The 72,089-nt window shown below is 43.3% G+C and overlaps 1 protein-coding gene across 1 annotated transcript; it reads right to left on the bottom strand.

The window, feature by feature from the left end:
• Nucleotides 1-41,392: 41,392 nt before the first annotated feature.
• On the bottom strand, nucleotides 41,393-71,312 carry LOC126188982 (deoxynucleotidyltransferase terminal-interacting protein 2). Its single transcript, XM_049930774.1, has 5 exons — nucleotides 71,116-71,312; nucleotides 59,901-60,198; nucleotides 54,226-54,439; nucleotides 47,477-47,641; nucleotides 41,393-41,723 (listed from the first exon to the last, which is right to left on the bottom strand). Exons 1-5 carry the CDS (start codon nucleotides 71,225-71,227, stop codon nucleotides 41,508-41,510), a joined length of 1,005 nt encoding a protein of 334 aa, XP_049786731.1. The 5' UTR covers nucleotides 71,228-71,312; the 3' UTR covers nucleotides 41,393-41,507.
• Nucleotides 71,313-72,089: the final 777 nt, after the last annotated feature.

Here is a 72,089-nt window from a genome sequence, read left to right as displayed (position 1 = left end):
AAGGCCTGAATTTTGGTATTCTCGGTTCACTCTTGACATTGTGTATCTCGGAATATTGAACTCCCTAACGATTTCCGAAATGGAATGTCCCATGCGTCTAGTTCCAACTACTATTTCGCGTTCAAAGTTTGTTAAATCCCGTCGTGCACAATTAATCACTTCGGAAACATCTTCACGTGAATCACATGGGTGACAACTCCACCAATGCACTACCCTTTTATACCTTGTGTATGCGAACCTATCGCCGCCTGTATACGTGCATATCGCTGTACCACGACTTTTGTCACCTCAGTGTACATTTGAACAATACCTCGTCTTCCGGTCGCCGCGCACACCCGCTGATTAGTTCCGGAGAGTTATGCAGCAGCATTTCGACATATTGTTGACAGAAAGCATTGTGTGCAGATCGGGCAGCTCTGGGTATCGTTGCTATCACCTCATTCAGTTAATTTGAATCCCAATTTATGCCTTTTTCTTTGCGCAGTTTAGTGGAGACGTGGCAGCATTCTACAGATAAAGTTTTGAGAGGCTTGGAGTTTTGGTTTACTTATACAGAGGACATTCTGTTTTTTTTTTTCATGGAATAAGCAAGAGCACGGAGAACATTCATACACTCCTGGAAATTGAAATAAGAACACCGTGAATTCATTGTCCCAGGAAGGGGAAACTTTATTGACACATTCCTGGGGTCAGACACATCACATGATCACACTGACAGAACCACAGGCACATAGACACAGGCAACAGAGCATGCACAATGTCGGCACTAGTACAGTGTATATCCACCTTTCGCAGCAATGCAGGCTGCTATTCTCCCATTGAGACGATCGTAGAGATGCTGGATGTAGTCCTGTGGAACGGCTTGCCATGCCATTTCCACCTGGCGCCTCAGTTGGACCAACGTTCGTGCTGGACGTGCAGACCGCGTGAGACGACGCTTCATCCAGTCCCAAACATGCTCAATGGGGGACAGATCCGGAGATCTTGCTGGCCAGGGTAGCTGACTTACACCTTCTAGAGCACGTTGGGTGGTACGGGATACATGCGGACGTGCATTGTCCTGTTGGAACAGCAAGTTCCCTTGCCGGTCTAGGAATGGTAAAACGATGGGTTCGATGACGGTTTGGATGTACCGTGCACTATTCAGTGTCCCCTCGACGATCACCAGTGGTGTACGGCCAGTGTAGGAGATCGCTCCCCACACCATGATGCCAGGTGTTGGCCCTGTGTGCCTCGGTCGTATGCAGTCCTGATTGTGGCGCTCACCTGCACGGCGCCAAACACGCATACGACCATCATTGGCACCAAGGCAGAAGCGACTCTCATCGCTGAAGACGACACGTCTCCATTCGTCCCTCCATTCACGCCTGTCGCGACACCACTGGAGGCGGGCTGCACGATGTTGGGGCGTGAGCGGAAGACGGCCTAACGGTGTGCGGGACCGTAGCCCAGCTTCATGGAGACGGTTGCGAATGGTCCTCGCCGATACCCCAGGAGCAACAGTGTCCCTAATTTGCTGGGAAGTGGCGGCGCGGTCCCCTACGGCACTGCGTAGGATCCTACGGTCTTGGCGTGCATCCGTGCGTCGCTGCGGTCCGGTCCCAGGTCGACGGGCACGTGCACCTTCCGCCGACCACTGGCGACAACATCGATGTACTGTGGAGACCTCACGCCCCACGTGTTGAGCAATTCGGCGGTACGTCCACCCGGCCTCCCGCATGCCCACTATACGCCCTTGCTCAAAGTCTGTCAACTGCACATACGGTTCACGTCCACGCTGTCGCGGCATGCTACCAGTGTTAAAGACTGCGATGGAGCTCCGTATGCCACGGCAAACTGGCTGACACTGACGGCGGCGGTGCGCAAATGCTGCGCAGCTAGCGCCATTCGACGGCCAACACCGCGGTTCCTGGTGTGTCCGCTGTGCCGTGCGTGTGATCATTGCTTGTACAGCCCTCTTGCAGTGTCCGGAGCAAGTATGTTGGGTCTGACACACCGGTGTCAATGTGTTCTTTTTTCCATTTCCAGGAGTGTAGATGCTCTTTCAGCACCTCCAAGAGGATGGTATTCTCTTAAATGCAAAGAAATGCATATTACGGAAACTGTCAATGAAGTTTTAAGGAACAAGTTTTCTACATCTACATCTACATATATACTCCGCTAGCCACCAAGCGGTGTGAGGGGGAGGGTACGATTCGCGCCAAAGTCATTTCCCCCCCCTCCCCCCCTCTGTTCCACTCGCGTATCGCGCGAGGGAAAAACGACTGTCTGAACGCCCCAGTACGAGCTCTAACTTCCCTTATCTTAGAATGGTGATCATTGCGCGATTTGAAAGTCGGTGGTAATAATATATGCTCTACATCCTCGATGAAGATCGGATTTCGGAATTTAGTGAGCAGCCCCTTCCGTTTAGCGCGCTATCCATCTGCAAGTGTGTCCCACTTCAAACTTTCTATGAGATTTGTAACGCTCTCGCGATGGATAAATGTACCAATCACGAATCTTCTCGCTCTTCTTTGGACCTTCTCAATCTGTTGAATCAGACCCAACTGACAAGGGTCCCATACAGACGAACAATACTCTAAGACTGGACGAACTAACGTATTGTAAGCTATTTTCTTCGTTGAAGGACTGCATCGCTTCAGGATTCTACCAATAAACCGCAATCTAGAGTGCGCCTTACCCGTTACTCATGTAATCTGATCATTCCATTTGAGATAATTTCGAAAAGTCACACCCAGATACTAGACGGATGTTACCGCTTCCAAAGACTGGGCATTTATTTTGTTCAAAATGGTTCAAATGGCTCTGAGCACTATGGGACTTAACGTCTGACGTCATTAGTCCCCTAGAACTTAGAACTACTTAAACCTAACTAACCTAAGAACATCACACACATCCATACCCGAGGCCGGATTCGAACCTGCGACCGTAGCGGTCGCGTGGCTCCAGACTGTAGCGCCTAGAACCGCTCGGCCACTACGGCCGCCATTTATTTTGTACTCGTACATTAATGGGGATTTTCGCCATGTTATACGCAGTAGGTAACACTTACTAATATTGAGAGATAACTGCCAGTCATTACACCACGCATTTATTTTCTGCAAATCCTCATTGATTTGTTCACAACTTTTGTGTGATACTACTTTCCTGTAGACTACAGCATCATCGACAAACAGTCTGGTGCCGTTGTCAATACCATCAACCAGATCGTTTATGTAAATTGTAAAAAGCAGAGGACCTATTGTGCTGCCCTGGGGCAAACCTGAAGTTACGCTTGTTTCTGTTGAAGTCTCCCCGTTCAGGAAGACATACTGCTCCCTGTCTGTTAGAAAACTTTCTATCCAACCGCATATGTCATCGGACAGACCGTAAGCGCGCACTTTTTGGAGCAAGCGACAGTGCGGAACTGAGTCGAATGCCTTTCGAAAGTCGAAAAATATGGCATCAACCTGGGAGCCAGTATCTAAAGCCTGTTTGTACATATATCACGCACAAAGGGGGCCAGCTGTGTCTTGCATGACCGCTGTTTCCTAAAACCGTGCTGGTTTCTGCAGATGAGCTTCTCAGAGTCTAGAAAGGTCATTATGTCTGACACACAAAATATGTTTCGTGATTCTACAATAAATCGATGTCAGTGACTTTGGCCGGTAATTATGTGCATCCGATTTTCTACCCTTGTTATACACTCCTGGAAATGGAAAAAAGAACACATTGACACCGGTGTGTCAGACCCACCATACTTGCTCCGGACACTGCGAGAGGGCTGTACAAGCAATGATCACACGCACGGCACAGCGGACACACCAGGAACCGCGGTGTTGGCCGTCGAATGGCGCTAGCTGCGCAGCATTTGTGCACCGCCGCCGTCAGTGTCAGCCAGTTTGCCGTGGCATACGGAGCTCCATCGCAGTCTTTAACACTGGTAGCATGCCGCGACAGCGTGGACGTGAACCGTATGTGCAGTTGACGGACTTTGAGCAAGGGCGTATAGTGGGCATGCGGGAGGCCGGGTGGACGTACCGCCGAATTGCTCAACACGTGGGGCGTGAGGTCTCCACAGTACATCGATGTTGTCGCCAGTGGTCGGCGGAAGGTGCACGTGCCCGTCGACCTGGGACCGGACCGCAGCGACGCACGGATGCACGCCAAGACCGTAGGATCCTACGCAGTGCCGTAGGGGACCGTACCGCCACTTCCCAGCAAATTAGGGACACTGTTGCTCCTGGGGTATCGGCGAGGACCATTCGCAACCGTCTCCATGAAGCTGGGCTACGGTCCCGCACACCGTTAGGCCGTCTTCCGCTCACGCCCCAAAATCGTGCAGCCCGCCTCCAGTGGTGTCGCGACAGGCGTGAATGGAGGGACGAATGGAGACGTGTCGTCTTCAGCGATGAGAGTCGCTTGTGCCTTGGTGCCAATGATGGTCGTATGCGTGTTTGGCGCCGTGCAGGTGAGCGCCACAATCAGGACTGCATACGACCGAGGCACACAGGGCCAACACCCGGCATCATGGTGTGGGGAGCGATCTCCTACACTGGCCGTACACCACTGGTGATCGTCGAGGGGACACTGAATAGTGCACGGTACATCCAAACCGTCATTGAACCCATCGTTCTACCATTCCTAGACCGGCAAGGGAACTTGCTGTTCCAACAGGACAATGCACGTCCGCATGTATCCCGTGCCACCCAACGTGCTCTAGAAGGTGTAAGTCAACTACCCTGGCCAGCAAGATCTCCGGATCTGCCCCCCATTGAGCATGTTTGGGACTGGATGAAGCGTCGTCTCACGGGGTCTGCACGTCCAGCACGAACGCTGGTCCAACTGAGGCGCCAGGTGGAAATGGCATGGCAAGCCGTTCCACAGGACTACATCCAGCATCTCTACGATCGTCTCCATGGGAGAATAGCAGCCTGCATTGCTGCGAAAGGTGGATATACACTGTACTAGTGCCGACATTGTGCATGCTCTGTTGCCTGTGTCTATGTGCCTGTGGTTCTGTCAGTGTGATCATGTGATGTATCTGACCCCAGGAATGTGTCAATAAAGTTTCCCCTTCCTGGGACAAAGAATTCACGGTGTTCTTATTTCAATTTCCAGGAGTGTAGATTGCTATGACCTGTGCCTTCTTACAGTCCCGTGGAGCTTTCCGCTGTTCCAATGATGTCTGATAGATGATGAATAGGAATGGTGCTATATTTGTAGCATAGTCAACATAAAATCTTACGGGGATACCGTCTGAGCCAAATGCCTTCCTGGCGTTAAGGATCTTAACTGTTTGACAATCCCAGATACACTAAACACTATGTCAGCCATCCTTGCGTTTGTTCGATAATTGAAAGGGGGAATGGTGCTGCAGTCCTCTACCGTAAACGAGTTTTTGAAAGCTAGGTTTAGAATTTCGGCCTTCTGTTTATCATCATCAGTTACATTACCCGTACTGTCAACAAGAGAAGGTATTGAACTATTTGTAGCGTTCGTAGATTTTACATACGACCAAAATTTTTTGGAGTTATTTTTAGAATATGCAGATAAAATATTGCTTTCAAATTCGTTAAAAGAATCACTGTCCTTCTGACAGCTGCTTTCATTTCGCATAAGTTCTATTTGTCAGCGGGGCAGTGACTTCGTTTAAAACGACTGTGTAAAATTCTCCTCTTTCTCAGCGATTTCCTAATACGTTTGTTGTACGAAGGTGGATCCTTTCCCTCCCCTATATTTTTGCTAGGTACATACTTCTCTAGCACATGGTGGACAATACCTTTAAATTCCGACCATAGATGCTCAATATCTTTGTGTCACGTGGTGAATGCTTGGAGCTGACTATGAAGAGATTCATTAATGACACTTTCATTTGCTTTCCCAAACAAGGAAACTACGATGTTTCTTTGGTTTTTTTTTCAGTCAAATGTATCAAACCCCTCTCAGAGTGAGTACAGGCAATGGCCTACGTGCCACAGCCCGAAAATTATGAAGAATTAAGACGTTTTCTGGGCATAATAAACTTTTATAGATGTCATTTGCCAAACATTGTGCAGATCCAGGCCCTCCTACATGCTATTTTTATGGGAAAATATACCAGTGGCAAACTGAAGTACTCAACATGTCTGAGGACCCATTGGCAATGGATGCCTTACTCTTTCATCCACAAGACACCGAGCAATTAGCTGTAACAGTAGATGCTAGCCAAACGGACATGGGTGAAGCTTCTAAACAATGAGTACCCGGTATTTGTCAACAATTGGCATTTTTTCACGTAAACTGACTCAGACCGTGTGATCAGCAACAGACCATGAACCGCTTGCCATATACGGAGCAATGATGTACTTCCTAACAGAGACTGAAGCAAGGACTTTCACGATTTGCACCGATGTCCGTCCTCTGGTCATTGTTTTTCTACAGATCAAGCAGCAAAGACCGCCCCAACACATCAGACACTTGGAGTACACAGGGCAATTTCGCACGGATATACAACATACGAGAGGCTTCGATGACATTTTCGCTGATTGTCTCTCGTGGGCATACCGCGCAATTAGTAGAATATCATGGTCAGGCATCATCGTTGCGCAGAGCAGTGACCGTGAACTACAATACTTTGTGCACAACTAGAGTTCGGTTATAAGTTACAGAAAATCTTCATCCTGGCTTTACAGGCCAACTTACGGTGTGACATAACTCATGGCCGATCACGCTATTGTCACATCGAGGAGCGATATTCAATGTTGGTCTTTCCCATCCTGGCGTTCGCAGCGCTTTGTCAGGAACCGACAAACTGTGCTGCCAGCTACGTTGCCAACAAAGCAAGATCGGCCGGCAAATTTGAGCATCTATCGGCGATATAGTCACGGCCATCGCAAGATTGATATGTATGTACTAGGACCATTTTCCAATGAGTAAGAAAGTTACTGACAATGATAGACTGCTCTACCCATTGTCTGGAAGCTACACCAATTATTGACATTTCAGTGTAAAGTGTGACGAAGGAGTTCGTCCACATGTCAATCGATAGCATCGGAGTCCCGGCAAGTGTGACCCCTGATTGGGGTCGACATTTCGATTGCTCATTGCTTACAGAACTCACAAAACTATGTGAAATCTCTCACGTAAAAACTATGAGCTACTACCTAGCTCGGTGCCAGTCGTACTGTGCAGTGATCGCGTGCGGAGCTGCAGGAGCGCATACGATACTACACCGAGCCATAGGGACCTGCTTGCGGGTTACGTCTCGAGGGTGCGTAAAGCTTTGAAACTTACGCATACCAAGGACGCAGGAGTGGCCAACTGAGTTTTTGTTAAAACACAGTTTGGCGCTCAGCATCATCTGAGGGCAAAAGCAACCTCAGGAAGTATTTAGAGCAGCATTGTCGTGCTTTTTGCCGCTGCGGAAATGTCTTGTGCAGGTGATGCCTTGGGGTCGAAGCGGTCTTCCGCTGTCGACAAAAGGCGCGTCTTGTTGTTGCCGCGGGCCGCGTCTCCGGCCGTTTCGAGCGCCCCAGCTGCCGCAGAGCCATGCTCTGCCCCCCCCCCCCCCCCCCAAGGTTAGGGAAAATGTGGGCCAGGACCTGGCAGCCGGCTGCGGAACCGCAGAGAAGGTTTCCGCCGCCGCCGATCAGACCTCCGCGTCCACTAGGAAAGTAGGGCCAGCAATGCAGCCGGGCCACCTAACGGTGTCAACGATGGCTGTAACTGGCACCCCCCCTGGCAGCAGCCCCACTTCCCGCTCCGGACATGGTGAGAAACACAGAAAACAATGCAGTTATACACAACACACCAACAACGAAATACATAGTCAGTACTTGCAATCCTGCCCCTCCTAACCTCGTCCTACCTCCGCTCCTGCTTGCCAACGCCACCAACACACTTCCCGAATTCATTACGTCCATGAAGAATGGCAAGCAGATGCCCCGTCTGCCGATCAAAATCCTCCCCAAACCCACCCCCTCGTCTCAGTCTTCCACCCGCTCCAAATACCTTAAATCCCCCCCACTCAAGTCCACCACATCCAACCAGCGGCGTGTAAGGAAGGACAGGAAGGAGAAGCATTCCAAAGGGAAGAAGTCATCCACCACCCCCACCCCAACCACTTCCACACCCTCTGAGGAGCCAGCGCCCCCGACAGCACCTGTCGTCGCTCTGGGAGGGGACCAGGAAACACCAGCACTGGAAGGGAACCGCGTAACCGGGCAGGACTCGGATGGTTTCGTGCTGGCGAAGAAAACGTTTCGCCAGCCGAGGCTTCCACCGGCCCGGGGAGTGGAACCCACCCCGAACAGGTTCCAGGCGGTGGCCGATGAGCCAGAGACACCACATGACACAACAACACAAACACAAAACCAGGTCACCCACCACCTCCCTCCGATCGTCGCGGAGTTCACTCGGAACTACGAGGAACTCTTCGAAATGTTAAAAACAGCAATCGGGGGAGGCAATTTCAAAGCAAAACCTGCTGGTGATGACAAAATAAAAATAACACTACTGACACTCGAGCACTACACCACAATAAAAACACTTCTCAACAGCAAAAACATACCCCATTACACTTTCCCCACAACAAAAACACGCAATAGAAACATTGTCATCAGAGACCTGCCGAGACGAGTGGCCCCCCAGGCGATCAAAACAGACCTGACTGCCCAGGGGTACATCGTCAAGGCGGTCCAACAGATGGGAAACATAGGCAGCAAATGGCCCCTGTATCAGGTCACACTGCCAGACGTCCCACAGAACAAAAGGGACATTAAGACGATCCTGGCGGTCCCTGTGACCACTGAACCACTGCGCCGCAAAAACAAGACGGTGCAGTGCTTCAGATGTCAGGGCCTCAACCACATTGCGGCACACTGCTCAATGGCAGTGAGGTGCAGAAAATGCGCCGAGGCCCATGACACACGAACGTGCAACATAAAACACACGGACCCGCAAATAAGGTGCGCGCTGTGTGGCAAAAACCACACAGCGGGTTACCAAGGTTGCGAGGTCCATAAAAGACACACACAGCAGGCAAAGGGCGCAAAGGCCGCCCCCCACACACGAAAAGAAAACACCACGAACCCATCCAGACACACAAGAAACCAAAACATGACAACACACACAGACAAGGCCTGGGTAAAACCAAGGCCAGACACACCAAGGGCAACATATGCGGAAGTGGTTTCTCCCCCGAGGAACCACGAAAGCATTGCCCAACCACCACAACATCAGACACCAACACAAGAACAACACCGGGAAATACACAGCAACAACGACCAGGTCCACCCTGACGGAGAGGGCCCTAGGAAACCCCAGACACACTTCCCCCCCATGGATCAGTTGTTAGGTGTAATGGTGCAGACCATGAACCTCGTCATGGAAATGATGAAGGAATTCAGGGAAGCCCAAAAGCAGAACACACAGATCCTCGCTGCCCTTCAGGCAACAGTCCAGCAGTGGCTCCCCTCTGCGACTTCCTCAGTAGTATCAAAACCCCATCATGGATAGACGACCAAACATCCAAGGCCTGACAATGTGCGTCTTTAACGCAGACGGCATTGTTAATCAAGAGGTCGAGTTCAGAGAACTCATGAAGGAGTTCTCCATCGACATATGCATGATGGGGGAAACCCACCTAAAACCGGGAATAAAAGCGACAGTCCCCAACTATGTTAGCTATCGCAAAGACAGGCCAACCCAAGGTGGAGGGGTGGCCATATACATAAAAAGAGGGATCCCCCACCACCAGGTATTCTTACCAGCTACCAACAAAATTGAAGCAGTGGCGGTGGAAGTAACCACTGCCACTGGACCCCTAACAATTGTTGCAGTCTACCGACCCCCACATGACCAGATAGATGAGGGAGACATAGCTGCTGTAGGGCAAATTGAAGGCAAACTCGTAATAGGGGGAGACTTCAATGCCAAACACCCTGACTGGAATTCTAGAGTAACCTCCAGAGCAGGCGCCAAACTGCAACAACTAGCGCGCACCCACCACTTCGAAACATGGGGTCCAGTCGAGCCCACACATTTTCCGAAAAACGGAAGCAGGCCCGATGTGTTAGACATAGCTCTCACTAGGAGGATCGCAGGGTTTGTGACCGCAAGGACAATCAACAGAATGTCCTCCGACCACAACCCAGTGATTCTGGAGGTCGATGTGGGAGAATGGGTAGCACTCCCACGGTACCAGACGTCGTACAAACGTACAGACTGGGAGCGATACCAAGAAACTGTCGCCTCTGATATCGCTCGCGCTCCGCCACCTACTGCCGAAACAGTAGAACAAGCGCTACAAGACCTAACAGGCAGCATCTTACAGGCAGCGGAAGAAGCCACCCCGCCACAAAGGGATGGCCCACCACCGCAAATACAGCTCCCGGAACACTTGCTAGCTCAAATTCGACATAAGAACAGAGTAGCAAAAGAGTGGAAGATCACCAGAAATCAGGCCACCAGGAGGCTGCTCAATCGTCTACAGAGAGAACTGAAGGTAGCGCTCAATGAGCACAGAAACCAGCAATGGCAAAACCGCCTCACAGCTCTCAAAGTAGACGACCACACACTATGGCAAGCGACAAAACAGTTTACAAAACGACGCGCTAGGATGCCGCCACTGCATGGCGAGCGGGGACTGGTCTACAGCCATGCTGGAAAGGCCAACGCCCTCGCCGACTCCTTCGAGAAGCAGTTCCAAGCGGCAGAACCCCAGGATGACGAGCATGAAAGAGTGGTCCGTCGTCAACTGGCTGTCTTCCTCAATGCCGAGGAGGACCCAGAGGACGAACCCATACTTTTTGCCCCCGAGGACGTGGCAAGAGTAATCAGGTCTCTCCCTACAAAAAAGGCGCCAGGGCACGACAGTGTCACAAATCAGTTAGTCAAAAAACTCCCACCCACAGCGATCACACACCTCGCGAACGTCCTCAACGAGATTACTCGATCCCGTGTTTTCCCAGCTTGCTGGAAACATGCGGAGGTGGTCGCGATACACAAACCAGGGAAAGACCCTCTATTCCCGCAGCACTACAGGCCGATTAGCCTCTTGCCAACTCTCAGCAAGATCTATGAGCGCCTCCTGCTAAGACCCATACAAGAACATATTACCAGAGAGCAAATTCTGCCGGATTTCCAATTTGGCTTCCGACAGAACCACTCTGCCCCACAACAGGTCATGAGAATGGTTGAAGCAGCAAAAGAGGGCTTCAACCACAGAGGCTACTGCGGGATAGTGCTACTGGACGTAGCCAAAGCCTTTGATTCAGTATGGCATAGAGGGCTACTCTACAAGTTGTACACACAAGGGTTTCCCGGGAGCATAGTTCAGCTGATCAAGAGCTACCTCACGAATAGGACTTTCTCCGTCAAAGTAGAAACTGCCACCTCCACCAGAAGGCGTATTCGTGCTGGGGTGCCACAGGGATCGGTCCTGGGGCCCGTATTGTACAGTTTGTACACTGCGGACACACCAACGGCCCCCCTGGTGCACACCGCACAATACGCTGACAATACAGCCTTCTACACGAGAAACGCGAACAAGGACCTGGTCATCCGTAGGCTACAAAAGGTTTTAGATAACACAGAAACTTGGGCCCGTCGCTGGCGCATCACCATTAATTCTGAGAAGACGCAGGCAATGCTGATTACCCGCAGGCTCGGAAGGCGCGATCCTCCTCAACGTCCCCCCCCTCCACCTTCACCTAAATGGAACCCAACTCCCCTGGCGCAGAACCGCCAAGTATCTTGGCGTAACCTTGGACTCTCGTCTTACGTGGAAACCCCACATAGACGAGGTCCACAGGAAGGTCTGCGCCAGAATGTCCATCCTATATCCTATCCTGAACTCAACAAGCTCCCTTCCCTGCCCACTAGCATTAAATGTGTATCAGGCCCTGATCCGGCCAGTAATGGAGTATGCGTGCCCTGTCTGGGGATACGCGGCGAAGCAGCACCTGGACAAACTCCAGAGGCTGCAGAACCGCGCCCTCAGAAGGGCACTGCACTTACCTCTTGGATTCCCTACAGACGACTTGCACGCCGCAGCCGAAATCCCACTCCTGAGAGAGCGTTTCCAGGATCTGGCAAGGGCCTTCTATGAGGGTTCTTCCAGATCCAGAAACGCACTCATCCACTCCCTAGGTCAGTATGACATGTCCCGCGATAAGCACAAGCGCCCTATGACGATCTTCGACGACTAAGTCGAAGAGAAAATCCCTACACCAAATCCATCATCCTGTTCCTTCCCATATAACAACAAACTTCTCGCCCACCTCAGGCAAGTACCAGACACACTCACAACAATCATCACAAATCACAGACACCAAAAACTACAGAAAAATCACACACACACTTTCACAAGGGAGTAAAAGCCTAAAGGCTACAGACTCCCCCTCACACTTCCCCAAAGAGGGGAAAGCAAAAGATGAGTGCAGGCAGTTTCGAGCAATGGGACGGTGGAGCGTCTACACAGAACCCTGAAAGCGCCGCTCATGTGTCATGAAGATACCTCGAGCGACGTATTACCAGTGGTCCTATTTGGATTACGTACGGCTATGAATACAGACATTGACCTGATTATTTATTTCAAGTTTCTGCCACCAGTCACTTTGTATTTTATGCTTAATCTAACATAATGCAACGCATTTCGAACATGTTCTGTTCATCTTCAGGCGTTTATACATACATAGAGAAACGTTACTTAAAATAAACAGTCTTAAACTAGATAATTCTAGAACACTTTGTCCATTGTTTTTTACTGTAGCTGTTGGTGTGGCATTTGGGGGGGGGGGAGGAGGGGGGCAGTGTATGGCTAGAAATGGAAATCAGTGATTTCTTCTGCTGGTTTTCTTCTTTGTGGTTGACTATGTATATCACAGCCTGTATAGGATGTAGATAGATTTGCATCAGTTACATGTTATGAAAATAGTGTGAAAGGCTTTTATATAACAGTTGATCACTTACAATTTCATCATCTTACTGCTTCACTTGCATCGCTGGTGTAATCGCGGAGCTGTTGATTGACAGTACACTATTGCACATTATATTTTGTCACTGATTGCCAACATAATTCACTGCACAAATTGCTTCGATGTTATACACACAACACAAGATGGCGGACTGTAGCGTGTGAGTCTGTATCGGTTATCGAGGTTTTCTATCGATATTCTTGGTACTGGCAGATTTTAGTCAATTATTTACATTTACATATCTTGAATCTTTTGACTTAGAACTGGCTTAAGACTGTTGAAGAATTTTGAGTTTTTGAATTCGGTTATTTCATTAAGAATGTTAACTCCATGCTTTGTGTTATATATCAAAATTTCCATTTCTTCCATGATATCTATTCTTTTACTTTTTCCTATTTTGTGTAAAATTTCGAGGTTGTCTTCGATTTTCGAAGGGTGGCCTGTGTCTTTAATGTGAGTTGCAACTGCTGATTTGTTACATTGACCTGGCTGTGAGTCGGCTAGTCTATGGTCAACAAATACACCGCCGGAAAAAAAAAATTAGTTCACTGGGAAAGAAAATGTCGATTTTTGTCCGATGACAGCATATGCCACCTGAGTGTAATATATATACTGATAATGGTTTCAGCGTCGTCCGCCTACAGATAGCGTAGTGGCATAGCAACCAGAGCGCCATCTGTGTCCACCCTTTAATAGGGAATGCTCGCAGGCAGAAGGCTCAGTGTGGTGCAAACGTGTAAAGCACGTGGGCAACCATGCCACATAGACACACTCTTGCTTCCTACCGCCGCCTGAGCGAGTTCGAAAGGGGTGAAATGGTGACCTTCCGAGAGGCGGAATTGTGCTTTCGGGGAACTGCCACACGAGTTGTACATGCTGCGCCTGCCGTGCAACGATGCTAGTATCAGCGGTCACGTGAACATTCTCACACCTTCAACACGAACTGTTGCGAACCGGTTATTACCATTGGGATTATGGGCACGCACACCTCTAGCCCGCCTTCCAGTCACGCCACAGTATCGGCGCACACGGTTCGACTGGTGCCATCAGAGAATCCCTAAGAAGATGGAATGGAGCGCCGTGGTTTTCAGTGATGAAAGTAGATTCTGCCTGCAAGCAAGTGATGGCCATTTGTACTCACGATGTAGAGCTGGTGAGAGCTGTCTCGTAGAGCGCATTTATCCACGAAGCTCTGGCTGTATTGTCTGGCGTGCGATAAGCTACAACTCTCTTTCACCTTTGGTGTTACTGGAAGGGTCACTAACCAACTCTCAGTATATGCAGAATGTTGTTAGACCCATTTCTTGACTGTTTTTGCAACTTGAAGGTGACGTGTTTTTCCAGCAGGATAATGCTAGCCCACACACTACCCAGGATACTCAACGTGATCTGTAGGACGTGCAGAAACTTCCTCGGCCACAGCGCTCTCAAGACTCGTCTCCAATCGACGTGGTACATGATGGGACGAGAAGTGACTCGTCAGCCAACAACACCTACAGAACTGCATGAACTGGTCGAGCAGGCGTGGAATGACGTATCCCAGAGCATTATTCGCCATCTTTACGATTGACTGGATGCCAGAGTCAGCAGCTGCATTGCTTCCCATGTAGGCACGGCTCAACAGCTCTGAACCACTTGAGCTACCGATCTGTAAATGTAATCATTTCACGTACTCCATACTCACTGCTTGAAGCAGTGAATCTTGGAAACCCCTAAAAGGGTGTACTAATTTCTTTCCAGCAGTGTATGTGCGTCAGCAGACCTTATAGAGATTCAGGAGATTACAACATCTCCGTTACATATTATGCAAGAGTTTGCATAAACACTGCAGCAGACAACGCGAAAACTCATCCCAGTAGTACAAATTCGTCCTGGCATCAAGCGAAAATTTGCCACAAGTATCTTCACTGTTGTCCGAAAGTTCAGTTATACGTAGATGCACTCATGCAGCCACTGTCTCCTCTACATGTTGCCCTACGTCAGATATTTCTATGAGGCCTACATACCCTTGTTTATTTGCAAGATGGTACAGCCATTGCATTTTCAGCTGAGAAGATGAAGCCTGCATATGTCGCACATGAGAAACCTCCAGATTCACCGCCGGCAACTTCTGCGAGACAAACCCCTTTAGAGGATCACGCATATTTGCCGAATCGTGACATTGATTATCGCTTCACAGCAGTAACTCCTGCGGGACACAGAGCACCGCCATTCGAAGATCCAGCTCCACCAGGCTTTATCACTCGAGCTGGTCGGAAATTTGAATACACCAATCAGTATGTACTGGGCGCACCACTCTTCTGACCAGCACGGATGCACGTCCGTAGAATACAACCAGAAGAGTCTTCGCAAACGCAGCCTTCCCTCGCCCTCTACAGCCGCCTTCCAAAACGATCTTTCATCCAAAACGTTGGGACCTTTCGAACTTTTTTTCCCTAGAACAGAACGGAGGAGACACCCAAAATTCCACTAAATTCCCGGTGTCCCGAGTTTTCACCAACAGACTCGTCATTCATAGGACAACTGTTCTTCTTCACCTGCAGAGGGCCTTCCAACAGCTGTCAACCACACTCAAACGAAGGAACGGTTCAGCTGCACTCTGCCTGTAGAAGCGCTGCAGAGCTGGGTGCCTACGGTTCCACACTCAAAAGAGGGGGGCTACTGTAGCGACAGACCATCCACACAAATCGACAGATCTAGAAGCCGCCACAAGAGCGTGGATGTGCTGCAAGAACTTAAGGAATATTTCATTCTTAGACAGTTACTATATGTTTATCTCTTGTGAATGAAATATCTAAGTTTCGTAGTTAGTTACTGTTATCCGCCACTTTCAATTTTGGATAAAGTTGATTAACTATAAGAGCACTGTATGACCTAAGATAAATGCTTGCAGAAGTAAAGTGAAAATTGAGTAAGCTAATATGCCACATTTACTACTGCCAACAACAAATCAAAGTGCATGATCTTAAATACACAAAACGCTCTGGCAACGACCACTAACTCAAATAATTTCCATTAAGTACTTTATAGGAGAAACGTGAGTTAACAAACCTACAAAGTTCCTGTCCTGCAGTGCCACAGAGCAGAAATTGAACTAACCCCTCACTATTACCGCCTTCCGGAATAAACGTACATCGCTGCACGAAGTGGAACAAGCGATCCGTCAGTTGGATAAGAGTTACTTTAATTGGGAGTCTTGTGGCATGCCACAGCGATAATTATCTTTCAGCGCTACCTGTAGACCCCCCGACCCCACTGGCTAATCTCACACGCACGATCAGTTCACGTGCTCTGCCTCGTGTGCTGGCGTAGCGGATGAACTCACCAAGGTCAGTACAGAGTTATAACATACACGCAGAGACTACCTTACTACGCAGATGACGTTACGTTTATGTTTGAAATGCTTATGACATGCAAACTTTAAACGAGACACATTGTGATGCCTCTCCTGATTACCGCTGTGTTTACGTTCAATTCGCAACAAGTGATGAAAACAGGTCTACGTCTGCATCTACAGGATGTGGACAGAAATATGGTAATGCCGAATGATGCCTCTCCTGATTACCGCTGTAATAATTCGCAACAAGTGATGAAAACAGGTCTACGTCTGCATCTACAGGATGTGGACAGAAATATGGAAACGCCAAAAACTCAACACCTCACCATGCCTAATACGATGTAGGCGACCTGTTGGCATTTAAAACAGCTTCCAATCGTCGTGGAATGGATAAATACAGATCCTTATGGTTTTCAGGGGATTCTTACACAATTCTTCCTGCAAAATAGTTGCACGTTTAGGCAACGACGATGGAGATAGATAGCGATCATGTACACATCTCTCTAAGTCGACCACAAAGGTCTTGTGACTGTGAAGGTCAAGTGACATGCGCCAATATATCCTCGAGCTCACAAAACCAGTCCTGGACGATGCGAGCTACGTGAACAGGGAGTCTTGTCGTTCTGGAACACAGCATTACCATTGGGGAACGAACATTGTACCATGGGAAGGACCTGATCAGCCACAATGGCCACATAATCCTTGGCTGTAATGTGTCTTGCAGAGTAACCATGGGGCCCATTGAATACCACGATATTTCTGCCCAAATCATCACTAAACCCCCACCATATTTTAATCTTTGGACGTAAATTCGACCAGAAGTTGGGAACGGTGTGCAACAATACTCATTCGACCAAATGACTGTCTTCCTTTGCTGCATAGTCTATGTTTTACGGCTTCGGCACCATTTTGTCCTGTTGCGAGCATTTGTATCACTGACGAACAGTTTTTTAATTCCAACACGCGTTGCTATTACCCGCTTTTGCAGCTCTCTTCGTATTGTTTCGGTATTGACAGTGACTTTTGCAGCTGTCGTCCTCTTATTTTTCGTCACAGTCCTCTTCAATAACAGTGTGTCGTTTCACTCAACAGACGCTTTCGCCCACATTGTGACTTGGCGGGTGATGTTTCTCCGCTTTACCTGTACATGGTACAAATCTTCGATATGGTGCTTCTTGAAAATCCAAAAACTTCGGTTGCCTTGGTTGCAGACGTACCCACCATGCGAGAACCATCAATTTGACCACGTTCGAATTCACTTAGGTCCGACATAATGCATTCACAGCCACACAGAAGACAATTACGGCACGACTAACACTTGCAACTTATCGGTGACATTGCACAGGTACAGTTTGTAATCAAATACAACAGCACAAGTGAGCTTAGCTAGCAACTACATTTACACTGATCAGTGAGAACATTATGACCATCTATCTAATAGCTGGTATGTCCACCTTTGGCGCGCATAATAGCGGCGACACGTCTTGTCATGGAAGCAATGAGACCTTGGTAGGCTGCTGGAGGGAGTTGGCACCATATCTGCACACACAAGTCATCTAATTCCCGTAAATTCTGGGGAGGGGCGATGAAGCTGATGCCATTTTCAATCACACCCCAGTTGCCTTCGAGTGGGTTCAGATGTGGCGAGTTGGGGTGCTGGTACATCAACTGGAACTACCCACTTTATTCCTCGAACCAATCCCTCAAACTGCTGGCCTTTTGACGCGGTACATTATCTTGCTGAAAAATGCCAGTCCCACTTGAAAACATGATCATCATGAAGGGGTTTACGCGGTCTACGGTCGGTTTACGATTCTTCTTGGCCATCATGATACCTTGGACGAGTTCCACTTGACCCATGGATGCCCAAGTGAATGTTCCCCAGAACATAATGGAGCCGCTGCCCTCCTGGAGTACAGGTGTCAATGAGCTGTTCCCCTGGAAAACGACGGATTCTCGCCCTCTTATTTGCATGATGAATAAGGTATCAGAATAAATAGACCATGCGATACCCTGCCACTGCTCCGACGTCCAGCGCCGATTTCAGTCGTAGTTGCAGATATCGTGGTGTTGAAACTGGCACTTGCATGTGCTGCGGAGGGCCACCGTTAATAGTGTTCGGTGCACTGCGTGCTCAAACACACTTGCACTCTGCCCAGCACTGAAGTCTGATGTTAGTTCCGCCACAGTTCGCCGCCTGCCCTGTTTTACCAGTTTGCCCCGCCGTCCATCATGTGTAATGAAGGATGGCCGCCCAACTCCACGACGTCTGGACATGGTTTCACCTTGGTTTCGACAGGTGTTGAAGACACTCACCACAGAACTCCTCGAACATCCAACAAGTTGTGCAGTTGCCAAAATGCTCGTGCCGAGCCTCTGGGCCATCAAATCTGTCCACGATGAAACACAGATACATCGCGCACCTCGCATTCGGGAGGATGACGGTTCAATCCCGCGTCCGGCCATCCTGATTTAGGTTTTCCGTGATTTCCCTAAATCACTCCAGGCAAATCCCGGGATGGTTCCTCTGAAAGGGCACGGCCGACTTCCTTCCCCATCCTTTCCTAATTCGATGAGACCGATGACCACGCTGTCTGGTCTCCTTCCCCAAACAACCAAACCAACCAAACGAAACCATCGCGCACCGTCCCCAGTGCACGATCACTGATGCTACATATAACCTGCATGTTTCTGATTGGCAGTCATTCCTCGCAGGTGACCCTGCTATCGCCTGGTTGGGTTTATATCGACAGCAGGTCGGTGGTCATAATATTCTGGCTGATCAATGTATGTTCAAATATACATTTCTCGTGGTGTTTCTACATCGTCGTCCGACCCCTGTATACCTGCACGTAGTAAACCACTGTTAATTGCTTGTCAGAGGGTATTCCCCATTGTATTGCGTATTAGTGTTTCTTTCTGTTCCATTCGCGAATAGAGTGCTGGAAGAACGATCGCTAAAACGCCTCTGCGTGCGCTGCAGTTGGTCTACTCTTGTCTATGCGATCCATACTGTAGCGATACATAGAGGGTTTTAGTATATTACTAGATTCCTCACTTAATGTTGGTATGTCAAAGTTTGTAAGTACGCTTTTGCGGGACAGTTAACGTCTGTCTTCAAACGTCTGTTATTTCAAGTGTTTCAGAATTTTTTCACGAAACACTCCCGTGACCCAAATAATCCTGCCACCATTCGCGTTGCTCTTCTCTCTATACTGTTAGCTGACCCTTCGATTTTCACCCGTAGAGATCGAAATAAAACTTCACGACGACGGCAGATTTGTTTAATGACTTCTTTATCTGGCCTTTGGCCGTAGTCCGTCAGAAACAGCGTCCTCTCGTGTGAAACAATAGACGTGTGGCATCGCTGACAGCACAGAGAGTGGGGCCGAGCGATGTGTCGCTCGAATGCCGGTGTTACCGACATCACCGGCTGCGATTGTGATGACAGCGTGGCGGCGCAGTTGACGATGGCCGTGCCTAACCCCCCCCCCCCCTCCCTTACATTGAGCGGGCTTCCTGCTCTGGCGGCAGCTGTCTCGTGAGACAGGGCAGGCTGCCCCGTCTGGTGGTCGAACAGAGGACGCCGTACTGCATCCCATGTGCCACGGGCTCATGATGTAGGCTGTGGTACTGAGACAAGAATATTTTAATATAAGAATGGTTGAGTACTTATATGCTCCAGACTATGTTCGTTAAGAGCTTAAGGCACCTACTCTAAACACTTCCATGATGGTAAGTGAGGAAAGGCTTCCTTCCTTCCGCTAGCATATTGCGCCGGCCAGAGTGGCCGTGTAGTTCCAGGCGCTACAGTCTGGAGCCGAGCGACCGCTACGGTCGCAGGTTCGAATCCTGCCTCGGGCATGGATGTGTGTGATGTCCTTAGTTTGGTTAGGTTTAATTAGTTCTAAGTTCTAGGCGACTGATGACTTCAGAAGTTAAGTCGCATAGTGCTCCGAGCCATTTGAACCAACCTAGCATATTGCAGTGTCCGGTGTTGCTATACCGCATCCAGCTGGCTCCACTTCGCGATGCCCGTCGGCCGTGTTTTGCTTAAACGCATAACACTCACGCCTGTCTGCGGCTAACTGTGTTGCTACTCACTTCCGCTCTGATTATTTTTTTTTTTTTTTTGCCAAATATGGTCGATACGCTGCAGTACGTTCAATAGCGCCTATTCAACACACTTTAGCAATGCTGTAGGATGAGTGCTCAGATTAAAAGGGTGTAAGATAGGGATGTAGTCTTTCACCCTTACTATTCAATCCGTACATCGAAGAAGATATGGGGGAAATAAAACAAGGTTCAACTGCAGTATTAAAATTCAAGGTGAAAGGGTATCAGTGATAAGATTCGCTGATGATGCTGCTATCCTCAGTGAAAATGAGCAAAAATTGCAGGAGCTGTTGAATGGAATGAACGTACTTATTAGGTACACAATACGGCCTGAAAGTAAATCGAAGAGAGATGAAAGCAATGTGAAGTAGCAGAAACGAGAGCAGGGGGAAACTTAAGATCAGAATTGGGGACCGCGAAGTAGTCGAAGTCAAGGAATTCTGCTGTCTAGGCACCAAAATAACCCATTACAGATTAGCAAGGAGGACATAAAAAGCAGACTAGCACTGGCAAAAAAGGGCTTTCCTGGCCAAGAGAAGTCTACTAGAATCAAATAAAGGCCTTAATTTGGGGAAGAAATTTCTGAGAATGTACGTTTCGTGCACAGTATTGAATGGTAGTGAAACATGGACAATGGGAAAAGCGGAACAGAAGGGAATCGAAGCATTCGAAATGCGATGCTACAGAAAAACGTTGCACATTAGTTGGATTGATAAGATAATGAATTAGGAGGTTCTCTGTAGAATCAGGGAGGAAGGAATATATGGAAAACATTGATAAGTAGAAGAAATGATAGCACACCTCTTAAGACATCACGGAATAACTTCCATGGTACTAGAGGAAGCCGTAAGGGCAAAAACCGTAATTGAGGACGTAAGTTGCAAGTACTACTATGAGATGAGAAGGGTGGCACAGGAGGCGAATTAGTGGTAGGATGCGTCAAACCAGTCAGAAGTCTGGTGACTCAAAACAAACTGTTTTTGCGTTTTGGGAAATGAAGAATTTTATTCAATATATCTGGAAATTCAAAGCAAATTGACAATTTCAGAACCACTTTGAATTTTTATCAAGACCTGATTCAAATGGCTCTGAGCACTATGGGACAAGTTCTGAGGTCATCAGTCCCCTAGAACATAGAACTACTTAAACCTAACTAACCTACGGACATCACACACATCCATGCCCAAGGCAGGATTCGAAGCTGCGACTGTAGCGGTCGCGGGGTTCCAGACTGTAGCGCCTAGAACCGCTCGGCCACTCCCGCCGGCATCAAGACCTGACTGAATATCTGTGCAGCTTTTTTCAGTCATTACTTCACTATAAATAGTGTTTCCGCATGGGTGTGCAAACATTTAACAGGACATAGGGGAGACATAGAGGATGCTCCACTGAACAATTTGAGGTAGAGTACCTGGAGTCAGAGAATCCAGGTTAAGGAGAGAATAGGAATAAAATCACAGTACTGTGCACTTTTTTATTTGCGTTAGTTACAGTTAGCTGCAGATACCATGACTGACACAATGAGCGTACCGTTTATACTGCATCTTACAAAATGTACTGAAACTGACGGCCATCAGTCTCAATAAAAGCATGAGATCGGCGAACAGGATTCTGACGCATGCTGACAAGTATCCCTGGTGTGTTTCGAATCACATCACAGGCGGATACATTTCTGGCAACTGATTCCATCTCTTTATCCACTGGGGTCTAATACACAAGTGACTTTAGATATCCCCATAGGGAATAGTCAAGGGCATTCAGGTCGAGTGACCTCGCAGCCCATGGAATAGGAGCTTCTCTTCCAGTCCAGCGACCGGAAATACTTCCTAGTAATCAGGCTCGTCCTCCTCGTTCCCTTGCAGGAAAAAATTATATACACTACTGGCCATTAAAATTGCTACACCACGAAGATGACGTGCTACAGACACGAAATTTAACCCACAGGAAGAAGATGCTGTGATATGCAAGTGATATGCAACGTGCTGTTTTCCATCCCCTCATACTTTTACGGATTTATGGACAGCCCTGCAGAATTCAGGGTGTCAGTTCCCTCCAGCACTACTTCAGACATTATTCTAGTCCATGCCACGTTGTGTTGCGGCATTCTGCGTGCTCGCGGAGGCGCTACACGATATTAGGCAGGTGTGCCAGTTTTCTTTAGCTCTTCAGTGTATATGACAACAAGACGAAGTTTTTTTTCCCAAATGAGTCATTTGAAATATACAGAAATACAAGCTGATGAATCTTTGGTAGTTGAACTCTGTGTTGGTATGTCATTACGCTCTGTAATGCTTTTACGTTATCGTAACTAACAGCCATTGTCGTTTTGAGTGTAAACAGTTTGTATCCCGTCACTGCTACGTTAGCACTTTAACTTTACGACATCATTTTTGAAAGCTTTTATTCTCAAATGCATAAGGAGAGTAAAATGTAGCGATCGATAACGGATGCGAATTACACTCATAAACGCACTATAACTTGGCCCTTTTCGTGGCAGATGCTTGGAGTTGTATCGGCGAATGTTGGCCAGAACTGGCTTGTTTCTGCTCGGTACCAAGCTTCGGGAACGATACTAATTGCAGCAGTATTGTATAGCAGTACTTTGTAATTCGTAGGAACAGGATTCAGTTTCAACAACAACAAAAAAAGTAAAAGATCGCTGCCTTCGTGTACCATACGTGTTTTCAAAGAACCCTGACGCGTGTTTGTTTTATGCGCTGTCTACTCTATGAGAATAGTTGTGTTTGTGGGATGCAGCGGTCGCTAATGTCCACTTCCAGCACACCAAATTGAAATACCAAGTTTTATTGCGCCAATTTTCACTGTATCGACAACGGCACGTGACTGGTTCATAATGTTGCGGCATTACCTTTAGGCAAGCCAATACCGCGTATGCGGGGCAGCCACCGATGAACATTGATCTGGCAAAAGAGATGGGATAGCGATAGGCCATAGGCACATATACAGATGACAATAGTATCAAGTATACAAGGTATAATCGGGCAGTGTATTGGCAAAGCTATCATTTGTACTCAGATGATTCATGTGAAAAGGCTTCCCAAGCGATTATGGCAAAACAATGAGAATTAACACCCTCTGAATGCGGAACGGAATTTGGAACTAGACATATGGGACACTCCATTTCGGAAATCCTTAATCAATTCAATATTCCGAGAGCCACAGCATCAAAAGTGTGCCGAGAATACCAGATTTCAGGTATTACCTCTCACCAAGGACAACGCAGTGGCCGACAGCCTTCACTCAATGACTGAGAGCAGCGGCGTGGAGTAGAGCTGTCAGTGTTAACAGATAAGCAACACAGCGTGAAATAACCGCAGAGATCAATGTGGGACTTACTATGAACATGTCTGTAAGGACAGTGCGGCGAAATTTGGCGTCAGTGGGCTATGGCAGCAGACGACCGACGCGAGTGCCTTTGCTGAAAGCACGACATTGCCCGCAGCACCTTCCTGGGCTCGTGACCATGTAGGTTGAATCCTAGACTACTCGAAAACCATGGCCTGGTCACGTGAGTCCGGATTTCACTTGGTTAGAGCTGATGGTAGAGTTCGAATGAAGCAGACACCACGCAGTGCCACGGACCCAAGATGTCGACGAGGCACTGTGCAAGCTGTTGGTGGCTCCATAATGGTGTGGGCTGTGTTCACATGGCACGGATGGGTCCTCTGGTCCAGCTGAACCGATCATTGACTGGAAGTGGCTATGCTCGGATAATCAGTGACCATCTGCAGCCATTCATGGATTTCATGTTGGCCACAATTGCTCACAACTGGTTTGAAGAGCATTCTGGACAATTGGAGCTAATGATCTGACCACCCAGATCGTCTGACATGAATTCCATCGAACATTTACAGGAAATAATCGAGAAGTCAGTTGATGTACGAATTTCTGCAGGGGACTTCCAACGAGTTGAATCCATGCCATGTTGAGCTGCTGTGCTCGGCTGGGAAATTGGAGATTTCACGCGACATTAAAACGTATCCCACGACCTGTGACACCTCAGTGTACATGCGCCCATCTCAGCCAGTGGCAGCGTTTCTTCGGATCCGTGCATTCGACCATTGCAGTCCCCACACCAGTCGAATGTGCAGCTAAGATACTCCAGCCTCACCAAGCAACATCACCAACTAGGCAGAGCCACCGAACTATGAGCCACCAGCTTACCCTGAAGATTCTGGGCAACAAACTGCACCCACCGAGGTGAAGCTTTCCAAGGGTGCCATCATCTGACAATCCTACAGATTTGAAAATTACAGATTTCAGCGATCAGTCGTCCTTTTTAAATTTTATTGGCGGATCTAGATTTCAGTTATAAGCTAGCCGTTCTCACTGCACTATTATTTTGCTCAATGCATGTAATGCCTGTTGGTCGGGCTTCATCCACAGTTCATTGAATACTCAATGAACTATGGGTGAAACCCGACCAACATGCATTGTATGCACTGAGCAAAAATAATAGTGCATTGAGAATGGCTAGCTTCTAGCTGAAATCTAGATCTGCCAATAAAATTTAAAAAGGACGACTGATCGCTAAAATCTATGATTTACAAGTCAATATAACAGTCACTGAGTGCAACAGCTTTCTGAATCGAAGGTAACCTGAATCCTACAGATCTTCGATGGTCCCGGGTTCAACGTAAGATGCCTGCAAATTCCTTCTAGCCAACTTGAGCCAGGTACAGTGTATGCTAGTCCTACCACGAAGCCTGGCTGCGCCGCAGAGATGATACGCGACTTGCATCAGCAATCGCAGTGGCTGCCCGCTACCACTGTGCTGCCAAAGCATCTGGTGTCTCATTATATGTCATCTGTTGCCTACTGGCCTCGTCCAGCTTGTGGGGAACTATTACTGCAGTGCCGTACGTGAAGCAACAACGATAAAAATGTTTCTTTTAAGAAAGCATTCTTAACTTTGCATTCGCTGTAGTACTGGATAATTCATCTCACAGATTCCCGCACGTAGCATCATCGTCGTCAGGAATGGCCACTCTGCACAATGGGATCAGCCTACTGTAACACTGCTGTCAGAAGATCAGTACCTACGAGCAACATCATGGAGCAACGATCTACCGCATCACTCCAACATGATCCGTGAAAATGAACTGTTCTGCAGGTGATAGCGTTGACCAAGCAGTGCCTAATCACCTGAATAGGAGGCCAGGTTATTACTTCATGGGATGTGAATAATACACATCGTCAACATTCGGATCTAAAAATTAGGTGTGTTCAGTGACAAGATATACGCTTGCAGTGTTGATGTCGCTTCCTTTCCTTTTGAGTTTTTCCTTTTATTTTGGACACTGACTTTCCAATTATTAAACCAGCGGTAGAGAAAGTTACCACTGCAGAGACGGTTCAGACACTATAGAGTCGTCTATTAAAAACGTAGGCACAGAGAACGTAATTGCACAAGTGTAGTGGATGTGTTGAGAAAGCAGAGGAGAGGTCAATCCCTGTCCGTTACGTCCGTAGTCTACTACTGCTACTGTATTCTCTCTTTTTTTTTTTTCTTTTCTTTTCAAGTAAGGCACGAGACGACGTGTTAGTGTTCATGGACAATCAGTTACCAGCTACAAAGTTGTGGTGTTGGTCAAAAGAACAACTTTAACATACAGTGTGATTCAGCTGCCCCTACCGACGTCGTTCCCTGCAACCTACAATGTTATACATGGCCTTCAAAAACCATGTGCGAGACTTTCATATTCTCCCGCTCCCTACGCGAGAACTATTAGTCCTGCAGGAAAAATTGAACAGAACTTTTCTGTTGGAAATTTAATGTATTAAATCTTGTACTGGAATCTGTTTTCACTAGGGGCCGTAGTTTTCCAGTTATTCAGGAAAAACATACAAAAGTGACTCTACAACGCACTCCCAGTACCACACTCAGCCCCAATTGGTCAGGATTTTCGGTATGTTGTTTGTTCATGGCACCCCCTCCCAGCACTGTACAAAATAGGACTACACGAACCATTCCCAATATTCGACCTTTTTTTGTCATTATTGGCTGGCCTTATTATGCCACCGCCTTAGTCGAGCACTTATAAATTGTAAAAATTTGAGGAAATTTTGCCTAGCAATTTTGTAAATTTTAACAGGATAAAATAATCTTTGTATTCGTCAGCCTTCTGACTACGAAATTATTGTACCTATAAAGGTTAAATTTGGATGGAATTGTCAACGTAATTAATCTTAGCATAACGTTCACAAAAATCTTTCTTCTTTCATTACTCTAACGAAATAGCCGACTATGATGGTGGCGCAACAGCCCAATCAATAGAGACCAAGAAACATCGAATATCGGGAAAAGTCCGTGTAGTCGGAAATTTTTGTAGAGTGGTAGGAGTGAACGCCACGAACAACATAGTAGAAATCCTGACCGGATGGGGTTGTGTGTGGTAGTGGGGTTGCATTTTAAGTTTACCTTTGAACGATTTTCTCAGATAATTCGAAAACCGTGGTCTCCAGCGAAAACGCACCCCAGTACAAAATTTAACTAGTTAACTGAAGAGCCAAGAAACTGGTACACCTATCTAATACAGTGTAGGCCCCCATGAGCACGCAGAAGTGCCGAAACACAACGTGGCATGGACTCGACTAATGTCTGAAGTAGTGCTGGAGGGAATTTACACCTTGAATCCTGAGGAGCTGTCCATAAATCCGTGAGAGTATGTGTGGTTGGAGATATCTTCTGAACAGTACATATGCAACACATCCCTTATATGGTCAATAATGTTCATGTCTGGGGAGTTTGATGGCCAGTGGAAGTGTTTAAACTCAGAAGAATATTCCTGGAGCCACTCTGTAGCAATTCTGGATGTGTGGGCTGTTGTCACATTGTCCTGCTGGAATAGCCCAAGTCCGTCGTAATGCACAATGGACATGAATGGATGCAGGTGATCAGACAGGATGCTTACATACGTGTCACCTGTCAGAGTCATATCTAGATGTATCAGGGGTCCAAACAACTTCACATGCCCCACACCATTACAGAGCCTCCACTACCTTGAGCAGTCCCCTGCTGACATGCAGGGTCCATGGATTCATGAGTTTGCCTCGATACCCGTACACATCCATCCGCTTGATACAATTTGAAACGAGACTCATCCGACCAGGCAACATCTTTTCATTCATCAACAGTCCAGTTTCGGTGTTGATGGGTCCAGGCAAGGCGTAAAGTTTTGTGCCGTGTAGTCATCAAGGGTACACGAGTGGGCCTTCAGCTCCAAAAACGCATATCGATGATATTTCGTTCAGAGGTTCGCACGCTGACAGTTGTTGATGGCCCAGCATTGAAATCTGCAGCAGTTTCCGAAAGGGTTGCGCTTCTGTTACGTTGAACGATTCTCTTCAGTCGTCGTTGGTCCCGTTCTTGCAGGATCTATTTCCTGACGCAGCGTTGTCGGAGATTTGATGTTTAACCGGATTCTTGATATTCACGGTACACTCGTGAAATGGTCGTACGGGAAAATCCCCACTTCATCGCCACCTCGGAGACGCTGTGTCGCATCGCTCGTGTGTCGACTACAACACCACGTTCAAACTCACTCTAATCGATAATCTGCCATTGTAGCAGCCATGGAGGTATAAGGAGGGGAGATGGCACTATCGCCGTCTGCTGTACGTCTGTTTGAAGCCGGTGGGCCGCCATGTTTGATTGGTCAAAACAGTGACAGAGCTCTTGTTAGAATTGCGTGTTCTTCATATTTAACGTTATGTCTGCGAAATAATTTCAGATGATGAGTGTTACAATGTTTACATGCATAACACAACGTCAGAATAGCTTTTTCGGGTGTTTTCGTTTTGTTTTTAATGCGTTTTTGCCCCAGCAATACAACTGATTTGGTCTAGTTAACTTAAGTGTTTCTTTTGGATACGAACTTCGAATGATGAAAAATAACAGTGTACAAAGCTCTTTTCAAACTCAAATCACCTTTTACTGTATTTGTGTCGATGTAAACTGAAAGCAGAACCCGAAAGCTATGCTAGTTTACATACCGGATGATATTTCTTACTCGTTTACACACTTATACAAAATTTCATTTGTAAATACAAACATCGTTTGTGCTTTGTCAAGAAAAATAAGCATATGAACCCACAGAGCCCTACGAGCTTCATTGATCGGAAATCTGAAATAAAATAAGAAGAAAACAGTTTCACAAAACGTAAACAAGGCCGCACATCTCACGAATATAAACGACAATATTTTACGAACGGGGTCACTTAACCATGGAACGTGATTCCTTTTAACTTGGTAGCACTATTCCAACGGTTAGTACACCCGTAAACAACGCAAACCGGCATTTTAAAATGAAAAAACCTTCAGCAGCTCTACACAGTAGCACAATCGGAAACGAGTCTTCTGACCAAACTGCAATGGCGGAGCTCGGTTTCTGTCGGCTTCAAGTTTGTGACGTCATGGCATCTCCCCTCCTTATACCTCCATGGTAGCAGCAGTAACCGCTCTAACAACTGCGCTAGGCACTTGTCTTACACAGGCTTTGCCGACCGCAGCGCTGTATTCTGCCTGTTTACATTTCCCTGTATTTGAATACGCATGCCTATACCAGTTTCTTAGGCGCTTCCGGGAAGTTTGCGCATAGTGGGCGAGAGAAATGAAAATCTCACGCATGGTTTTTGAAGGCCAGACTTCATGGGTTCAATGAAACGACATCGGTAGGGGCATCTGAATTACCATGTACAGTGAAATTACGTTTGGTAAAAGACGCTAGGGCTTGCTAAACGTATCACAAGGAGTTCAGGAGCAGCCTACACTAATAACTGACATTTGCGGGTGGACTTGGTACAGTGATACAGAAGAAAAAAACAGCTGTAAGTATTATAGGGAACAGTGAGTCGCAAAAACGAAGGGAGTGCGTTGAAAACTTTGTGGACAGGATTAGAAAGCTTTAGCAATGAACTGATGGACGCCGATGATACAAGTAGAGTCCTTCTGCAAGAGGCAGAGCAGAGGGCATCAGATGCACGTTTCCGGAGATTGCCACCCAATGTGTCACGAAAAGTAGCGCCAGTCAGTGTTCCCCAAGAACTTGGCTGAAACCGCAGCAACTGCTAGAAGAGATAGACACAAAGAAAGGAAATTTTCACCGTGGGAGTTGCACGTTAAAGGTGTGGCCGACCTGATCTCATACAGTGTAAGAGATGTGGGTGAAGAGGGCATCTGGAATGGGATTTCAGACAAAATTCCAGCAGAGGACATAATAGGTGGGTATGCGGTGAGAACAGTAGCCCATTGTTACACAACGGGAGCTCCAGAGGCGTCGAATGTGGCTCTCAGTAAATATAAGCACAGCCAAAACCAGTACAGTGGCGAAATTTTGCTTAAGTAACTCACTGAATGGGAGGCATCGTAGGCTTTTGAGGCAAGTTTGTGCCTTGTGGGGAATAGTCGGAAGGGACCTCCACAACGTTGGTTAAATAAAGTGGACGGAAATATGGTATCTCTGCCAACGTCGGGTATTGATAACAGCTGCATCTTGGGACTGACATATGATGCCAGATGCGCACACAACATATCATATGAACCTTGCTGCTCGCAGATATGGGGCCAGGCAAGTGACAGTGAGCTCAATCCCGTATTACGAGTTGGCTACTACCTGTTACGCCTAGCTTCTCATCAGATACCGATCCAGCTTTGGACAGTTTTCGGTTATCATTATTGGCAGTTATTCAGTGTTAAGCTTCATTTATAGATTACATATTCGTTTCAGTAGAAGACATAAAAGTGGCGATGAAGACTGTGCCATTTTCGGCACTATGGCCTAGGTTGGCAACACCCGAACTGTATTCTATGTTGGCCATACTCCCTATTGACGCTGCTTGTGCTCTCTCTGAGAGAAAGAAGAGTCTATCTATGCAAGTACAGCACAGAAGGAAGACAGCAACTCGAGATGGAATGAGTACTATGAATGAGCAGGAAGTTGTCGCTGACTGTGACAAAATGCCCAACACGGTTAGACTGCGTGCATGTACTTGGCTGTGCCTAAGCAGAAGGGACTTTGGTCTATTGCATGGAGGACTGTCTTTGTGTATGCTTGGCACAAATGCACTGTGCAGTTATGGAATTTGAATAAGCCAGACTTATAGAAATTGTGTATCGGGACTGTGTCAGACATTCAGTTCCTCCAAGTAATGTGTACTGATGGTTGTGTCACCATTTTCTTCCTTATGGTGTACTGTAATTTGTTTACATAACTGTTCGTATATATTTTACATGCTACGTGAGCTGTAGAGATCCAACACTTTCATGTACATGCTTTATTACAGAGGCATTTGTCTGATTTAGACTATTCACCTTCTGCATGTGGTACTATAGATACTGAATTAAAACTTGTAAGTGTATGCTAGCTTATTTCTTAGTCCATAAAACACTTGTCCAGGGTGTATCCACCAGTGAAACTTTGTTGTGCTTATTTGTAACAGTGGCCTGTTTCAGGTACACTATGAAACATTATATTCTCTCTGTCATGTGAAAGAAGTCAAAGGTTGATTATATATATTGCATGTAACACCACGGCACCTAGAACCTAAGCAAGCTACACAAGTAGGGAAGGAACTGTTCCAAATATTCTACTCTGTGTTCACTTGTGGATGCTATTACAAGCCATTTCAAATGTTTCTCTGTGAGTTAAGTCTGAAGAGCTCTGTAAAACTTACTGTTACCCTTGCAGTGTTTCATCTACCCTGTAAGGTAAAATAAGTAAATTTATATATCTGTAGTTCTGTTAGGTCCCAGAGTAATGGTCTGGTTTAGTTTTTTTGAGCAATATTGAAAGTTTGCTTACTTCTGTTTTCCTGTACTGCATAATTATTACTGTTCAGCTTTATTAATTTGTTGCTTTTTTGGCCTGTGTGTGAATTTTAAGAGCAACTGTTGTATAGGGCACAGGTTGTAAACTTTTTAAAATTGTGAGAATATTAATAAATGTGTGATGTGTTAATGTAGCTGTGAATCAGTCAATCATTTCTACCCTCTCTTACCCTATGCCTCCAGTAAATGATACAACACCTCTCTTCTGGTTTCTGCAACAGGAGTCTGAGGAGCAGCCATTATGCTCTTGTACTTACTATACAAACCCATGGAAAAAAGTTTGTTTTTGTCATTTTAGCTCCTTCATCTGCCATGTTAATCGTATTGGTAAGGGCCGCAGTGACAAGCAACACTCAATAATATTCCTAATGAGGGTTTTATGCATGGGTGAGTTACCTTTCTTAAGGCTTCTTCCAATAAAACTCGGTCTGACGTCCCCTTTTCTCACAGTTGGTTCTTTGTGGTGACTCCAGATTACTTTGGACACGTATTACAGTTGTTACTTTTTGTAGCGACTGATTAACAATTTGGAAATCTAACAATAAAGTGTCATTTTACCTATTTATACACAATAAATTACAATTACTCTGGTTGAGGGTCATAGCCAAGCCAGCCTCTGTATCATCTGCCCATTGTCTGCTGGTCTTCTTCCATCACATCATGAGAGAGAGAGAGAGAGAGAGAGAGAGAGAGAGAGCGTGTGTGTGTGTGTGTGTGTGTGTGTGTGTGTGTGTGTGTGTGTCAGCAAAACTTAAGGACAAAAGTAACTGCCACATGATGTGTCACTGCCAAGTAACACAGCTGGATTAAACTTGGACTGTGCATCGAAAGAACTGCTACAGTATAGTAGAGAAAGTAATTGAAAGAAATACCCAATGAGACAAACAAAAATGACACTTATTCAGAGACAATAGTTACACTGAAGTCATCGCAATTTATGACAGGACATGGTTCTTAATAGGTTGTGTGGTCATGACACACTGTGAAACATACTGCCCACAAGATTGGTAATGAAATCTTGTGGTAGGTCATTCCATTCCTGCACCAGTGCAATTGACAACCGCTGGGTGGTCACTGGTGCATGTGGAGGTGCTGCAATACGTCTCCACAATGCATCCACCATATGCTCGATGGGATTTAAGTCGAAGGCACGGGCAGGCCAGTCCATTTGCCGAATACCCCATAGTGCCATGAGCTCCAACAATTTGCCACTGCACTGACACCAGTGAACTTGACAATGGGTGGTCGTGGTGCAATGGGCAGGGGCATGGTGGGGAGGGGGGGAAGGGGCGGGAGGGAGGGAGGGAGGGAGGGAGATATAGTAGTATTCCTAAGATAAGTTGTGATCATTACGTAATATGTACGTATTGGTATCCTTGGAGTCCACTGTCCTTTGTTTAGGAATGATAGATCTACAGTATAACCAAAATACGTTTAGCTCTGTTGCAAAGTTGCCTAGTAAAACAGAAGCACCTAATTTAATTTATGAGCTACAAATACACACATACTGCCAGTCAGTTTAGCTCTGTTGCAAAGTTGGCTAGTAAAACAGAAGCACCTAATTTAATTTATGAGCTACAAATACACACATACTGCCAGTCAGTTAATTATTTATTTACACATAATTTCCACCACCTTGTTCCTTTTCCACTTTCAAATTAGATACTCCGTCTTCAGGCCACGAGTGGCCTACCGGGACCATCCGACCGCCATGTCATCCTCCAAGGAGGATGCGGATAGGAGGGGTGTGGGGTCAGCATACTGCTCTCCCGGTTTGTTATGATGGTATTCTTGACCGAAGCCGCTACTATTCGGTCGAGTAGCTCCTCAATTGGCATCACGAGGCTGAGTGCACCCTGAAAAATGGCAACAGCACATGGGGGCTGGATGGTCACCCATCCAAGTGCTGGCCACGCCCAACAGCGCTTAACCTCGGTGATCTCACGGCAACCAGTGTATCCACTGCGGTAAGGCCGTTGCCCACTTTCAAACTGGTGTAAGCCTATTCATTTTATCTCTTGTGCAGTTGTTTTTGATAACATATCTGCTTAACTAAATATTTTAGGGGCTCGCAACAAGAAAATGTTGCTCTGTAGTGGTTAAATTCCAATTGTGTAAAAAAGTCATAGTGAGTTTCATCTTACATTTCTAAGCTTATTTATTACCTGTGTACACAAAACCTGGGTCACATGAGCTGGGGACAAAAGGAGGAAGATCATGGCAGCCACAGGGTGAGTAGCATTGCTAACAACTCGGGCGCCATGCACAGGTCAGTTGCTATGGTACAAATGGAACAAGGAACTAACTTTTTGTGAAGATGTTTTCAGGAATCTTTGTGTTCAAATATGTAGCTTATTTGAAGCAATGAATATTAACTTAAATACATTGTTTTAATAGAATTCAGTGGGTAGAAGACAATGACATTTAAAGCCTTTACTAAACCTCTAATTCTGTACTTCATATCACATCATGTTTTGTTTTTTCCAACTCTTCGGGAACTCAGAATTGCATGTGACCCTGACGGGCGGAGAATATCTTCTTCATTCATCACTAAATTCTTTATTAATTAATACTGGACACACAGTCACTGAAGAGCTACAATGCAACTGTTTGAACGTTCTGGCTGGTAGCAGCTGAAAACATGATACCACAATCATGAAGACTACCGATTCGTGTCAATATGTATTGAGCGGAACTAGTGAACAAAGTGACACTGTTATGGGAACAAATGGCAGCACCTGTTGTTTGTCTAAAATCTTGTGTTTTTATAGTTTTGATTGTAAAAAATTAATTTTTTACAAAAATCGTATTTCAGAACAGTATTTTGTAAAAAATGATTTCTCATTGTAAATTTCATCCCAAGTATTCAAAAATCAAAACTTGTGGCCTTTATGGCAGGGGGAGGGGCTGTATGGTTGAAGAGAAACATTCCGGTACCTAAAATTTTACATATTAAGCACTGTCATTAGTGATATGTGCATGCCTGACAGTCCTCCTTGAAAACACGAGTTACCTGCAACTTTTCTCAATGGTTTTGAACATTTCATTGCTCTAATGGCCTACCGAATCTGCTTCTAGAAGGAAACCAAGATTTTTGACATAGAATAATACAGCTATACTGTCACATCCAATTTTCCTCATTTTTGAGTGATTTAGTTGATTTTCTATTTATCTATCAATTACTTCAATGTCTGTCATTTTAGCATTTACAGTATACGATGACTGAAAGGAGGAGCTGTATCATGATACTTCACCGTGGAACAATTTCAGGAGACCAAATTGAGTATTTCTGCTTTCTCTGTGCCATTCTTCATTTAGAGGACTATATGATCAGTATCCAACTGTACACATGACTGATCCATTTACTGATTTTGTGTAGACCAACATTTCTCAAGATCTTTCATTAAATCAACAAGCTTAATTTTATTTTCAAATACATTAAGCATGTTTGTATTTCTCTTCGGGTGTTTGTTTTGGTTTTGTTCAGCTCTTCCCCTTATTACACTTCTGTCAATATCCCATGAAGTACATGGTGTTTCAAAATGAATATATGAGTTTTAAGACTTTGTTGCATTTGTTACATCCAACTTACAATTACAAATAATACATCAAATTAAAGAGCAACTCAAACAGGTTTTACTACGAGTGTTCAGTGTGAGCACCATTCATCACACATCAAATCGATAGGTGAGTTCTTCCCAAACTTTGATCAGTGTGCCTGGACTAATTGTTGTGACAACAGTTTCTAAAGTCGGGTAGTTCAGTTGGTAGCGGAGGCACATACATGTGATTCTTTATAAACATCCAAAGGCAAAAATCGCATGGCGTCAGAGAGTGTGTGAATGTGGAGGTCATGAGAAACAAGCTCTTGACATCCGGCCCCTTGTGCCAGTCCAGCAGTCGGGTACGTCGTCGTTTACCCAATCGCTTACTGAATTATGTCAGTGAGGTGGTGCACCATCTTGCTGGCAAATGAAGTTCTGTGGTTCAGTTTCTTCCAACTGAGAAATACCCACAGTTCTAGTGCATCAAGATAAGAAACACCACTTACAGTTGCTTCACCAAAAAAGAAACAACGGTAAATTTTCCATCGGATATGACACAAAAAAACATTCAATTTAGGGGCCCCTCTTGCAAATGTACCATCTAGTTGGGATTTGTTGACCCCCAGATGTGCACATTATGTGTGCTCACATTTTCACTTAGGTGAAATGTCGATTCATCACTGAAGACGATGGTACCCAGAAAATTGTTGTCATCATAGAGCAACATTTCGTATGCAAAATTGGCGTGTAAACCGGAGCCTGTAGGTTTTAGAACTTTACAGCTGTAAACAATAAGGATGTAGTTGTAAGGGTCTCCTTAAAAGTCTCCACACAGAAGTCACTGGAACTGCTAATTCATGACTAGCCTTCCGAACTAATTTCTTGGGGCCATGCACGAAAGACTCACTTGTTCAACACATTCTTCTGTCACTCTTGGTCGTTCCATAGTCTTCCCTTTGCGCACAGATTTGTCAAACAAAACTGATTGGGTTGCTCTTTCATTTGATGTATTGTTTACAATTGTAAGTTGAATGTAATAAATGTTACAGGGCCTTAAAAACACGTAAATTCATTTTGAAACACCCTGTATTTTGGTTAAGTATATTGCAACTAGGAAAGCTGAATTTATCATGGCCACTGTTTACAAATTGTGCCAAGTGGAAGACATTAGGCACTGAAAAAAAGTGCATCAACAGAACTATTTTAGAGCTCGGCAACTAATACTAGCCTGCTGGTCTTAATACAAATCACCACCACACTATTATAGCTGTAAAAAATATTAAAGAGAGGGTGAAGGGCTGCACAAAATTCCACATCTTATCAGAACAAATTCAATCCATGACCTTGATCATTCAAATAAATTTTTCTTCCTGGAAAACTGAATACTATTCCTGACCACATAATTTCCAAAACAGTAGATACAGCCTTTGGAAATAAGCATGTCGTACCTACTTCAACTGACACTGGCAGAAGCACCTTACACAGGTTGTTGTGCCTCAGAAGAGGCTGTTGACGACAAATCTAGCTTTCTACATGTCCCCTGAAATAACCTATAGGGAATGTGGGAAATGAGCACTGACTACTGACCAGAACTGCAAAGTGTTAGCTCTAGCCATATGCTCTCTCTGGCACCATCTCCAAGCTGGTAAAGACATGTATTCTTCTCCACTCTTTTGAGGATTTAAGTCCAAAATGAAATCATTTTACGAAGTAAGATATCCATGCTGACTCAAGGCTCAAGGGGGGGGGGGGGGGGGGGTCATTACACCTAAGTGGAGTTCTATACACCAGAAGCATGATTTTTGTGTGTAACTAGTATTGAGTTTCAGGAAGTAATCCTTGTGATCCCATAACTCCAACAGAGATCTCAGTTCTCCCAAGCAAACAACAAAATTATACTGGCATGATTAAAGGTCGTTTGGTTTTATCATTTGGCACCACACGGGAGGCAATGTAGCTTACGGAATCCAGTGTTTGAACACACATACCTGCCCCTCCCGACCCCTCACCAAACTACAATCCTCTGCATTTTTAAATTTTAGCTGATGTGACAAAAATGTATTTGGTTTCAGCAGATAATAATAGACAAGTTACTGGAAGAAACCGCCATTCTTGAATAGTCCTTAACAATTCCATCTGTCTAATTCCCCACAAGACCGGGTGCAATAAATATTTCTCACCAGACAATAAATATTCTTTTAAGTGTCATATGAGCAATAAGATTCCTCTGTTGTTGAGTTATTACCTTTCCTCATTTTGTGTGTTGCTTCAAACCAGAAATTTCCAGTTTTTAATTAGTGTATTAAAACTACAGGCATTTACAGCCAACTAATCACTGAAAAAGTGTTGGGCAGCAGTAGACAAACACATGCAGAAGTTGACACTCCACTAGTTTTTGGAACACGAGATTCCTTTGTTTGACAAAATAGAAAGGGTTGTAATAAATAGGGCTCAAGAAGCTCAGACACGAAAGAGTTCTATATGTTTGGATCATGAGAGACATGGTTGGGGGGAAAAACCCCACATATTGAATTTGAGAGCTACTAGTTAGAGTAACGAAGTGCCATCCTTCATATTCCTTCCGCAGGAAAACTTTTACCGAGTTTTCCATGACAACTCATTTAACATTGCACTTTAAAAAATTATGTCTCATACCACGGAAGTCATTCCTCAACATCTTAACAAATGAACTATGACTTGTCCCTTCTTCTAGTTGGTATTTTCCACATATTCCCTTCTTCACTGATTCTGCAAAAACAATTCAGTTGATTTTCATAAACTTTTTGTAACATTACATCTAAAATACTTCAAACGTCTTATTTTCCAGTTTTCTCCACATTGCAAGACTGACTCACATATAATGCTATGCTCCAGATCTATGTTCAAAGATATTTCTTTTTCAGACTGAAACCTATGTTTAAGACCAGCTTTTTTTGGTGACAAATGCTGTTTTTGCCCGTGATAGTGTGCTGCTTTTGTCCTCTTTCCCTCCATTCAATGTCTCCTGTAACTTTCTTCTCTTTCACAGATGACAGGAACAAATAATACTATTAATGATCACACACTATGGGCTTAACATAGATGCATTTCTGTAATTTCCATTTCAGTTAACATACTTTTACACTTGTAAAAATATTCTGAAGGTACTTCTCTTCTTTCTTTTGAATTAACATCTGTAACTTACCATTGTACCAAACCAAATTATGTTGTTGTTGTTGTTGTTGTTGTGGTCTTCAGTCCTGAGACTGGTTTGATGCAGCTCTCCATGCTACTCTATCCTGTGCAAGCTTCTTCATCTCCCAGTACCTACTGCAGCCTACATCCTTCTGAATCTGCTTAGTGTATTCACCTCTTGGTCTCCCTCTACGATTTTTACCCTCCACGCTGCCCTCCAATACTAAATTGGTGATCCCTTGATGCCTCAGAACATGTCCTACCAACCGATCCCTTCTTCTGGTCAAGTTGTGCCACAAACTTCTCTTCTCCCCAATCCTATTCAATACTTCCTCATTAGTTATGTGGTCTACCCATCTAATCTTCAGCATTCTTCTGTAGCACCACATTTCAAAAGCTTCTATTCTCTTCTTGTCCAAACTATTTACCGTCCATGTTTCACTTCCATACATGGCTACACTCCATACAAATACTTTCAGAAATGACTTCCTGACACTTAAATCTATACTCGATGTTAACAAATTTCTCTTCTTCAGAAACGCTTTCCTTGCCATTGCTAGTCTACATTTTATATCCTCTCTACTTCGACCATCATCAGTTATTTTGGTCCCCAAATAGCAAAACTCCTTTACTACTTTAAGTGTCTCATTTCCTAATCTAATACCCTCAACATCACCCGACTTAATTCGACTACATTCCATTATCCTCGTTTTGCTTTTGTTGATGTTCATCTTATATCCTCCCTTCAAGACACCATCGATTCCGTTCAACTGCTCTTCCAAGTCCTTTGCTGTCTCTGACAGAATTACGATGTCATCGGCGAACCTCAACGTTTTTATTTCTTCTCCCTGGATTTTAATACCTACTCCGAATTTTTCTTTTGTTTCCCTTACTGCTTGTTCAATATACAGATTGAATAACATCGGGGAGAGGCTACAACCCTGTCTTACTCCCTTCCCAACCACTGCTTCCCTTTCATGTCCCTCGACTCTTATAACTGCCATCTGGTTTCTGTACAAATTGTAAATAGCCTTTTGCTCCCTGTATTTTACCCCTGTCACCTTTAGAATTTGAAAGAGAGTATTCCAGTCAACATTGTCAAAAGCTTTCTCTAAGTCTACAAATGCTAGAAATGTAGGTTTGCCTTTCCTTAATCTTTCCTCTAAGATAAGTCTTAAGGTCAGTATTGCTTCACGTGTTCCAGTATTTCTACGGAATCCAAACTGATCTTCCCCGAGATCAGTTTCTACTAGTTTTTCCATTCGTCTGTAAAGAATTCGTGTTAGTATTTTGCAGCTGTGGCTTATTAAACTGATTGTTCGATAATTTTCACATCTGTCAACACCTGCTTTCTTTGGGATTGGAATTATTATATTCTTCTTGAAGTCTGAGGGTATTTCGCCTGTTTCATACATCCTGCTCACCAGATGGTAGAGTTTTGTCAGGACTGGCTCTCCCAAGGCCGTCAGTAGTTCCAATGGAATGTTGTCTACTCCGGGGGCCTTGTTTCGACTCAGGTCTTTCAGTGCTCTGTCAAACTCTTCACGCAGTATCGTATCTCCCATTTCATCTTCATCTACATCCTCTTCCATTTCCATAATATTGTCCTCAAGTGTAGCGCCCTTGTATAGACCCTCTATATACTCCTTCCACCTTTCTGCTTTCCCTTCTTTGCTTAGAACTGGGTTTCCGTCTGAGCTCTTGATGTTCATACAGGTGGTTCTCTTATCTCCAAAGGTCTCTCTAATTTTCGTGTAGGCAGTATCTATCTTACCCCTAGTGAGATAAGCCTCTACATCCCTACATTTGTCCTCCAGCCATGCCTGCTTAGCCATTTTGCACTTCCTGTCGATCTCATTTTTGAGACGTTTGTATTCCTTTTTGCCTGCTTCATTTACTGCATTTTTATATTTTCTCCTTTCATCAATTAAATTCAATATTTCTTCTGTTACCCAAGGATTTCTACTAGCCCTCGTCTTTTTACCTACTTGATCCTCTGCTGCCTTCACTACTTCATCCCTCAAAGCTACCCAATCTTCTTCTACTGTATTTCTTTCCCCCATTCCTGTCAATTGTTCCCTTATGCTCTCCCTGAAACTCTGTAGAACCTCTGGTTCTTTCAGTTTATCCAGGTCCCATCTCCTTAAATTCCCACCTTTTTGCAGTTTCTTCAGTTTTAATCTACAGGTCATAACCAATAGATTGTGGTCAGAGTCCACATCTGCCCCTGGAAATGTCTTACAATTTAAAACCTGGTTCCTAAATCTCTGTCTTACCATTATATATGCTATCTGAAACCTTCGAGTATCTCCACGCCTATTCCATGTATACAACCTTCTTTTATGATTCTTGAATCAAGTGTTGGCTATAATTAAGTTATGCACTGTGCAAAATTCTACCAGACGGTTTCCTCTTTCATTTCTTACCCCCATTCAATATTCACCTACTACGTTTCCTTCTCTTCCTTTTCCTACTGTCGAATTCCAGTCACCCATGACTACTAAATTTTCGTCTCCCTTCACTATCTGAATAATTTCTTTTATCTCATCATACATTTCATCAATCTCTTCGTCATCTGCAGAGCTAGTTGGCATATAAACTTGTACTACTGTAGTAGGCGTGGGCTTTGTATCTATCTTGGCCACAATAATGCGTTCACTATGCTGTTTGTAGTAGCTTACCCGCATTCCTATTTTCCTATTCATTATTAAACCTACTCCTACATTACCCCTATTTGACTTTGTGTTTATAGCCCTGTAGTCATCTGACCAGAAGTCTTGTTCCTCCTGCCACCGAACTTCACTAATTCCCACTATATCTAACTTTAACCTATCCATTTCCCTTTTTAAATTTTCTAACCTACCTGCCCGATTAAGGGATCTGTACAAATTGTAAATAGCCTTTTGCTCCCTGTATCTGACATCCCACGCTCCGATCCGTAGAACGCCAGTTTTCTTTCTCCTGATAACGACATCCTCTTGAGTAGTCCCCGCCCGGAGATCCGAATGGGAGACTATTTTACCTCCGGAATATTTTACCCAAGAGGACGCCATCATCATTTAATCATACAGTAAAGCTGCATGCCCTCGGGAAAAATTACGGCCGTAGTTTCCCCTTGCTTTCAGCCGTTCGCAGTACCAGCACAGCAAGGCCATTTTGGTTATTGTTACAAGGCCAGATCAGTCAATCATCCAGACTGTTGCCCTTGCAACTACTGAAAAGGCTGCTGCCCCTCTTCAGGAACCACACGTTTGTCTGGCCTCTCAACAGATACCCCTCCGTTGTGGTTGTACCTACGGTACGGCTATCTGTATCGCTGAGGCACGCAAGCCTCCCCACCAACGGCAAGGTTCATGGTTCATGGGGGGGGGGGGGGGGGGGCAGGGGGGGGGGGGGCGGCAAATTATGTTACGTTTTCAAAATCAAAAGATTGCAAAGTCACATGTAATTTATTATAACATAAATACATGCTAAAATGCTTATTCCTGTAATCTATATATACATGCAATTACATGGAATCATCAGATATACAAACAAGTACATCTCTACTTTTTCTTCCCCTTCCTTTTTAATCGTTGTGCATGCTTATGTGCTTTATGATGTGTTCTCTTCTTTTCTGCAATAATTTCTAAGTAGCGCCTCTTATTGTATTTCTTGAACTCTGCATCTGCCAAAAGCTCATCAACAATTGTCTTCTTTCTCTGTTTCTTTGGTATCCTGCTACTGTAAAAATCTTCAGGTGCATCCACAACTTTTCCAACCTAAAAATAAATATAGACATGATATTTGGTATTTAAATTCTGCATCTGCATTGGTACTAAATACTATACATTAAAAAGAAATGAGGTATCTTTATCTTAAGCACTACAATGTTACATTGGGAAATCAGAAATGGCATAGTTACCTAACAGAAGATACTGCTAACACTGTGCCTTTAGTAAAATAATGTTACTTGTATGGGCTAGGGTAAGGGGGCATTGCATAGTATGCAAAACACAGATGCACATACACATAACACAACACAACACAGTAATTTCTATGGCTACTCTCAGCCTTATTACATTACAGAAACAGGATCTTTGGCCATGGGAAAGCCCAAGAGGAAGGCGAAAAAATTTTCTTTGTGGGAAATATTAGGTATCTACAGCATCTCTTGAGTAAAAGTTACAGATGTGAATTTCACTCCACTCTGTATCTATACAAACAACCTTCAGAACTGGGTACAGTACAGGAAGAGGAATAAACTGCTCACCATAAAGTGGTTCATGTGAACAATTCTGAATACAAATTTTAAACAGAAAGTAAAATGTGAAAAGGTATGCCCAACTTTCATGCAGACGGGGTAAATATTTTTAATGTTTCATCTTCCATCACAAATGAATGAAAACAGCAAGCGAATTAGAAGCTTTTGTCAAAAGATGTTCCATTTCTGGACAGAGCACAGGAAGAGTGGCTATCAGTAAACCTATGTAGAAGCATCAACTTTCTAGCCTTACCTTAAAGAACATTATATTACATGTATGACTATTTTTTTAAAATTCAGTTTAGAATCTCAAGAATGGAGAGAGATGTAGTTGACATTACGAAATGAATCTCATATTCTCAATAAATAATTATGTTTACTGATGAAAAAGTAATCTGAATTTTTAACAATACTGGTTAGAACAATAAACAGAATGATAAAAAGGAGACAACAAAAGAACTTGACTGCAAATACGTAACCCCCAAAATACCTGCACTCAAAAGACAAGTCTATACTTTACGAAAGAAACTATGCAGTATGGAAACATGACAGTCAGTGCATTTCGCAATGAACTTATGTATGGAAAAAAGTCAAAATAATTTGGAAGATGTTAAAAGTATATTACAAGTCTTTACAAGTCTTAGACAACCATCTTCATGAAAGTTTTCCACTACACAAGCATATACTTTCCAGTAACAGCCAGCAGGTCCAGTCGGTATGAACAAAATAAAACAAAAGCTAGATTATTTTACCATGTACAGTTACACAACTTACAATTAGTTCAAACACTGTCTATATTACCTTGGTTCTATCATTAAAAATTACCAACAACAACTGCTATGCAATCACGATACCATGGTTCCTAACCTAATGTTCACAAAAGATAAATATTAACCTTGAAACTGACACAGAAAGAAGACAGGACACCGTCAGAAAGAAACTAAATGTCAACACTACAAAAAAGGCAAAGATGTGAAAATGAAGATACAATATTAACGTTGCACACACATCCCTGCAATTTTCATGGCATATTAAAACCAAGTCATTACTAATAGCAAAAGAAGTCAAGGGCATGCAAGCAACAATAATTGAGGCATTAATATGTATACTATCCTACACCTAAAAAGCTTAAGGCAAATACAAATGATAAGATGAGGAGTAGGAAAAATTAGACTAGTGGAATAGATAACCGCACTATTGAGAAAAGGTAAGAATCTGGGAACATCTCTGTAGTGGGCTGTTTTGACAACATCTGTGTACAACATCCATGTACAAAATAGCAAGGTGCAAAAAAGCACAGCAAAACAGCCAACAACACAGAGTGGATTTCTGACAAAGTACTCTTGCATGAGTGCAATAAAAATACAGTATACCTGGCTTGGAGAGTTCTATTGGAGATGAGGAGTTAAAGGAGCATTGGCATATATGGCATCTCAGTTGTTGTTGTTGTGGTCTTCAGTCGAGAGATTGGTTTGATGCAGCTCTCCATGCTACTCTATCCTGTGCAAGCTTGTTCATCTCCCAGTACCTACTGCAACCTACATCCTTCTGAATCTGCTTAGTGTATTCACCTCTTGGTCTCCCTCTACTATTTTTACCCTCCACGCTGCCCTCCAATACTAAATTGATGATCCCTTGATGCCTCAGAACATGTACTACCAAACAATCCCATCTAGTCAAGCTGTGCCACAAATTTCTCTTCTCCCTAATTCTATTCAATACCTCCTCATTAGTTATGTGATCTACCCTTCTAATCTTCAGCATTCTTCTGTAGCACCACATTTCGAAAGCTTCTATTCTCTCCTTGTCTAAACTGTTTATCGTCCATGTTTCACTTCCATACATGGCCACACTCCATACAAATACTTTCAGAAACGACTTCGACACTTAAATCTATACTCGATGTTAACAAATTTCTCTTCTTCAGAAATGCTTTCTTTGCCATTGCCAGTCTACATTTTATATCCTCTCTACTTCGACCATCATGAGTTATTTTGCTCCCCAAATAGCAAAACTCCTTTACTACTATAAGCGTTTCATTTCCTAATCTAATTCCCGCAGCATCACCCAATTTAATTCAACTGCATTCCACTATCCTCGTTTTGCTTTTGTTGATGTACAACTTATATCCTCCTTTCAAGACATTGTCCATTCCGTTCAACTGCTCTTCTAAGTCCTTTGCTGTCTCTGACAGAATTACAATGTCATCAGCGAACGTCAAAGTTTTTATTTCCTCTCCATGGCTTATAATTCCTACTCCGAATTTCTTCTTGTTTCATTTACTGCTTGCTCAATATACAGATTGAATAACATCGGGGATAGGCTACAACCCTGTCTCACTCCCTTCCCAACCACTAAATCCCTTTCATGCCACTCGACTGTTGCAACTGCCATCTGCTTTCTGTACAAATTGTAAATAGCCTTTTGCTCCCTGTATTTTACCCCTGCCACCTTCAGATTTTGAAAGAGAGTATTCCAGTCAACACTGTCAAAAGCTTTCTCTAAGTCTACAAATGCTAGAAACGTAGGTTTGCCCTTCCTTAATCTATTTTCTAAGAAAAGTCGTAGGGTCAGTATTGCCTCACGTGTTCCAAAATTTCTACGGAATCCAAACTGATCTTCCCCGAGGTCACCTTCTACCAGTTTTTCCATTCATCTGTAAGGAATTCGTGTTAGTATTTTGCAGCCGTGACTTATTAAACTGATAGTTCGGTAATTTTCACATCTGTCAACACCTGCTTTCTTTGGGATTGGAATAATTATATTCTTCTTGAAGTCTGAGGGAATTTCGCCTGTCTCATACATCTTGCTCACCAGATGGTAGAGTCTTGTCAGGGTGGCTCTCCCAAGGCTACCAGTAGTTCTAATGGAATGTTGTCTACTCCCAGGGCCTTGTTTCGGCTTAGGTCTTTCAGTGCTCTGTCAAACTCTTCACACAGTATCATATCTCCCATTTCATCTTCATCTACATCCTCTTCCATTTCCATAATATTGTCCTCAAGTACACCGCCCTTGTACAGACCCTCTATATACTCCTTCCACATTTCTGCTTTCTCTTCTTTGCTTGGAACTGAGTTTCCATCTGAGCTCTTGATATTCATTCAAGTGATTCTCTTTTCTCCAAAAGTCTCTTTAATTTCCCTGTAGGCAGTATCTATCTTACCACCAGTGAGATATGCCTCTACATCCTTACATTTGTCCTCTAGCCATCCCTGCTTAGCCATTTTGCACTTCCTGTCGCTCTCATTTTTGAGATATTTGTATTCCTTTTGCCTGCTTCATTTACTGCATTTTTATATTTTCTCCTTTCATCAATTAAATTCAATGTATCTTGTGTTACCCAAGGATTTCTATTAGCCCTCGTCTTTTCACCTACTTGATCCTCTGCTGCCTTCACTATTTCATCCCTCAAAGCTACCCATTCTTCTTCTACTGTATTTCTTCCCCCATTCCTATCAATTGTTCCCTAATGTTCTCCCTGAAACACTCTACAACCTCTGATTCTGTCAGTTTATCCATATCCCTTCTCCTTAAATTCCCACTGTTTTGCAGTTTCTTCAGTTTTAATCTACAGTTCAGAACCAATAGATTGTGGTTAGAGTCCACATCTGCCTGTGGAAATGTCTTACAATTTAAAACCTGGTTCCTAAATCTCTGTCTTACCATTATATATGCTATCTGAAACCTTCGAGTATCTCCACGCCTATTCCATGTATACAACCTTCTTTTATGATTCTTGAATCAAGTGTTGGCTATAATTAAGTTATGCACTGTGCAAAATTCTACCAGACGGCTTCCTCTTTCATTTCTTACCCCCATTCAATATTCACCTACTACGTTTCCTTCTCTTCCTTTTCCTACTGTCGAATTCCAGTCACCCATGACTACTAAATTTTCGTCTCCCTTCACTATCTGAATAATTTCTTTTATCTCATCATACATTTCATCAATCTCTTCGTCATCTGCGGAGCTAGTTGGCATATAAACTTCTACTACTGTGGCAGGCACGGCCTTCGTATCTATCTTGGCCACAATAATGCGTTCACTATGCTGTTTGTAGTAGCTTACCCGCATTCCTATTTTTCTATTCATTATTAAACCTACTCCTGCATTACCCTATTTTGATTTTGTATTTATAACCATGTATTCACATGACCAGAAGTCTTGTTCCTCCTGCCACCAAACTTCACTAATTTCCACTATATCTAATTTTAACCTATCCATTTCCCTTTTTAAATTTTCTAACCAACCTGCCCGATTAAGTGATCTAACATTCCACATTCCGATCCATATAACGCCAGTTTTCCTTCTCCTGATAACAACGTCCCCCTCAGTAGTCCCCGCCCAGAGATCCGAATGGAGGGCTATTTTCCCTCCGGAATATTTTACCCAAGAGGACGCCATCATCATTTAACCATACAGTACAGCTCCATACCCTCAGGAAAAATTACGTCTGTAGTTTCCCCTTGCTCTCAGCCATTCGCAGTACCAGTACAGAAAGGTCGTTTTGGTTAGTGTTACAAGGCCAGATCAGTCAATCATCCAGACTGCTGCCCCCGCAACTACTGAAAAGACTGCTGCCCCTCTTCAGGAGCCACACGTTTGTCTGGCCTCTCAACAGATATCCCTCCGTCGTGGTAGCGCCTACGGTACGGCTATCTGTATCGGCGAGGCACGCAAGCCTCCCCACCAACGTCAAGGTCCATGGTTCATCTCAGTTATCACGTGATATAACATCAACAGCGAATGATGGTTGCAGAGCGGATTTACTGGATCCGCAGATTTGGCACCATTTCACTTGATGGCATCAACTTGCTCTGGCTGGACAGGAAGCACAGATAATGTTCAAGTAGCTGGATCAAGCAAACTACCATCTGCTTTCATCAGATATATGTGGATATAAAAATGTTAATAAAGTATCATAATTTTGTGGGCATAAGAAGGATTAAAAATGTGGAGAATAAGAAGATTACTGAAAAACTGATGCTGTCTTTTGGATGGATGTTAATAAAACATTCAAAGTCATAATAGTTAATTGTTTATAAAACAGATTTAAATAGGATATAGGAACAGAGAGAGAGAGAGAGAGAGAGAGAGAGAGAGAGAGAGATTAGTGGCACCTTGCCTTGAAATAAACAGGAAAGTCAAAAGCTGTCCTCAAATCTGTGCACTTGCCACACCTTTTGTGGTTAACTAGGTGAAAATACTTCCATGACCATTTGTTAAAAGAAGTTTAAAAATGTCACATGTTTTTTGCAATGCTTAACTTACCTGGAAATATTTTGGTAGCACTTTAAGGTCATTCTTCTTGTAGAAATGTTTTGGATCAAGAGCAGCCCTCATCTGAAGAACCATCAGGTCATTCTTTGCTTCATCTGTGAGCTCAGGTGCTGGCATATTAAACCATTTAGCACCCTTTGTGCGCTCTCGTTGTTTCTGAAATGGAACATACATTAAAGCAGAATTTTCATTAGGAGGCTTGTAATTTTCAGTACATAAACTGAATTGACTGAAAACCATGAGCTGCAATTGCTCAACAATTAAATCACCCAAGAGTCAAATGGTTTTACATCAACAGCACAAGAAGAAGCAAATTCCAAACTTACATATTTAAAGTGAATACATAAAACTGCAACTAGTCACTTTTTTGAATTAGTTATTTATTCATTCCATGAAGCAGTTTTTGAAACTTTTCAAGCTCATCTTCAGATGGTGTATAGGAAGCTGGGTGCTGGCTCTGTGACAAAAAAATTGAACATACTTTGATGCATGAGTACTGTTATCTGCCGATTTGGATCCAAAACTTAGTTTTGTGCTTTTTGCGACAGTATGGGTGGCTTTTGTTGTTGATATTCATCTGTCTGCTTATTGTGATGGCCAGTTGGTACCACATCACTCACTTTCACTGTTGTCACAATGTGATATGACACATATTCTGTAGAAGTGAGTGATGTGGTACCAACTGGTCATCACAATGGGAGCAGACAGATGGATATTAACAACAAAAGCCGCCCATACTGTCGCGAAAAGTACAAAACTAAATTTTGGAGCCAAATTGGCAGATAAACAATACTCATGCATTAAAGCATGGTCCATTTTCTTGCCACACAGCCAGCACCCAGCATTATGCTTCAAATAGCTATGTAACTTTGTGTACACTATCTGAAGATGAAGGTTTCAAAAACCGGTTCATGGAATGATAAGTAACTATTTCAAAAAAGTGACTGGTGGCAGTTTTATGTATTTACATTCAATATACATTCATGGGTTCTTAAACATGTAATGGGTACGTTTAATCTTACTTATTTAACTTACATTAGCCATTACAAACTACGGAATACAAAGCAAGACTTGTGATAAACAGAAGAGAGATGGAATAAATTAAATTTGCCCCAATCATGTACAAAACAATAACACTAACACATCCTGAAGGCCTAATTGTAACAACTGTAATAGTGCTCCTGGTTCTTGGAGGCCTCTGCTGTAAAATACTAACCTTCAGGTTAATACACTTCCTGCCAATCAAACAGCTAGCTGGCAATCCTTAACAACAAGCTCTCATTCCATACCTCTTAAAGATCAGAAGCATGATACAAGTCTCTAGTTTCCAATTCTCCCTTTCTTTCACACGACTGGAGTTAGTCAAAATGTTCAGTCAATGAGCTTGAGTAATGTTTCAAATTGTCCTATATCCGCACACATACTCCATAAGCCACTATATGGTGAAATGGTGGAGAATACCTAGTCATTTCCTTTCGTGTTCTTCTCACAAATGGAGCTAGGGAAAGGCAACTGTCTACATTAATACAAGCCCTAATTTTCCACAACTTGTCTTCGCAGTCTTACATGATATATATGTTGGCAGCAGTAGAATTGTTCTGCTGTCAGCTTCAAATGCCAATTCTGTTAATTTCCTTAATAGTGTTTCACAAAAAGGACTTCATCTGCCTTCTGGGGATTCCCTTTCAAGTTCATGCAGCATCCTCATAACAGTCCATGTTTATCAAACCTACCAGTAACAAATCTAGCAGCATGCCTCTAAATTGCTCCGATGTCTCCCTGGTGGGAATCCCAAACACTTGAGAAGTACTCAAGGATGGATCATATCAGCATTTCACACAATCTCGTTTATAGATGAGCTAATCTTTTCCAAAATTCTTCCAATAAAACAAAGTCAACCAGCCACCTTCCCTACTACTGTTGTTATATGCTCATGCCATTTCATATCGCTTTGCAATGTTACACACAGATATTTAACTGACACAACTGTGTCAAGCAGCAAAACACTAATACTGTGTTTAAACATTACAGAATTGGTCTTCCTAGTCATCTGCATTCACTTACATTTTTCTACATTTAGAGCAAGCTGGCACTCATCACACCAACTAGAAATTCTGTCTAAGCCTTCCAGTACCTTCTACAGCCACTCAAAGAAATTAATTTTCCAATCAGCAGCAAAAAGTTGCAGTCAGATCATTTATGTAAATAGAGAACAAATGCAATCCTATTACACTTCCCTGGAATACTCGTAAATGATACCAGTGTCTCTGATGAACGCTCACTGTCCAATATGGCTTACTGGATTCTACTACTTATGAAGTCACTCTCGTAGCTGAGAACTTAATCTGTATGCTCAGACCTTTATTAACAGTCTGCATTGGTGCATTGTCAAATGCTTTCGGAAATCTAGGAAAGTGGAAGCTGTCTATTGCCCTTCATCTTTGGTTCACATGATGTCATGCAAGAAAAGAGAACACTGAGTTCTGCATGAGCAATACTTTCTAAACCTCGGTCAATTTGTGTGCATAATCTTCTCGCATTAAAAAAATTTATTACACATTATGTTCATGAGAAATATGAAAATAATTGAAGAAACATTCTTCAAGTTCCACTTAAGTTCTCTTGCACAGTTCACTTAAAAGTCAATATTTTGTAATCATCATCAGAATTATTATTCATGTTTACTACACAACAACTGACTCGCTCCCAATGAGCACCATTCAATGACTGGATCACTATACCCTGCCCGCACTCTGTATGGTCATGGCAGACAACAACACATTCTGCCAGTGTTGGGCTGTTTGACTGAGCCTTTATTGTTAGTAAAGCAAGGCCTTCATTTGCTATCCACTTTTAATAAAATATTGTCAGCTGAAACACAGAACAGGGGTTAGTCACTGTCCTCACCCATCCAGCCCCCTCCCTGTTCCCATTCCAGCACTACACAGCCGTCATTACACTGCCACACCCAGTCTTTTAATTTCTTTTATTTTTATTTTTATTTCTCTCCTTTGCACTACTTACCCCCTGCCCCCCTGCACCTTCTCTCTTACGCTCAGTCTAAACTGCAACACTTCACTGTCTGCCACTCCCACCATACTATCCCTCCTCCTCCCCGCCCTAGCCGCCTCCTTACCCCCACCCAGTCGCCACTCCCATCATGCACTGGTGCTGCAGTTCGCAGTGTAGTTTCAGCTCTCTGAGACTGCAGATGTGTGTGCAAGTTGCGCTTGCATGAGTGCGTGTGCGCGTATGTGTATGTGTGTCTACTGCTGACAAAGGCCTTAATGGCCAAAAGCTATGATTGTGTGAATCTTTTTATTGTGCCTATCGCGGCTCAGCATCTCCGTTATATGATGAGTAGCAACTTTCCTTCTCTCATATTGGAACAGGCAATGTACTTCCCCTTACAGCAAGTATGTTGACTAATTGGAAGATAGTTTCACATACTAGGAGGTACTTGAATTATTTTTTAAAAGCTATACATCTTCAAACTGTTTACAAAACAACCTTATCCCCTTCAAAATACTCTCCAACACAACTAATACATTTGTCCCACAGGAGCTTCCACTGTTTGAAACATTTTTTTTAGTCATCTTTATAAATGGGTGACAGCTCCTCCCTCATTATATATATATATATATATATATATATATATATATATATATATATATATATATATATATATATATATATATATATATATATTTTTTTTTTTTTTTTTTTTTACTTTCTCAATGTTGTCAAATCGGTGTCCTTTCATGACCCTTTTCATGTGTGGAAACAAAAAAAATTGCACGGAGCCAGGTCAGGTGAGTAAGGTGCATGAGGCAACAGAACCATGCCATTTTAGCTAAAAACTGTTTAACAGAGGTGGGTGTGCAGGTGCATTGTCATGGCAAAAGAACCAGTCTCCTGTCTGTCACAAATCGGGTCCTTTTTTATGAACACTGTTGCACAGTCTTCGTAAAACTTCCAAATAAAAGGTTTGATTGACAGCCTGAGCTGGGGGGAACAAACTCTTCTAAATGATTGGGCAGTTGATGCAAGTCCAGAACGAGGTTTGTCACCAATTGACATGTCGCCATTTTTAAATCGAGCAAACCACTCATACACTTGAGTTTTTCCCATAGTGTCATCTTGGTAAGCTGCTTTTAACATGACAACAGTTTCAGATGCAGTTTTACTGAGTAGAAAACAAAATTTCACAGCTGCACTTTGTTCACTTAAATTTGCCATCATAAAAAATGGAACAAGAACAAAACAGCACTAGCAAAAACAATCACTGCAAATCAACAGAACAAGCCAGGTTGAGAACACAGGCAGCACTGAACTGGCAATAAGTTGCACTATACACGCCTAGTGGCCGAAATGAGTACTACACAAACTCCACCCGCGGCAATGTTTTTCCGGTTTTTTTGGAGTACAACCTCGTAAACAGAAATACCTTAAAAAAAGAAATGATATTTTTTTAGTGTTGAAACTGGAACCATATGACTTTCCTCACATGATATTTGTGGTTTGATTAAATTTTCACTTCACAGCTTTAACATAATTTACTAAAAACTTGAATGAAGATTGTGACCAGGCTGATTTTTAGTGCAGCCCTAAGTCTATGTTATGGTGAAAGGTGGCAGCCTTATAGTGAGTCTTTGAAGACGACAAATTTGATAATACAACATGAAACACTGCTACATTTAGTGAACTGTTCAAATAGTTACTCAGAAGACAGTCAGCGATCACAGGTTACATACACCTCACCCTTACTATGGATTGTTATTTTGGTGATCTATGCTGTACCACAAATTTGTTTCTATTGTTTTTGTGGTTATCTTGTTAATTTATCTGATTATTTTGGCTGTTTTCCAGATACTCTGTGCATTTTGTCTTCATACTTAAGTCACAATTGGGTACAATTACTGCTCTTTTATGTGACGAGGCAATTTGTCTGCAATGGCACACTTATTCCTAGTGGCTTGGAGTGAGAGGCAGCAGACGTGTACAAATGTAGGACAGGAATGCAGGTGTGGCAGGTGTACAGACTAGGCATGCAAAACACCGGTACTGGGGAGGGTAAGGTGAGGCGTACAACAAAGATGACGTGGAAGCATGAATTGGTAGAAAGTGACTGAACAGAGGAAGAGGAAACTGTTGTGTAAAGGGTGTAGTGAGAGTGGGTTACTGTAGACTGAAACCAAGAGGATTATGGGAGCAACGCATGTGTTGCAAGTTTAGCTTCCAGCTACATAGTTCAGAAAACCTGATGCTGGAGCGAAGGATCCAGATAGCACAGCTGTGAAGTAGCCACTGAACTTGAGCAAGATGTAGTCACAGTAGCATGTCCCAGTGGGTGGTCAATTTTGTTCTTGGCCATAATATGGTGGCAGCCACTCATTCTGAAGGACAGCTGGTTGGTGTACAACATAAAATATTGTGCAGCAATTGTAGCAAAGCTGCTTTCATGCATAACCTTGTCTCTGATAGAATAGGATACCTCTGTGACAGTACTGGAGTAGGTTGTGCTCGATGAATGAATCTGACAGGTCTTGCACCTGTGTCTTCCACAGAAATATGACCCATGTGGCAAGGGGGTTGGGAGTGGTATAGATAAGGACCAGGATGCTGTGTTGGGTGTGTGGGTGACAGAATACCACTTTAGCAGGGGTGGGAAGGTTTGTCAGTAGCAAATCCCTCATTTCTGGGCAAGATGATGCACCTTGGTTCAACAAACATATTAGGAAGTTGCTGACAAAGCAGATAATTTTTCACAGTCATTTTAAACATAGTCACTGCCCCACTGACAAACAAAAATTATGCGAAATGAAAGCAGCTGTCAAAATGTCAACGAGAGATTCTTTTAACTAATTTGAAAGCAATATTTTATCTGTAGATTCTAAAAATAACCTCAAAAAATTTTGGTCCATAAACTCTATAAATGCTACAAATAATTCAATACCTTCTCTTGATGACAGTATGGGCAATGTTACAGATGAACAGAAGGCCGAAATTCTAAACCTAGCTTTCAAAAACTCATTTACAGTAGAGGACTGCACCACCATTCCCTTTGTCAATTATCGAACAAACACAAGGATGGCTGACATAGTGTTTAATGTATCAGGGATTGTAAAACAGTTAAAATCCTTAGACGCCAGGAAAGCATCTGGCCCAGAAGGTATCCCTGTAAGATTTTATGTTGACTATGCTACACAATAGCACCATTCTTATCCATCATCTATCAGAGATCATTGGAACAGAGGAAAGTTCCATGGGACTAGAAAGAGGCCCAGTTCACAGCAATATATAAAAAGGGTAGAAAATCGGATGCACATAATTACTGGCCAATTTCACTGACATCGATTTTTTGTAGAATCATGGAACATAGTTTGTGTTCAGAAATATTGACCTTTCTACACTCTGAGAAGCTTATCTGCAGAAACCAGGATGGGTTTAGGAAACAGCGGTCATGCGAGACACAGCTGGCCTTCTTTGTGCATGATATATGTATATTCCACAGGAGTTTTGTAGTTTTGTCTCATGCAAACATCCATGTACTTCCATTTTTATTTATTTGTGTTATACTGAGTTAAAACCTACAAGGAAAGAAAATATAGGAGCACGAAGTACTATTACTGGAACATATCTTACAAATAAAATGTATATATATCTATGAATTGTTGGCAGTTCAGTAACTCTATTTCAAGTAAACAAAATGGAAGTGTAGCAGAACTTCCAGCAAGTACCTTTCTTTCTAGTCTCAATCGTTTCTCACTGGTTTCATGTGGTATAGCATGCTGCTTTTCAAATCCAGGTTGTATAACACTTTTTTGTAACAGTTTATCAACTGATGTTAATTTCCTACATGATTCATCAACTCCTGTACCTCTTTTCAGATTCATATCAATGTAAGATGGCATATCTTCGAGCCCTGGTATCTCTTCGAGCAGAAGAGCTGCTCTGAAATTAGAAAAAAATAACTCATCAGCATAATTTTCTGCAAAAGAAGCATCAAAATACAGTCTTTGCAAAGAAACTGCACAACAGATATAAGAAAAGTACACATTTATAGATAGAAAGATGTCAAATGAAACACATGTTGTTGTTGTCGTCTTCAGTCCTGAGACTGGTTTGATGCAGCTCTCCATGCTACTCTATCCTGTGCAAGCTTGTTCATCTCCCAGTACCTACTGCAGCCTACATCCTTCTGAATCTGCTTAGTGTATTCATCTATTGGTCTCCCTCTACGATTTTTACCCTCCACGCTGCCCTCCAATACTAAATTGGTGATCCCTCGATGTCTCAGAACATGTCCTACCAACCGATCCCTTCTTCTAGTCAAGTTGTGCCACAAGCTCCTCTTCTTCCCCATTCTATTCAATACCTCCTCATTAGTTATGTGATCTACCCATCTAATCTTCATCATTCTTCTGTAGAACCACATTTCGAAAGCTTCTATTCTCTTCTTGTCTAAACTATTTACCGTCCACGTTTCACTTCCATACACGGCTACACTCCATACAAATACTTTCAGAAACGACTTCCTGACATTTAAATCTATACTCGATGTTAACAAATTTTTCTTCTTCAGAAACGCTTTCCTTCCTATTGCCAGTCTTCATTTTATATCCTCTCTACTTCGACCATCATCAGTTATTTTGCTCCCCAAATAGCAAAACTCCTTTACTACTTTAAGTGTCTCATTTCCTAATCTAATTCCCTCAGCATCACCCAACTTAATTCGATTACATTCCATTATCCTCGTTTTGCTTTTGTTGATGATCATCTTATACCCTCTTTTCAAGACACTGTCCATTCCGTTCAACTGCTCTTCCAAGTCCTTTTCTGTTTCTGACAGAATTACAATGTCATCGGCGAACCTCAAAGTTTTTATTTCTTCTCCATGGATTTTAATACCTACTCCGAACTTTTCTTTTGCTTCCTTTATTGCTTGCTCAATATACAGATTGAATAACATCGGGGATAGGCTACAACCCTGTCTCACTCCCTTCCCAACCACTGCTTCCCTTTCATGCCCCTCGACTCTTATAACTGCCATCTGGTTTCTGTACAAATTGTAAATAGCCTTTCGCTGCCTGTATTTTACCCCTGCCACCTTCAGAATTTGAAAGAGAGTATTCCAATCAACGTTGTCAAAAGCTTTCTCTAAGTCTACAAATGCTAGAAATGTAGGTTTGTCTTTCCTTAATCTTTCTTCTAAGATAAGTCGTAAGGTCAGTATTACCTCACGTGTTCCAACATTTCTATGGAATCCAAATTGATCTTCCCTGAGGTTGGCTTCTATCAGTTTTTCCATTCGTCTGTAAAGAATTCACATTAGTATTTTGCAGCTGTGACTTATTAAACTGATAGTTCGGTAATTTTCATGTCTGTCAACACCTGCTTTCTTTGGGATTGGAATTATTATATTCTTCTTGAAGTCTGAGGGTATTTCGCCTGTCTCGTACATCTTGCTCACCAGATGGTAGAGTTTTGTCAGGACTGGCTCTCCCAAGGCTATCAGTAATCCTAATGGAATGTTGTCTACTCCGGGGGCCTTGTTTTGACTCAGGTCTTTCAGTGCTCTGTCAAACTCTTCACGCAGTATCATATCTCCCATTTCATTTTCATCTACATCCTCTTCCATTTCCATAATATTGTCCTCAAGTACATCGCCCTTGTATAGACCCTCTATATACTCCTTCCACCTTTCTGCTTTCCCTTCTTTGCTTAGAACTGGGTTTCCATCAAAGCTCTGGATATTCATGCAAGTGGTTCTCCTTTCTCCAAAGGTCTCTTTAATTTTCCTGTAGGCAGTATCTATCTTACCCCTAGTGAGATAAGCCTCTACATCCTTACATTTGTCCTCTAGCCATGCCTGTTTAGCCATTTTGCACTTCCTGTCGATATCATTTTTGAGATATTTGTATTCCTTTTTGCCTGCTTCATTTACTGCATTTTTATATTTTCTCCTTTCATCAATTAAATTCAATATTTCTTCTGTTACCCAAGGGTTTCTACCAGCCCTCATCTTTTTACCTATTTGATCCTCTGCTGCCTTCACTATTTCATCCCTCAAAGCTACCCATTCCTCTTCTACTGTATTTCTTTCCCCCATTCCTGTCAATTGTTCCCTTATGCTCTCCCTGAAACTCTGTACAACCTCTGGTTCTTTCAGTTTATCCAGGTCCCATATCCTTAAATTCCCACCTTTTTTCAGTTTCTTCAGTTTTAATCTACAGTTCATAACCAATAGATTGTGGTCAGAATCCACATCTGCCCCTGGAAATGTCTTACAATTTAAAACCTGGTTCCTAAATCTCTGTCTTACTGTTATATAATCAATCTGATACCTTTTAGTATCTCCAGTGTTCTTCCATGTATACAACCTTCTTTCATGATTCTTGAACCAAGTATTAGCTATTATTAAGTTATGCTCTGCACAAAATTCTACCAGGCGGCTTCCTCTTTCATTTCTGTCCCCCAATCCATATTCACCTACTATGTTTCCTTCTCTCCCTTTTCCTACTCTCGAATTCCAGTCACCCATGACTGTTAAATTTTCGTCTCCCTTCACTACCTGAATAATTTCTTTTATCTCATCATACATTTCATCAATTTCTGCATCATCTGCAGAGCTAGTTGGCATATAAACTTGTACTACTGTAGTAGGCATGGGCTTCGTGTCTATCTTGGCCACAATAATGCGTTCACTATGCTGTTTGTAGTAGCTTACCCGTACTCCTATTTTTTTGTTCATTATTAAACCTACTCCTGCATTACCCCTATTTGATTTTGTATTTACAACCCTGTATCCACCTGACCAAAAGTCTTGTTCCTCCTGCCACCGAACTTCACTAATTCCCACTATATCTAACTTTAACCTATCCATTTTCCTTTTTAAATTTTCTAACCTACCTGCCCGATTAAGGGATCTGACATTCCACGCTCCGATCCGTAGAACACCAGTTTTCTTTCTCCTAATAACGACGTCCCCTTGAGTAGTCCCCGCCCGGAGATCCGATTGGGGGACTATTTTACCTCCGGAATATTTTACCCAAGAGGACGCCATCATCATTTAATCATACAGTAAAGCTGCATGCCCTCGGGAAAAATTACGGCTGTAGTTTCCCCTTGCTTTCAGCCGTTCGCAGTACCAGAACAGCAAGGCCATTGGAAGCGAAAAGCGCAGTACATGGAGTGTTCAACAATTACTGTAGCAGACTCTTATCTAAAGACCACACAAAGTACAGAGAAGTTCTTGTAATATATTTAGATTTTCAGTATTGTCAAAGTGAGTGTCCAGGCACTCAAGGACGACACAGGTATCAGAACTGAGAGTAGCAAAGCAATATCAGAAATGCAGAACTTGCAATACCAATGTTCTAAAAACAAATGAAGATCCTGGAATACTACCCCAGATTAAGCCACACAACACAAAAAAATGAGTGCTATAGATATCAACGTCAGTGGTGCTGAGAAACACCTGTAATGTAAAAAAAATGAATATCTCAAATGCCAGTGGCCCTGCAGACTCACTGCCAGATATCATACAGAAATTCGTTGCAGATTTGCCGCTCTCTTAATCATAATATACAGTAGACACCTAGAACAAAAAAAAGTGTGTAGTGTTTGGTAAGAAGCATACGTCAAACCTTTCCACATTAAGGGCACGAGATGTGGGCCACAAAATGATCATTTAATTTCACTGATATTCATATGTTGCATGTGGAATCTTAATAGTCATATATTTTAACTCAAACCCAATGTACTATCTCCAAGTCAACCAGCAATGCTGAAAACCATGGATTAAAGTAATCAAACGTATGCAGTATTTCTTGACTTCTGAAAGCACTTGACCCAGTACCACACAAACGCTTATTGAAGAACATACTACTATAAGAGATATCGAATGAAATTTGTGACTGGATTTGGGATTTACTGGTAGGGAGAAAACAGCACGTTATCTTGGGCAGAGAGTCATTGAAAGATGTAGAAGTAACTTTAGGTATGCCCATGGGAAATATGTTGGGACTCATGGTGTTCATATGTTTATGATCCAGCAGACAATACTAATAGCAGTATCAGACTTTTTTGCATACATTTATAATGAAGTAGTAGTAGTAGAAGGGTTGTGTGGGCGCACGACAGCAAGGTCTTCAGCGCATTTATAATGAAGTACGATCTAAAAAACTGCATCCATATCCAGCCAGAGTTCGAAAAGCTTTCATGGTGGTGCAAAGATTGGCAACTTGCTTTATATGTTCAGATATGTAAAATTTTGAACTTCAAAAAATGCAGAAACATGTCTTAGCACTAAGGCCAAAATATAAATGAGTCATTATTGTACTCAGTATACACAAACAAATTACTTGTAACCATTTTTGGGGGTATGAAATGGAATGATAATACAGACCCAACTGCAGCTAAGTAGGTGGTAGACTTCAGTTCACTGGTTAGGTAAAGGCAAAATACATTCTACAAAAAAGACTGCTTACAAAATGCTCACGCGACTCATCCTGGAAGAGTGTTTGGAACCCACAGCAAAGAGGACTAAAAGGGGATACCAAGCACATATAACGGGGGACAGCAAACATTTGACGTGCAGAAGAGCATCGTAGAAATACTGAACTGGTAGGTGCCTAAGGATAGGTATCAATTATCCAACAAAATCATATTTACAAAACTTCAAAATAAAAAAATTAAAAAAAAATGGCTCTGAGCACTATGGGACTTAGCAGCTGAGGCCATCAGTCCCCTAGAACGAGGCAGGATTCGAACCTGCGACCGTAGTGGTCGCACGTTTCCAGACTGACGCGCCTAGAACAAAACTTCTGAAGCAGTATAAAGGTGAAATCTAAACATATATATACTGCTCATGTGGGCACCACGCACACAGACACTTCATTCCCACTCTCTTTACACAAATGCAATGGAAAGAAATCATAAAATGTGGTACATAACATGCACTTGACAGTAGTTTGTAAAGTATGGCTGTAGGTACGAGAACATAGTGCTTTATTAATATACTTATCAGTGGATATGACAGAAATTACTTTATTACAGGTGTGGTTTATACATCATGAGCGCATTACATTTTAAGTAAATCGGGAAAGAAAACATCTGTGTATGAGAGAGTGCCCTAAGCAGACATCAACAGTTTAGTTATAAGGGAGGACAACATATTGAGCACAACATGTGAAAAAAAAATAAAATAAAAAAAAAAAAATTGCTCCAAGAAAAACAAATTGCATTTCCAAAATGTAAAACCATGTTTTTTACACTCTTCTAAGTGTGATGTGGTGATTATTATTTGTTATCGTTAAGTTTAACACTGAAGAGAGGAGAGTAGGGGAAAAGAAGAAGAAGAAGAAGAAGAAGAAAAAGAAAGAAAGACCAAATTTTACTTCTTCTGACTTACTTCTTTCTTGCTTCTGAAGTATTTGCATCTATATTAAATAATTCTTGGAGATCAGTGTCAATTAAATTTCGCTTAGCATCATTTTGGGAACATCCAGCTACTTCACCAATATCCAATTTCCTATCACCATCATCATCGTTGCCCTCACTCTCATCCTCATCATCGTCATCGTCATCATCATCATCATCATCATCATCATCATCATCATCATCATCATCGCCACCACCACTCCCAACACATTCTCCAAATGTGTAACTTTCTTTCCATTTGCCACGACGATCCTCTTGTACTATTGCACCTATGGTTACAAAAAGAAAAATGTTAATTATACCACCATATCCACATTTACATACACTGTCAATCAGGGTAACTTTTTAGCAGTCAAGTTATCCCTGTAGTACTTACATTTTTGTTTCAAATGGTTGATGTTCCACATACTGGCACTATTTTGTCCAAAAAGTAACCATAGTTTTATTATCTCTGTTACTCTTAGTGCCTGAATACAGAACATCAGCCACTTGAAATAAAAATCTTAAGTGGTACAAAGATGCCCTGACTGGTAGGAAGTTACCTTCATTGACTATATGCCTATGTATTACGACTAAGAATATTTTAGAGAAAATAATTTACATCTCAACAGGCATAAAAAAATGTGTACAGAAAAAAAAATAACAGTTTGAACAATTTCATTGGGGATGGAGACAAGGTAGAAGAGAACTGCAATAGGTTTCTGGAAATAGAGGTGAACAAATCTCTGACATTGGAACCACATTGATAAGATCTGTTCTAAAATAAGTACAACTATATCTTAATACATTTATCTGTGAAATGTGGTTTATTTACCTCTTAACGCACAATTCTCATTCACCTGATTCATGTATAGGAGGCATGACAAGATCTAAAATAATAAACTTTTTAAAAGAGATACAATATTGTCACTTTTTTCCCCTTTTCTGTTGTTCCTTAGTTGCTTCAGAATTTATATCAGTATGTTTCGTCTTTGCAACTAAGTGAAAGGCTGTCTGTTTTTTGCCATATGCATTTTGCTTCTTTTACTTATGAAGCAACTTCAGTGTCCTGCATTACATGTTTCTATTTATAATATAATAAATGTATTATGCAGAGTTACAATATGCTACAATGTTACATTTCCTCATGCTTTTCTCGTTTTTCATGTTACAAACAACTTTCGTAGCAAAAATTTTATAAGGTTAAATTATCATTTGGTGTTACTTACAATTTCTAATGTTGTTAGTCCATAAGTGCAGTCCTGAAAATGTGTTCAATCGGTCCACATGCTCCAGCTATGACACTTTTCCACCCACATTTATTAAAACACTATGAATATGTTTGCAGAGTGAGTGAGGTGTGTGTGTGTGTGTGTGTGTGTGTGTGTGTGTGTGTGTGTGTGTGAGAGAGAGAGAGAGAGAGAGAGAGAGAGAGAGAGATATTTATGGCTGATAATGATTTGGTCATTAATTACTTTCTTTTTCATTGCAAAGACTCTTAGTGTATTAAAATTTTCTGTAATGTCAGGAGATTTTTGTTACAATCATTCAATCTAATAATTTTTATGTCTTGTTGCATGTTGGATGGTACCCGTCCAATTTTTTATTAGGTGTTCAGTAAAGATAGACTGGCTATTTTCATGCTTCCAGCTCCTTATATGTTCTTTATAATTAGTTTTGAAATTCCTGTCTGTCTTCCCTGGATATACTGATTCCATTTTTGAACATTCTAACTGGTGTATACCTAATCCTTAGTGTTTACTTGGTTTGTCTGTTGTTGTTTGTAAATGTGACTGGAGAGTTTCTTGTTCTGTAAGGAACAAGTAATCTCCATTTCTTTAATATGCTTGCTAATGTGTATGCTGATTTGTGTTTGTATATTAAAGTGTATCATTTATTTCTGTTAGTCATGTCATGATTATTACTGTTTCATGTTCCATGTGTGCTGTAGTGTCTGTGAGGTTCTATGGTGCATCCGTTCTCTGCTTGTTTTCATTTTGATTGTTTAGCTGAGATTTTGTACTACATGGGTGTTGTAACCATTGTTTATGGCTATGAGTTTTGTTTGTAATTCTTTTTCACCGTTTTCTTTTCTTAGTTTGATATTATTTAGTCTGTGAACATTTTTGATTTTGCGGGTGGTTGAATGATGAATGTATAATTGCGTTTGTAGCTGGTAGCTTTCCAAAGAAGCCAAATCCAAAGCGTACTTGTTGTTGTCTCTCTTTATATGCAAGAAATGTATCTGATTATGTGTTTCTTTTTCCATGGTGAATTGAATGTTTTAAGTATATTGTTTACATCTGTATGATGCTTATCTACTTTCTCTGTTGGTTCATCTACCATACAGATTAGGTCATCCACATATCTGTACAAGTAAACAATTTTGTAGCCTTTCTTTGTGATGACTGAATCAAAGATTGTGTTTTCTACGTGGTTGATGAATATGTTTGCCAGTGTTCCTGATACTGGGGATCCCATTTGAAGCCCATCCTTTTATGAGTAGAACTTCTTTTCAAATTGGACGTAATCTTGGGATTTTTTTTTTAGGGCGCAAAACTGCTATGGTCATTAGCGCCCGGTCTGTGACTTAGGAAAAGGTAAAAGATGAAAATGGAAACCAGTAGCAATGGGTTCGAAACTCAAAAAATTGGAGAAACCAAAAGCAGAAGGAAAGCTTAAAAAACCACTACACAAAGAAGTTGGTTGTCCCAAAAAAGAGCTTCAAATGACTGACGTCATCTCACTGGCACTAATAAACTCAAGAACGCGATCGGCTGAGCGCGTGTCATCTGCTAAAATGGACGATATTTCAGGCGACAGCTGTAGACGGGCGCGTAACGGAGTAAACTAGGGGCACTCAAGTAAAAGGTGTCTTACTGTCCACAGCTGAGAGCAGTGGGGACAGAGTGGGGGAGGATCGCCACTTAAAAGATGTCGATGGCTAAAAAGACAGTGTCTTATCCGGAGTCTAGTTAAAATTACCTCCTCCCGACGACGCGTTTGGGAGGAAGAGGTCCAAGCACAGGGAAGAGCTTTCACTTCCCGCAATTTATTATGGGTAAGTGTCGACCAATGTGCATGCCATAAAAGAACAACACGATGACATAAAACACTCCGTAGATCGGCGAAGGGAATTGTGCGAATAGCTGGCCGAAGAAGAGAGACTGCAGCCTTGGCCGCTATATCGGCCGCCTCATTTCCACAGATACCAACGTGTCCTGGGATCCAGAGGAACGCCACCGAGACGCCCCCCGAGTGGAGCAGGCGTAGGCAGTCCTGAATCCGGTGGACCAGAGGGTGGACAGGGTAGAGAGCTTGGAGACTGAGGAGAAAGCTGAGAGAATCTGAATAGATAACATACTGTATCCACTGATGGCGACGGATATACTGGACAGCCTGGAGAACAGCGTAAAGCTCCGCAGTATAAACCGAACACTGGTCGGGAAGCCGAAATCGATTTGGGGTGTCGCCAACAATATAGGCACTTCCTACACCAAACGATGTTTTTGAGCCATCAGTGTAAATAAATGTGGCATCCTTCATTTGTGCGCATAGAGCAGAAAATGCCCGACAATAAACAAGTGAAGGGGTACCATACTTGGGAAACTGACAAAGATCACGGAGGAGGCAGGTCCGGGGACGGAGCCAAGGCGGTGCTGTACCCCAAGTTGTCAAGAAAGTTTTAGGAAAGCGGAAGGAAAGAAAATGGAGCAGTCGACGGAAGCGGACTCCCAGTGGGAGGAAGGGTGGCCTGCATACCCTAAATCCAAGGAGGCGTCGAAAAAAATGTCATGGGCCAGATTAGCGGGCATGGAAGACAAATGGCTAGCATAACGACTTAGAAGGACAGCTCGCTGACTGGACAGCGGAGGTTCAGCAGTCTCAGCATAAAGGGTTTCCGCAGGGCTGGTGTAAAAAGCTCCAGACACTAAACGTAATCCACAGTAGTGGACAGAGTCGAGACACCGAAGAATAGACAGCTGAGCAGAGGAGTAAACTATGCTTCCATAGTCCAATTTCGAGTGCACTAAGGCGCGATAGAGGCGGCGAAGGACCACTCGGTCCGCTCCCCAGGAGGTACCATTCAGGACACGGAGGGTGTTGAGGGATCGCAGACAGCGAGCCGAAAGATAGAAAACGTGGGAAGACCAGCACAGTTTCCTGTCAAACATAAGACCCAAGAATTTAGCAACATCCGAAAACGGAAGGTTGACAGGTCCTAGATGTAAGGAAGGTGGAAGAAACTCAGTACGACGTCAAAAATTAACACAAATGGTCTTACTGGGAGAAAACCGGAAGCCTGTTTCAATGCTCCAAGAGTGGAGGCGATCGAGACAGCCTTGAAGACGTCGTCCAAGAAGGCTGGTCCGTTGAGAGCTGTAGTAGATCGCAAAATCGTCCACAAAGAGGGAGCCCGAGACATCAGGAAGGAGACAATCCATAATTGGATTTATGGCAATGGCAAACAGTACAACACTTAGCACGGAGCCCTGGGGTACCCCATTTTCTTGGGAGAAAGTACGGGAGAGAGTAGTGTTCACCCGCACTTTAAATGTGCGCTCTGCCATAAATTCGCGAAGAAAACGGGGCAACCGACCACGAAAGACCCAAGAGAACAGGGTGCGGAGGATGCCTGTCCTCCAACAGGTATTGTATGCTCTCTCCAGATGAAAAAATATTGCTACTGTTTGGCGTTTCCGGAGAAAATTGTTCATGATATAAGTGGAGAGAGCAACAAGATGGTCAATTGCAGACCGATGCTTTCGGAAACCGCATTGGGCAGGTGTTAAAAGACTGTGGGACTCCAGCCACCAAGCTAAACGGCAACTCACCATACGCTCCAAAACCTTACATACACTACTCATGAGAGAAATGGGGCGATAGCTAGAGGGGAGATGTTTATCCTTTCCAGGTTTCGGAACAGGAACAACGATAGCTTCCCGCCATCGTCTGGGAAAAGTACTGTCGGTCCAAATTCGATTATAAAGGCGAAGGAGGTAACGCAGACTATGGTATGATAAATGCAGCAACATTTGGATGTGGATACCATCCGGTCCTGGGGCGGAGGAGCGAGAAGAAGAGAGTGCATGTTGGAGTTCCCGCATGGAGAAAACAGTATTGTAGCTTTCGCGATTTTGAGAGGAGAAAGCAAGAGGTCTCACTTCCGCTGCACGTTTCTTCGGGAGGAACGCTGGCGGGTAATTTGAAGAGCTCGAAATCTCAGCAAAGTGTTGACCCAATGAGTTAGAAATTGCGACGGGGTCCACTAATGTATCACGCGCAACAGTGAGCCCAGAGACCTGGGAGAAACAAGGCGCACCTGGTAACCGTCGAATCTGACTCCAAACTTCCGAGGAGGGAGTGAAGGTGTTAAATGAGCTAGTAAAGAAGTCCCAGCTTGCCTTCTTGCTATCGTGGATGACGCGTCGGCACCGCGCACGGAATTGCTTATAGCGGATACAGTTGGCCAATGTAGGATGGTGTCTGAAAACGCGAAGAGCACATCGCCGCTCACGTATTGCGTCACGGCATGCCTCGTTCCACCAAGGAACTGGGGGGTGCCGGGGCAATTCGGAGGTGCGAGGTATTGAACGTTCCGCAGCTGTAAGAATAACATCTGTAATATGAGTGACCTCATCGTCGACGCTAGGAAAGTGATGGTCATCGAAAAAAGTGTCCAATCGGCTTGGGCAAACTTCCAGCATCTTGGATGCATATATGGCAGTTGTGGCTGCAATCGAAGGACACATGGAAAGTGGTCACTCAAGTGTGTATAAGCAAGGGCGAACCATTCGAAGCGCCGAGCTAGCGGAACAGTACCGACTGAAAAGTCCACGAGAGAAATTTGTCGTGGAGGCAGACAAAAATGTAGGGTCCCCAGTGTTGAGGCAAACAAGATCCGCTTGGTGGAAGACGTCTAGCAATAGTGAGCCACAAGGACAAGGATGTGGAGATCCCCAAAGCAGGTGGTGGGCATTGAAGTCTCCAACCAGCAAATAGTGGGGTGGAAGCTGACCAAGAAGATGAAGGAGATCAGCTCGTGCCATTGATGTGGACGATGGAATGTATACAGTACAAAGAGAGAAGGTGTATCCAGAAAGGGAAAGACGGACAGCGACTGCTTGGAAGGAAGTGTTTAAGGGGATTGGGTGATAATGGAGAGTGTCATGGAGAAAATCATGAGTCCTCTATGTGCTGGAGTGCCTTCAACAGAGGGGAGATCACATTGGACTGACTGAAAACGGGGGAAAACAAAGCGGTCGTGGGGACGCAGCTTTGTTTCCTGAAGACAGAAGATGACCGGCGAGTAGGATCGTAAGAGGATCGCCAATTCATCCCGATTGGCTCGAATTCAACGGATATTCCAAAGGATAATGGACATAGGGTGGACAGAAAATGGAAGAATGTGACCAAGATTGCCGTCAACTCAACGACTGCTCAGAGCTTGCGACCGACAGCGCGGAACGGCACTCAGCCGAAGGCAGAAGATCCTGATCCAAAGGCTGTTCAGGAGCAGCTCCTGCCACCAGCGATCGGCCGCCAGCAGTTTGCCTCGGCAACACAGAAGACGGCCGAGGGCGGTTACCACCAGGTGGTGCTGTAGATTAGCCTCCTTGGAAACATGATGTTTAGATGAAGGAGGAACCGATGGTTGTGAAGTTGGGGTACGTAAAAAATCTTCATGAGTATGCTCCTTTTTGGAAGTTTAGGTGTCTGACTTTTGGGATCGAGATTTAGCAGAACCCGATGAAGGGTGAGCCATAGAGTGAGCAGGCGAAAGTGGGGAGGTTGTACGGGCGATCTTTGCGCTGGCCGATCTGACGACCGTGTCACTAAAGGTGAGATCACAAGTCTGCGTGGCCGCCTCCTTTGTTGGCTGAGGAGAGGCAAGGACAGTGCTGTATTTTCCTGTCTGAGGCACAGTGGGCTTTCGACTGGCGAATAATTTTCGAGCAGCAAAGGTCGACACCTTTTCCTTCACACTGATTTCCTGAATGAGCTTTTCATCTTTAAAAATGGGGCAATCTCGAGAGGAAGCAGCGTGGTCACCCATACAGCTGATGCAACGAGGGGATGGAGGTGGACAAGCACCCTCATGGGCATCCTTGCCACACGTAACACATTTGGCCGGGTTGGAACATGACTGGCTGGTATGACTGAACCGCTGGCACCGTTAGCAACGCGTAGGGTTTGGGACGTAGGGGCGAACGGAAATTATCTCATAGCCTGCTTTTATTTTCGATGGGAGTTGAACTCTGTCAAATGTCAAGAAGACAGTACGGGTTGGAACGATGTTCGTGTCAACCCTTTTCATAACTCTATGAACAGCCATCACGCCCTGGTCAGACAGGTAGTGTTGAATTTCCTCGTCAGACAATCCGTCGAGGGAGCGTGTATAAACGACTCCACATGAGGAATTTAAAGTGCGGTGCGCTTCCACCCGGACAGGGAAGGTGTGGAGCAGTGAAGTACGCAGCAATTTTTGTGCCTGGAGGGCACCAACTGTTTCTAACAACAAGGTGCCATTTTGTAATCTGGAACAAGACTTTATAGGACCTGCAATTGCGTCGACACCTTTCTGAATAATGAAAGGGTTGACCGTGGAGAAGTCGTGACCATCGTCAGACCGAGAAACAACAAGGGAACTGTGGCAACGATGGAAGAACTGTCTGTGGCTGAGATTCAGTGAACTTACGCTTGTGAGCAGACTGTGGAAAATGAGGAAACCATTGCGGAAGAATCCCCCATGATTACCGTGTCTCCGATGGCGCGCTCCTCCCTTGTGGGGGCCCTCTCTGAGGGCACTTCCCCCTTAGGTGATTGTTCACACCTCAGGTCACACCTCCCGAGAAACAGACGGAGGGACCAATTGGCACTTTCGGAAGGTATCAGCTCGGGTAATCACCCCTCCCTGGGCTTGGCCGTTACCAGGGGGTATGTACGTGTCCTACCTGTCTACCCGGGGCGAGGAATTACGTGTTACCCCGTCACCGGCTACGCATGAAAATGCGTGGGTCGGCCTTCAGACACGCACAGGGAGGAAGAAAGAGAAAAAACAAAGAAAGGGAAAGGAAAGAAGAGAGGTCTCAAACGCCGCAGCGGAGAAAAGAGTAAAGAGAAGAAGTAAGGAAAAGAGAAGGACAAAGGAAGGATGAAGACATGCAAGCAGAGAAAGCGAAGAATGTGTTACATTTTCGAGCTTCTGTCTCCAGACGTAGGAACAAACCATACTCCCAGAGGGGGAGAAAGGGAAGGAAAGAGCCAGAGGTGAGGGGAGGGGGGCGAAGATGGGGGCTAGGGAAGGATGCGGAAAAGGAAGGTATGCAGCCCGGAAAGGAAGGAGGGCCACATTAGCTGGGTCCCGTGCTCGCTACGCACGTATCCACAAAAGAGTTGTGGACCCCCTGGGGGGGTAATTTTGGGATGTCATTGCCTTGTGGGTTTTGGTTATTTCATTAATACAGTCTGCAGGTAAAGATAACCAAAGCTGTTTGTGGAATGTGTAACAATTTTATTTGTGTTATGAGGTCCCCCCCCCCCCCCCCCTGCTGTTCTTCATTTCATAGTGTTGCATAATGATTTTGGTCATTTGTTTTGCCAAATGGTATGATGATGCATTCATGATACTACACGATACATGTATTATATGTCTAAAAAGGAACATATACTATACAACACTGAATATATTTCATAAATAAAAGAATCGAAATGAGTATGGCAAAAAACAAACTGGTTTTCATTTAGTTGCACACATGGAACACACCTCCATGAAGAAATACAATAGTTTACATTATTTTATATACATTTCTGAGACCCTGCTACACAAATGCGTACTGCACTTCCCAGAATACAAAGATAAAATGTATAATTACCTTGTGCAAACTGTGAAACTGTTCTCAATGAATTCATCAATAGAATAATAATACTTCTCCACCTGGAGAGTAGAGATTAATCTTGTCTGTGAACCATACCCCATGTTAAATGTATTACTGCCTTTTATTTTATTGTAAAATTGGGCATAAGAGTTTTACACTGTTTGTGCTGGAAGTTTAAAATTTTCTCTGTGCGAGTACTGTAATTGTGGTCGAAACAGAAAGAGTTTACTCTATGCTGAGTTTTATATAAGAATAACAACACCTCATATATGTAAAGGGAGAATAGATAGGCTTTTTGGTAATACTTTACTTAGCCTACTGCAGCAGTGTAATAGTGTAGTGAGACTGGCAACGACTGGCCATGGAGTAAATAATTAATACTGTTCCAATTCTATAGTTGAAAGGTTTTTGTATGTAGCCTTGTCCATTCAGTAAATTAAGTATCCTCATAAAGCAAACATTTCATAACAAAACATTGGCACTAATATGAAGATCACATACTTTCCATCATTCAACGTTCGCTGGCAATATCAGCACACAGCACCACCACTGGTGTAAGTAAAATTTAAAACATGTTCATAATTATTTTCTTTTATAATAGCCTACTAAGAGTCTCGTGACATGACATTTGTTAAGCTTCCCCATAAGATTGTACCATAAAGAAAAACTGACTCAAGGCAGTAGTGATCAATATCTTTCTGGCATCAATGTTAGTGGCACTTGCTAAAATATACATTGCAAATGCTAAGCTATTGAGTTTATTGCCAAGTACTCAATGTATAGGGGCCTTCCTTCCTACTTCGATTTTTATCACAACTTAGGCCTAAGAACTTACATTGTTTGCTTCTGCATTTTACTGATAATTGCAAGTTACCGTAATTTAACTCTGTTCCAATGATTTAGCTTAACAATGATTCATTTTGGTTTTAACCCCCGTTAATTTAATTTTAGTCTATTTTGATGGTACCAAGATTCAAGTTTTTCTAGAGTATTTTTTACTCTTTCTGAAATTCTTTCAGGTACCTCATTTTCAATTAGGACTGATGCATCATCAGCAAATAAATCGGAATGAAAGTCAGTAGCAAGCGGTAGATCGTACCATACATCAATACAGGGAGCAGAGACGGATGCACACAATCAGAGAATTGGAAAACTCCAAAAGAAAGTCATCAGATGCACAACACAACTAATACCACAAGAATCTTGCAAAAACAAATTTAATGAATCAGAAATGGTAATTATAAGAAATCTGTAAATATATTGGGTGGTACTTCTTTCAATGGTAAATTGCTCAGTGCCTCTAAACAGAGAATTTCATGTCAATGACACAACACTAAAGAAAATTACTGTATCTGCAGCAAAAGATTAAAAATGACAGACCCTAAGAATGTGGGAGGCTAATTACATGACATACTGCCATCTAGCATAGAGAGCATAAATAAACTGAACAGCCTGAAAAGAAAACTGAAGGACCATTTTATCTCTGGATGCTGGTTTAAGGTGAAGCTGTAGGACCCACTTGCAGGCAAATTCATAGGGCAAGTGTAACTTCAAAGTTGGAAATTGCATAAAATACTTCCTTTAGCATGTGGAAACAAATTTTCTGGAATAGGCCTAAGAAAAAAGGAAGACAAGATGTTGTTCTCACAATATAGAAAAAGTCATACAGACTAAGTGAAAAATGTGTTCCTGATTCTGTATACTGGTACAAATATGATTTTCACGAGCTTTGACCGTATACTAATGTTTAAATGTTTTCTGCAGTATGATAAAAAAATTAGTTTTCAGTTTGTGTAACTATATTAGTTTTATCTGTAGTGTTGCACAAATAAATATTTGTATACTTCTCTTACATAAGCACGACTGCTGCATAAGTTAATGTGGGCTATTAGTATTTATCATCACAGTGCATAACTAAAAACAGTTGTTTTCTCTCTGTTTCTCTATGGTACCCACAATGTCTGGCTATTCCTATTTATCTGTTAACACCATTACTAGAAACAATTTTTTACGTATCAGTAGCAAATTTCTATGTAACTTGTTGAGTCTGTGTAAAACTGGCAACATGAAATGCTTCATATAACAGTAAAATACGTTCTAAGATCAAAAAATAAATTAGGCCTAAACAAAATTACAAAAACGAACACCTGCTGCTTCACGATAGGTTGTCATTATAATTGAAAACGACAAATGTGTATCATGTAGTTCTCGCGGAAATATCTTAAATCTCCTGACTGTGTCACAGCATCACGCTGATTTATTATGTTCTACAAATCAGCATTTTCTTCCCTCACACACCAAAACAGCTGTATTTTCGCGTCATCTCACCTTTCGCTCCCCGTACATCTTCATACACGCCAATATCATAAAGCCTTTTCTTGGATGATAATTTATTGTTCAAATTTGCTAGTTCAGTTTCTATCAACTGCTCAAAATTCATTCTTGTAACATATACTGCGACACCACGCTAACTCAAAACACGCATGGGAGATTGTAAACAAACGTATACCAGAGTTCCTCGTGCAAACAAAATTTCGTGGTGCACAAAGCAAAGATGCTAGCTTGGAAAATGATAATTGAAAAATATCTTGAAAGTCTGAATATTAAAAGTGAAAACAAACATATTAGAAATGCCAATTTGCAAATTATGTTCATCCACTCAATGAAGTCGCGTAAAGAATAAATTATTGACTGGACTCAGTAATAGCAAAAGTAATCCTCCAAACAAACGACCACAAGTAGCCCATCATTACGTAAGGTAAAAGACAGAAAGAACTAATCTCCATCAGTAAAACCAATTTTGGTAATAGTTTAGAATTTAAGAAGTAAGTTACTTCACTACATATAGCCAAAAATTTGCAAAACTACGAAACTGAAATTCCGACATTACCCGCATTCGGGCAATGAAATAAATTCGGTGATGACAATTGAAAATTTAAGTCGGACCTGGACTCGAAACCGAATCCCCCATCTGCTCCTATTCCTCGAACATATCCCCATCCTCTACACCTCCCGCGGTCTTGAACCCCCTCACCCCCTGGTTGCTCATCTCCTCTCCCATCCCCGCCCCCTGCCACATCTTCACCGTTGTGTCCCACCTACCCTCCATCACTACACCCTACATCTCCTTTCCCAGGGTGGCTTCCATCAACTTCCCCTCCCAGATGATGCCCTCTCTCACTCCATTTATCCCTCCTATCAACTCTGATCCTCACTCCCCCTCCTTTCCTCTGTCCTTTTCCTGGGCGCCCTCTTCCCCCCTTCCGTCCAGTTTTCTCCCCACTACATCTCTCCCTACCTAC

This window comes from Schistocerca cancellata, chromosome 5, assembly GCF_023864275.1.
Source record: "Schistocerca cancellata isolate TAMUIC-IGC-003103 chromosome 5, iqSchCanc2.1, whole genome shotgun sequence".
NCBI classification, from domain to species: domain Eukaryota; kingdom Metazoa; phylum Arthropoda; class Insecta; order Orthoptera; family Acrididae; genus Schistocerca; species Schistocerca cancellata.
Note: the sequence above shows the minus strand (reverse complement) of the source record. Positions and strands in the feature narration are given on the sequence as shown.

Coding starts and splice junctions, on each gene's coding strand:
- LOC126188982 (XM_049930774.1), bottom strand. CDS start 71,227: ATGAATTTTGAGCAGTTGATAGAAACTGAACTAGCAAATTTGAACAAT. Junction 60,199..71,115: donor AGATGTACGGGGAGCGAAAG/GTGAGATGACGC, acceptor TTGTAACCATAG/GTGCAATAGTACAAGAGGAT. Junction 47,642..54,225: donor GATTGAGACTAGAAAGAAAG/GTACTTGCTGGA, acceptor GTTCCATTTCAG/AAACAACGAGAGCGCACAAA.